The sequence below is a fragment of the Chrysemys picta genome, chromosome 17 (assembly GCF_011386835.1).
Source record: "Chrysemys picta bellii isolate R12L10 chromosome 17, ASM1138683v2, whole genome shotgun sequence".
In the NCBI taxonomy this organism is placed as follows: Eukaryota; Metazoa; Chordata; order Testudines; family Emydidae; genus Chrysemys; species Chrysemys picta.
Window position 1 is genome coordinate 6,967,413 of NC_088807.1, and position 54,710 is coordinate 7,022,122.

The following is a 54,710-nucleotide window of genomic DNA, read 5'->3' on the forward strand; positions in this document are numbered from 1 at the left end:
AACAATTCCAAGTTTGCCCCACTACCCCCACCCCACACCCCCAGGGGGCCCAGCACTTTTCAAGACAATCTGAGTCAACAGATGGATTTAAGAGCGTTTGGGAAAAAAATACCTTTTAAATGTCAAGCTCATCTCAACCTTAACTCTGGAGGCCTCATCACCATGGTCTCTGGGTACCTCACAATCATCAGTGGCCGTTATGGTCACAGCAGAAAGTAAAGAGCGGCCTTCATTTGGAATGATGGGGAAACTGAGGCAGAGGAGAGCTAAAGAGAGTTACCCAGAGGTCTCCGGGTGAGCTAGGAAGCGAACCCAGCTCCCTGGAAGAGGTGGTCAGTGCCAGCCCCCTGGCCCATTCCTCTGTGCTCAGCTCAGGGGCAGTTTATTTCTAATGTTAAGGTGAGAGCCATTTTCCATCACGAAGCTCCGTTTTAGCAGCCAAGAGCTTTGGCCTGAGGCGGGGGTTAGGTCTGGAAAGGGGCAGCTTTCCCCTGAGGGTGACAGAGAATATTTCTGCCATCCCCTGGCTTCTGAGTTACAGGTTGCTGGAGAATGAGCACTGCCCCCCAACCCTTAACCAGCCCCCGTCTCAGACTCCCCAGGGACCTGCGACGCTCAGGAAGTGGTGACGGTGGAGGAAAAGGGGCTGTCATTAAGCAACAGAAGCAAAGAGCAATGAGCTATGCTGGGCCCCGGTCCCACTCCCATGGATTTCAGGGGGGCCTCTGGGCCCGACCCTGCTCTCCTTGGAACCAGCCCTGTTTATGTCAGTGGCAAAACGCCCGGTGACTCCAGTGGGGACAGGATTCACCCTGACGTGAGAGCTGGGCATCCAGCCGCCCCACTGCTGGCAAAGTGCCCGGGAAGATCAGACCCTGTGTGTGCTGGAGGGAGGGGCACCTCGTCGCCCTCTCGATAATGGCCAATAGGGCCCTTCAGCTGCTAGCTGGTGGGTTACCTGAGCTCAGCCAAGGAGGGCGGCAGAAGGAGGGGCCCGGCCCAGGTGTGCCTGGCCCCTCGGGGCGAGGCTACCAACCCCCATAGCTCAGGCTAAAGGCAGGCCATCCCACCCTGCGCTGGGCCCAGACGGGGATGGAACAAGGGAAACGTGTCAGTGTACGGGATACTTCAGGGCAGCACCACGGCCCTTGGTACCTCATGTCTTCTTCTCGCCCATGTGCTCAGATACACCAGCCAATGAGCCCCCGCTTCAGCTGAATGCTTAAAATGGTACGTAACCGTCATAATACACGTCTCTGTACCTTCCACCAGGGGGCGCGTGGTCACCCCAAGGGACAAGGGGCAGTCCCTTTGGGCTGGGTTCCCGGGGTGCCACCTGGAACTGGGGTACCGCTCGGCCCTCTGTCTTACCAGCCTGGGCTCCCTCTCGCACTGCGCTGCCGTTGCTAAGCCACAAGCCTCTGTCAGGGCCTGCACTCACACGGGCAGGGACACGCTTTCGCTGCGGGAGGGGCCCACACGCTGTTCGGGGGGAGTTGCCTCTGCCACGGCTTGCCGTGCTGACATCACGCCCTGCCCAGTGCCAGGCTCGCCCAGTCCCGGGGCAGCAGCCCCACCCAGCTCCCCGGAGAACTGCCCTATAAACCAGCCTGTCTTCTGCCCCGGCCTGACGTCAGCGGGGCCCTCCCAGAGGCTGCGCTCACACCCTGCAGGCTGGGGTGGATTGGGGACACTGGCGGCAGCCCCTGCTCCCTGGGCCAGGGTGGCTAAGCCCCCCTCAGTCTGCCACAGGAGTTGGGGTCCCCTTCTTCACTGGCTCAAAACCACCCCCCCTCTGCCCCACACAGAGTGGCGCCAGCAGGCAGCTTCCAGAGTGCCTGAGAGAGTGGGGTGGGGAGCCCCAGCTGGGGGCGGCAGGGCCGATGGGGCCTGGTGTGGTTGGGTTGGGGAGCCCAGCTGCGGGGGGTGGGGGGTTGTGATGTTCCCCTGGTGTTATCTGGACCGGTGATCTGCTAGGTCACCCCAATCCTTGACTCTGGGAGCCAGCCTTCCCCTGCTCTGCTGTGAGAACCCCACTCCTGGGCTGTTCACACACAGCCTCTGGCATGTAACCTGCTCCCAGATACTTGCAAGCGAATGACACGAGTCAATAGTGATTTGTGCCTCCGGGTGACCATGCGCCCTGTAGTATAAGGGACCATCCCCTGCTCATTGATTGTCCCTCGGGGTGACCATGCTCCCTGTAGAGTAAGGGTGTGGCATGCTGTGCCTCAAAACAGTACCCTGGAACCCCCATAAGGGGGAAGTGACATCATCACTTGGCCTCTCTCCCCCCCACAACTCAACACCTGGACTAGACCCCCATCTGGAGGACAAAGACTGAACGGGGGAGGTGGTCCCAGCTGGAAAGGAGAACCCCAGCCTGTGTATTCAGGAGCAATACCGTCAGGTGAGACACGGCTTGATTCAAATCCTGTCTCCTTTATAGAACTCAGACTGCGATTCTCCTTTTATTTTTTAGATGGCCAACTTAATAAACCTGCTTTCTGTTTTACCTAACACGGTGCATTGTGCTTGGGAAATCTGCTCGTGTTGCAAGGGCTGGTGCATGTCCACTTTCCTTTGCAAAAGCAGCGGACTGGGTGATAAACTTACACTGGCCAGGCTTCTGACCAGGTGTAACCATGCTGGCTTTGGTGGGACCCACCAATTCAGGACAAATTGCTTAAAGTGGGGCAGTTACAGCCCAAGGCTGGGGGTCCTTTGCACACCAAGACAAACCAAACCGGCCAAACAGAGAAGACTTCGGTTTTACCCCACTGGCTATCCACGAGTCACACAAGCAATTCTCTTAGACACTCCAGTTTCCCAGAGTCACCACCAGTGCCACTCGTTATGGGGACGAATGGTTACGAAAACCAATACCCCAGGAAAAGAAAAAGGTTCTCCTGATCCCAAAGTACCAAGCCCCAGGCCCAGGTCAATATACAAATCAGATCTTACCCTCAAATCACACTGTTGCCAATCCTTTAGAATCCAAAATCTAAAGGTTTATTCATAAAAGGAAAAAGATAGAGATGAGAGCTAGAATTGGTTCAATGGAATCAATTACATACAGTAATGGCAAAGTTCTTGGTTCAGGCTTGTAGCAGCGATGGAATAAAGTGCAGGTTCAAATCAAGTCTCTGGAGTACATCTACAGCTGGGATGGGTCATTCAGTTTGTAGCAAGGTTCCTCCAGAGGCAAGAAGCAGGATTGAAGACAAGATGGAGGAGATGCAGCAGCCTTTTATAGTCTCTTGTCATGTGGCCTCTGCTTTCTTTGTTCCAAAGACAAGCTATCCAGCACATGGCATGGAAAAATCTTAGAGTTCTGTCCATAGGCAGGTCCCTGCATGCCTTGCTGAGTCACAAGGTGTATCTGCCTTCTCTCAATGGGTCAATTGTATAGCTGATGGTCCTTAATGGGCCACCAAGCAGGCTAGGCAGTGCTGATACCAAATTGTCTGGGGTGTCACCCAGAAACATAGCACAAGTTTGAAATACAGACAGTATAGAGCCAGTACTTATAATTTTAAATACAAAAATGATACATGCATACAGACAGCATAATCATAACCAGCAAATCATAACCTTGTCATAGACACCTTACTTGACCTCCTTTGTACCAGATTTGGTGCCACTATATGACCTTGGTTGCAACAATGATCTATACGGTCACAATTCATGTCAATAACGTCACAAGCAGACAGGGAGGGACTAACTTGAGTCCCTGGGTCATGAGACAAACGGTTTGCAGCTGGGTCGCAGCGGGGTTTGGGGGCTCAGAGCCTGTGCGCCCTTGAACGACCCCCAGCCCCTGAGATGGGGAGATGCACTCACAGCTGAGTCCCAGCGTGGTTTGGGGGCTCAGAGCCTGTGCACCCTGGAACGACCCCCCTGATCCCTGAGAGAGGAAGACACATTTGCTGCCCTAGCGGGGCTCGGTCTCTCTCATTGCTAAGGGCAAGGTGACCTGGTGCCCTTCTCTGCCCATAGGAAGTGCCCAGCCTAGGAGATGCGGGAGGCTTTTCTGCCTGGCTCTGCATCCTGTGTCTCCTGGCAGACAGGAGGGCTGGCAGCTCTCTGGGACTGGCACTGCCATGCAATTCAACCCCAGCCCTGGGAGCAGAGCGTCTCTCTCCAAGCCTAATATCCAACCTAAACTGCCCTTGCTGCAATTTAAGCCCATTGCTTCTTGTCCTGTCCTCAGAGGTTAAGAAGAACAATTTTTCTCCGTCCTCCTGGTAACAACCTTTTATGTACTTGAAAACTGTTATGTCCCCGCTCAGTCCTCTCTTCTCCAGACTCAACAAACCCAATTTTTTTCAATCTTCCCTCACAGGTCATGTTTTCTAGACCTTTAATCATTTTTGTTCCTCTTCTCTGGACTTTCTCCAATTTGTCCACATCTTTCCTGAAATGTGTCGCCCAGAACTGGACACAATACTCCAGTTGAGGCCTAATCAGCGCGGAGTAGAGCGGAAGAATTACTTCTCGTGTCTTGCTCACAACACACCTGTTTATACATCCCAGAATGATGTTTGCTTTTTTTGCAACAGTGTTATACTGTTGACTCATATTTAGCTTGTGATCCACTAAGGCCCCCAGATCCCTTTCCGCAGTACTCCTTCCTAGGCCGTCATTTCCCATTTTGTATGTGTGCAACTGATTGTTCCTTCCTAAGTGGAGCACTTTGCATTTGTCCTTATTGAATTACATCCTATTTACTTCAGACCATTTTTCCAGTTTGTCCAGATCATTTTGAATTTTCATCCTATCCTCCAAAGCACTTGCAACCCCTCCCAGCTTGGTATCGTCCACAAACTTTATAAGTGTCCTCTCTATGCCATTATCTAAATAATTGATGAAGATACTGAACAGAACCGGACCCAGAACCGATCCCTGCGGGACCCCACTCGTTATGCCCTTCCAGCATGACTGTGAACCACTGATAACTACTCTCTGGGAACGATTTTCCAACCAGTTATGCACCCATCTTATAGTAGCTCCATCTAGGTTGTATTTCCCTAGTTTGTTCATGAGAAGGTTGTGACGAAGTGGGACTGTTCTTAATGGCTTTCCTCAGTTTCCCCTATGCAGTTCTTAAGTATCTAGGTGGTGGGATAAGGGTGTACGGTTGCTGCAGAGCAAAGGGCCAGTGTACATAAATGCCCGACACTCTGTCTCCTAGCAACTGATGGCCTGGGCCCCTCCTCTGCAAAGGTGCCAACTGAAGGTGTTGGAGACAAAGGGATCAGGTGACCTCCTGGCCTGGGAAAGAGACAAAGCCCAGAGAAGGAGGGGCTGGACGGGGGTTGGAGTTTGGAGCTAGCTGGGGACTGGAAGGGAGGGCAGACGGGGGTCTGCCTCGCTGGGCCCCAGAATGGACCCGGCGGATGGGTCCCGTTTGCTGGACCTACAAGCTCTGTTTTAGACCGTGTTCCTGTCGTCTAATAAACCTCTGTTTTACTGGCTGGCTGAGAGTCACGTCTGACTGCAAAGTGGGGAGTGCAGAACCCTTTGGCTTCCCCAGGACCCTGCCTGGGCGGACTCGCTGTGGGAAGCGCACGGAGGGGCATATGCTGAATGCTCCAAGGGCAGACCCAGGAGGTGAAGCCGTGTGAGCTTCTTGCCCTGAAGACAGTCTGCTCCAAGGGAGAGGAGGCTCCCCAAAGTCCTGGCTGGCTTTGTGGGGAGCAGTTCCAGAGCATCCCCCGGGGACTCCATGACAAAGGTCATGTGAGACAGTATCAAAAGCCGTACTAAAATCAAGATATGCCACATCTACCGCTTCCCGCCCCCGATCCACAAGGCTTGTTTCCCTGTCAAAAAAAGCTATCAGGTTGTTTTGACACAATTTATTCTTGACAAATCCATGCTGACTGTTATTTATCACCTTATTATCTTCTAGGTGTTTGCAAATTGCTTGCTTATTTATTTGTTCCATTATCTTTCCGGGTACAGAAGTTAAGCTGATTGGTCAGTAATTCCCCGGGTTGTCCTTATTTCCCTTTTTATAGATGGGCACTTGATTTGCCCTTTTCCAGTCTTCTGGAATGTCTCCCGTCTTCGATGACTTTTCAAAGATAATGGCTAATGGCTCATATCTCCTCAGTCAGCTCCTTGAGTATTCTGGGATGCATTTCATCAAGATATATCATGTCCACCTGGCACAACGGGGCCCTGATCTCAGCCGGGGTCTGGGCAGCACCCAGCACAATGGGTCCCTGATCTCGATTGAGGTCTTGGCAGTGCCCGGCACAATGGGGCCCTGATTTCACTGGGGTCTGGGCAGCACCCAGCACAATGGGGCCCTGATCTTTTCTGGGACTCCTGGGCGGTGCCCTGCTACAAGTAGCAACAACAACAGGACCCGGGAGGCTAATCCTTGTCTATGGTCCCTTCTGCCTTTGGTATCCATGACTCCTCCAGCTGCAGGATGCTAGCACAGTGGAATGCAGCCCCAGAAGAGGGGAGGACAGGCTGCCGGGGTAGCAGCAGCCGTTCTGGATCCCCCCACTTGCAGCCCCAGAGGGGTTTCCCCTGGGTCCTGCTCCTGCCACGATCCCCGGCCTGGAGTCCGTTTGACTTGAGGTATCTGCAGCAGGCGGGTTTGCCCGAAGCCTCACGGCTGCTTGGGGCCAGGCGCGTTCAGCTCAGGATTCTGCTGCTCGGAGCTGGCCAGGGATCTGCCCCCAGTTTCCACCCATGCCCATGGCAGCAGATCTGCTTGACATCATCTTCCCAGGTGCAGCCGGCGCTCCCCGCCCCTCGAGCGAGGGCGTGCTGCTGGCTGGCGCTGGCCGAGGCTTCGCTCCCGTCTCCTCCTCACAGACCAGGGAGGCCAGTGGGTTCTCCTGGGGACAGGGGACACCAGGCAGTGGCACTGACACTGAGCGAACGAGGCAGGTCCCCTTCTCAGTCAGGCCACTGCAGGGGAGTCCCGGAGCAGCAGGTCCCATGGCCAGAGGCCCCAGGGATGGGCACAGTCGGAATGTGCAGTGAGCTGCCCCACCAGGGGGGGATTGGCCGGAGAGCGATTAGGGTCCGTGGGCCCAGGTCTGTTACACTCGATCCCCTCTAGGCCCCTCTGCAAGTGTAAAGGGGCCTGAAATGGAGCAGAGGACAGGGACCCGTCAGCCAGGGTGGAGCTGGCACATGGGCCCTGCTTCCAGGACCACAAGGGGCAGATGGGCATGTGGCCAGAGTGCACTGCGCTGTGGCTATTCCCTGCCCCAGGGCCCATGGGGGGGCGGATCGGGGGCTGGCCGGAGCGCACTGCGCTGTGGCTATTCCCCGCCCCAGGGCCCATGGGGGGCGGATCGGGGGCTGGCCGGAGCGCACTGCGCTGTGGCTATTCCCCGCCCCAGGGCCCATGGGGGGCGGATCGGGGGCTGGCCGGAGTGCACTGCGCTGTGGCTATTCCCTGCCCCACAGGGGGCGGATGGGGGGCTGGCCAGAGCGCACTGCACTGTGGCTATTCACTGCCCCACAGGGGGGCGGATCGGGGGCTGGCCGGAGCGCACTGCACTGTGGCTATTCCCCGCCCCAGGGCCCACAGGGGGCGGATCGGGGGCTGGCCGGAGTGCACTGCGCTGTGGCTATTCCCCGCCCCAGGGCCCACAGGGGGCGGATCGGGGGCTGGCCGGAGTGCACTGCGCTGTGGCTATTCCCCGCCCCAGGGCCCATGGGGGGCGGATCGGGGGCTGGCCGGAGCGCACTGCACTGTGGCTATTCGCTGCCCCACAGGGGGGCGGATCGGGGGCTGGCCGGAGCGCACTGCGCTGTGGCTATTCCCTGCCCCACAGGGGGCAGATGGGGGGCTGGCCGGAGCGCACTGCACTGTGGCTATTCCCTGCCCCACAGGGGGGCGGATGGGGGGCTGGCCGGAGCGCACTGCACTGTGGCTATTCCCCGCCCCAGGGCCCATGGGGGGCGGATCGGGGGCTGGCCGGAGAGCGCTGCACTGTGGCTATTCCCCGCCCCAGGGCCCACGGGGGGCGGATCGGGGGCTGGCCGGAGCGCATTGCACTGTGGCTATTCCCCACCCCAGGGCCCATGGGGGGCGGATCAGGGGCGTGGCCAGAGGGCACTGCACTGTGGCTATTCGCTGCCCCACAGGGGGGCGGATGGGGGGCTGGCCGGAGCGCACTGCACTGTGGCTATTCCCTGCCCCACAGGGGGGCGGATCGGGGGCTGGCCGGAGCGCACTGCGCTGTGGCTATTCCCCGCCCCAGGGCCCACAGGGGGCGGATCGGGGGCTGGCCGGAGCGCACTGCACTGTGGCTATTCCCCGCCCCAGAGCCCATGGGGGGTGGATCGGGGGCGTGGCCGGAGCGCACTGCGCTGTGGCTATTCCCCGCCCCAGGGCCCATGGGGGGCGGATCGGGGGCTGGCCGGAGCGCACTGCGCTGTGGCTATTCCCTGCCCCAGAGGGGGCGGATCGGGGGCTGGCCGGAGCGCACTGCGCTGTGGCTATTCCCCGCCCCAGGGCCCACGGGGGGCGGATCGGGGGCTGGCCGGAGCGCACTGCGCTGTGGCTATTCGCTGCCCCAGGGCCCATGGGGGGCGGATCGGGGGCTGGCCGGAGCGCACTGCACTGTGGCTATTCCCCGCCCCAGAGCCCATGGGGGGTGGATCGGGGGCTGGCCGGAGCGCACTGCGCTGTGGCTATTCCCCGCCCCAGGGCCCATGGGGGGCGGATGGGGGGCTGGCCGGAGCGCACTGCGCTGTGGCTATTCCCCGCCCCAGGGCCCATAGGGGGCGGATCGGGGGCTGGCCGGAGAGCGCTGCACTGTGGCTATTCCCCGCCCCAGGGCCCATGGGGGGCGGATCGGGGGCGTGGCCAGAGGGCACTGCGCTGTGGCTATTCCCTGCCCCATGGGGGGCGGATCGGGGGCTGGCCGGAGCGCACTGCGCTGTGGCTATTCCCTGCCCCAGGGCCCATGGGGGGCGGATCGGGGGCTGGCCGGAGCGCGCTGCGCTGTGGCTATTCCCCGCCCCAGGGCCCATGGGGGGCGGATCGGGGGCTGGCCGGAGCGCACTGCGCTGTGGCTATTCCCTGCCCCACGGGGGGCGGATCGGGGGCTGGCCGGAGCGCACTGCGCTGTGGCTATTCCCTGCCCCACGGGGGGCGGATCGGGGGCTGGCCGGAGCGCGCTGCGCTGTGGCTATTCCCCGCCCCAGAGCCTGCGGGTGCAGAAGGCAGCGCCACTCCGGGGCTGCTCTAAGTTGCAGCCGCTCCTGGCAGACCCCGGATCAGCGCCGGGAGGGCAAAGGGCTCTGGGCCGGGGACGTCGCTGGGGTCAGGCCCGGCCCCGGGGAAGCGGGACACGCGCTGCAGCCCCGGTGCCCCGCGCCCCTCTGCCGTGGGGGGGCCGCCCCGCCCAAGATGGCCCAGGGAGGGGGTGGAGCCCGGTGCATTGTGGGTGCCGCCCATGGCCGCGGCAGGTGAGCGATGAGCCGGGGGAGGGCAGCGGCTCCGGGCGCGGCGCAGGCGGCGGATGCTCCGGCCCGGCTGGCAGGTGGGTCCCGGCGGGGCTGGGGGCTCGGCGGCGCTGGGCTCCGGGGACGCGCCTGGCGGGTGGTGCCCGGCCGGGGCGGGACGCGGTGCAGAGGCGGCCCCGGGAACCGGCCGCGCAGGTCGGAGCCCCCGCGGCCGGCCGAGCGCGCCGTGTGCGCCACGCGTGTCCGTGCTTCCAGCGTGCAGCCGTGCGGGGCGGGCACGCAGGCAACGTGTGTCTGTGCCCTGCTGTGACTGGTGCGTAGGGACCGTGTGCGTGCACGGACCCCGTGCATCGGTGCAAGCACCCTGAGTGTGCATGGACTCTGTGTGTGCGCGCGTGCCCCGTGGCTGGGGCACGTGGTACTTCTATACGTGTGTGTACAACACACGGCAGGGGGACGCAGTGCGTGTCAGCTTGGCACTCACCTGTGCCGGGGGTGACCCGGGCACGTGCCAGGCTGTGGCTGGGCATGTGTGTGCCGTGTTTGTGTGCACGGTGGCTGGCGTGTGGGGTGCATCTTGTGCTTGGGCACAGGTGGGGTGTGCTGCTCACACCTGTGCCCTGCCCGTGCATGTTGTTTGGTGACTGCGCCACGCCTGCCGCGCTGCAGGCCGGGCCGGTTAGTGCAGGCTGGCGGGACTGGTTCTTGGGGCGGGGAGGAACGCGGCACCTAACGTGCACCCCTCCCTCCCCAAGCTGTGAGCAAGCTGGGGCCCTTCCACCCTTTTGCAGCTCTGGGCCCAGCCCTGCTTGGGCTCGCCCCAAGTCACCCCAAGCCTTTGGGCATCGGCGGTGGCGAGTCGTGGTCCCTACGGCCACAAGCCAAGGCTCAGAGTCGGGAACGTGTCTGCTCCTCTGCAGCGTGGATTCCTCCCTCGTGCTCCCCTGTCCGGCCTTCCGTGCTGCCCCCAGTGCCACTGTGTCAGCCCCCCCCGGGTAGCCTCCCTGGAGACATGGGTCACCTTGGAAGTGCCTGTCCCTGCACAGCCAGGTCAGCCCCAGGTCCACACTTGGAAGGACAAGGGCTCACTCTCTGTCCCGGCCATGGATGCCCCACTTTGGGCAGGTTGCCCACCCGCAGCAGCACCAGCAGGGCTGCCAGCTCCAGGGCTGAGGGGTGCGTGGTGTCGCCCTGCCCAGCTCCAGGGCGATGGGCTCACGAGCTACCTGGGCTGGGGGCCAAGGATGCCAGCGCTCATGGTGCCCCCTCCCTGCAGGCTCAGCTGTGCCATGTCCCTGATGGTGGAGGTCGGCGAGAGCCAGCCGGGGAGGATGACGGCAGATGACATCGTCGCTGGCACGCGGCAGGTGGTGAAGGGGCTGGAGGCGCTGCGGAGCGAAAACAGGGGCATCTCACAGCGGCTGCAGGAGGCCCTGATCCAGGGCCATGGGCAGGAGGAGCCGCCGGGGGGCCAGGCCCTGCAGCTCCTGGAGGAGAAATACGACCTCGTCCGCAAGTCCCTGGAGGGGATTGAGCTGGGGCTTGGCGAGGCAAAGGTACCGGCTGTGCTGTGCCAGCGCCCCAGTGCGGCAGAGGGGCTGCGAACAAGGGAAGGGCATCTGGCAACAGGAGCGCTGGCTCTGGGGGGCTGCTGCAGCCCCACCTTTCCCAGCAGGAGGTGTTGGGGGGGCAGGGTAGTGGTACTAGCTGTGGTGGGAGCTACCAGCTACTCCTGTCCCAGGTTCTCCCAGCAGGGGGCGCTGTGGGGGGTGGAGCAGGGCGGTGGCTGTATGGGGAGCTCCCAGCAATGCCAGCCCTGGCCTCTCCCAGCAGGGGGCGCTGTGGGGGGAGCTCCCGGCTATCCCAGTCCCGGCTTCTCCCAGCAGGGGGCGCTGTGGGGAGCGAGGCAGAGGTGCTGGCTGTGGGAGGAGCTCCCGGCTATCCCAGTCCTGGCTTCACCCAGCAGGGGGCACTGTGGGGAGCGAGGCAAAGGTGCTGGCTGTGGGGGGAGCTCCCGGCTTCTCCCAGCAGGGGGCGCTGTGGGGAGCGAGGCAGAGGCGCTGGCTGTGGGGGGAGCTCCCAGCCATCCCATTCTCTCCCAGCAGGGGGCGCTCTGGGCTGTGGGGCAGGAGCTGGGCTGTGGGGAGCTCCCAGCCTCTCCTGGGGGGTGGGGCTGTGCTGTGCGGTGGCCAGCGCGGCAGGCAGGGGGTTTCCCTGCTGAGCCGTGCCCTGCCCTGCCCAGATGATGATCGCGCTGTCGTCCCACATCGGGGCGCTGGAGGCCGAGAAGCAGAAGCTGCGGGCGCAGGTAAAGCGGCTCTGCCAGGAGAACCTGTGGCTGCGCGAGGAGCTGGCGGGGACCCAGCTGCGGCTGCAGCAGAGCGAGGAGATGGTGGCGCAGCTGGAGGAGGAGAAGAAACACCTGGAGTTCATGAACCAGCTGAAGCAGTACGACACCAAGGAGGAGCAGGTGCGGCCCAGACCCCCCTGGTTGGGGGGCGGGAGGGAGGAGCGGATGCGGCCCGGACCCGCTGGCCTGCAGGCAAGGGGAAGAGAGGGAGAGGAGCAGGTGGGGCCCGGACCCCCCTGGCTGGTGAGAGGGGAGGGAGAGGAGCAGGTGGGGCCCGGACCCCCCTGGCTGGTGAGAGGGGAGGGAGAGGAGCAGGTGGGGCCCGGACCCCCCGGCTGGTGAGAGGGGAGGGAGAGGAGCAGGTGGGGCCCGGGCCTCCCTGGCTGGTGAGAGGGGAGGGAGAGGAGCAGGTGGGGCTCGGACCCCTCTGGCTGGTGAGAGGGGAGGGAGAGGAGCAGGTGGGGCTCGGGCCCCCCCTGGCTGGTGAGAGGGGAGGGAGAGGAGCAGGTGGGGCCCGGGCCCCCCTGGCTGGTGAGAGGGGAGGGAGAGGAGCAGGTGGGGCCGGACCCCCCTGGTTGGTGAAAGGGGAGGGAGAGGAGCAGGTGGGGCCCGAACCCCGTCCCTGACTGCACAGCATCCAAGTCCTCACTTTGCTGGCTGAAGCCTCGGGCAGGGAGGAGCCTGGGCCTGGCCGAGCGGCAATGTGGGGCTGAGATCTCTGGGGCACGTGGGTGTAAATGGGGGGTGGTCGGGGGAGCTCAGGCGTGGGGGGTGCTGGGCTGTGGGGTGAGAATGCTCGGCCCCAGCTGCCTTCCCCCTGTACCCTCAGCCGGAAAAGGACAACGCCCAGAAGCGGAAGGATAGCCTGGCCTCCCTGTTTGCCAGCGATGAGGATGAGCAGCGGCAGGGTACGTGCTGGGGGGAGCCCAAGGCAGGGGGGCTGTGGGGTGTGGGCTGTAGGCTGTTGGTTCGGGGCTGGCTCATTGCCCCTCAGCTCTGTGAGTGCACCCCAGTCTCTCTGCTGTCCGCCCAGGCGCTGACCCAGTGGGTCCAACGGGCTCAGCCCCCCCAGTTCTGCTATGGGGGGGGGAGCGGGCCCCGTACTGCCTGCCCTCCTGTGCACCTGCCCCACCTGTCCTCCTGCCCCGCACTGCCCACCTGCCTGGCTTAGCCACCCACCTGCCTGCCTGCCCTCCTGTGTGCCTGCCCTGGCCCACCCTGCACTCCTGTGCCCTGGCCCACTCTGTCCTCCTGCTCTGCCTTGCCCAGCCTCCTGTGTGCCCTCCCGCCCCATCCCAGCCTGGACAGGCCCAGCTTCTCCACACACCCGATGGACACCTGCGCCAGCAGCCCCGGAGAGTCCCCTCTACCCAGCCATTCCCAGGCCGTCCCCAGCCACCTTAGCAGCCCCCAGGGTTTGCAGTGGGGTGACTCCCACCCCCGGGCCACCTTCCGGCTGGTTTTCTTACAGCCCCCCACGACCTGAGCCGGCCCATCTGTGCGGTGATGCCCCGCAGCTGTCCCCGCCACCCGTCCCAGAGCAGCCCCACGTCTGCCTCAAACCCTGGGGGCTCCCAGCCAGCCGGACCCCTGGGCAGGGGCGGATGGGCTCCAGATGGGCTCCTCTGCATGTTCCCCGTGGCGCCGCTCGCCTGCCCACGCCCCTAGAGACAGCTGCTTCCTGGCACCAAGGGAGTGAACATTTTACTGCCTCCCCCCCCGTGGGCTTTTACAGAGCCCGGAGCCCAGCCCGAGACTGGAGCATCCGCCCAGCTCCTGGTTTCAGAGGGGTCGCCGTGTTAGTCTGTATCAGCAAAAACAACAAGGAGTCCTTGGGGCACCTTAGAGACTAACACATGTATTTGGGCAGAAGCTTTTGTGGGCTAAAACCCACTTTGTCAGATGCATGGAGTGGAACGTACAGAAAAGCTGCTGCCCAAATACATCTGTTGTCTCTAAGGTGTCACAAGGACTCCTCGTGTCAGACAGCTTCAGTTGCTGAGTCCAGGACCCTGGGGCCGCGAGCCAGGGATGAGAGGGCCAGTGTGGGGGTGGGGTAGGTGAAGGGGACCTGTGGGTGAGAGGAAGGAAGAGGAGTGTGGGGATAGGTGTGCAGGAGGGGAAGGGGAGAGGAGAAGGAAAGGAGGGTTGGTGAGGGTGGGAGAAGTGGGGTCGGCGGGGGGTTGGTGAGGGCAGGGGAGAGGAGGGTCGGTGGGGGGGTGTAGGAGGGGAAGGGGGCCAGGTGAGAGGAGGGTCGGGGTGGTTGGGAGAGGTGTGTCAGTGGGGGGGAGATGGCCCCAGGGGGAGAGGAGAAGGAAGGAGAGGCGGGTCAGTGAGGGTGGGAGAAGTGGGGTCGGTGGGGGGTTGGTGAGGGCCGGGGAGAGGAGGGTCAGTGGGGGGCTGTAGGAGGGGAAGGGGGCCTGGGGTGAGAGGAGGGCTGGAGGGAGGAAGAGGAGTGTGGGGATAGACGTGCAGGAGGGGAAGGGGACCTGGGGGGAGAGGAGAAGGAAGGAGAGGAGGGTCGGTGAGGGCAGGGGAGAGGAGGGTCAGTGGGGGGCTGTAGGAGGGGAAGGGGGCCTGGGGTGAGAGGAGGGTCGGGGTGGTGGGGAGGTGTGGGTCAGTGGGGGGGAGGTGGCCCCGGGGGGAGAGGAGAAGGAAGGAGAGGAGGGTCAGTGAGGGTGGGAGAAGTGGGGTTGGTGGGGGGTTGGTGAGGGCCGGGGAGAGGAGGGTCGGTGGGGGTTGGTGAGGGCCGGGGAGAGGAGGGTCGATGGGGGAGTGTAGGAGGGGAAGGGGTCCTGGGGTGAGAGGAGGGTCGGGGTGGTGGGGAGAGGTGGGTCAGTGCGGGGGGGAGAAGGTGGCCCCAGGGGGAGAGGAGGGAGCCCTGAGGTGTGGAGGCCTCTGCTGACTCACCCATCAGTTGGGGAGCTGGGTGAGGGTGACCCCCGCAGCAGCCCCCTTCATGTACCTATGCCTGGTTCTTGCCTCTGCTCGGGGCCGGGCTCATTGCAGAGCTGAGGGGATGGAGTTGGGATGGGAGGCACCCTGCCAGGGGGGTCTTTGCCCCGGCTCCCCCAGCTGTGCTAGGCCCCGGGGATGGACCCCGCAGGGCAGCACTGGGGGTTGGGGAGCGCCGACCCTGTCTCTGTCCTGGTGGGTCGGCCCTGAACTGGGCACAGGGCGGCTGCCGGGTCCTAGGGCTCGCGGGCGCCTCCCTTCACCGGGCTCTCCGCAGGGAGCCAGCCGACCAGCACGGCCATGGCAGCGGCACAGCAGGGCGGCTACGAGATCCCGGCGCGGCTGCGCACGCTGCACAACCTGGTGATCCAATACGCCTCGCAGGGGCGCTACGAGGTGGCCGTGCCGCTCTGCAAGCAGGCGCTGGAGGACCTGGAGAAGAACTCTGGACACAGCCACCCTGACGTGGCCACCATGCTCAACATCCTGGCGCTGGTGTACAGGTGAGGGCCGCGGCTAGTGGGGCGCTGCCAGCCCTCGTCTCCTCCCCCATGGGCTCCTGGCTGATACACGGTGCAGCCCCCCGGGGCTCAGAGACCTCCCCCACCCAGGCATGTGGCAGAGCCGCCTCCAGCACTGAAGGACACTGGCAGCGCCAGGTGTGGAGAGAGGCTGGCAGAGGCCATGGGGCTTGCCCCGTGTGGCTAGCGGCATGTGGCCCGGGCAGGGAGGGGTCCCAGGCCTGGCTGGTATCTGGGCAGGGACCGGGGGTCCAGGTGAAGTGAGGGTGGGCCAAGCTCCCGGGTGACATCGCTGCTGTCTGCCCTGCTGCAGGGACCAGAACAAGTACAAGGAGGCCACGGACCTGCTGAACGATGCTCTGGACATCCGGGAGCAGGCCCTGGGTGTGGAGCACCCGGCGGTGAGTGCCGGGGCGTGGGGCTCCCTGGATCAGATATCCTGGGACAGTGGGTCCCCCAAAGGCTGCTGGAAAAAGGGAGAGGCCTCCCCCATCCCAGCGGCTCTTGGTCCCTTGGGTCCAGCAGGGTTTCCAGACACAGGACCTGAATCCTTCTCTGGAGAGACGGGTCCGTCGCCAGCCACTGCCCACAGAGTGCAGCGGGCGAGCCCCCCATCAGCCTGCCCCGCTCCCCACAGCGCCACTGCTGGGAGGGGCTAAAGTAGCCAGGAGCTCCCCCCACAGCGCCCCCTGCTGCGAGAGGTGGAGCTGGGGTCGCCTGGAGCTTCCCCCATCAGCCAGCACCCCCGTCCCCACATTGCCCCCTGCTGGAAGAGGCCAGGCTGGAGTAGTCGGGAGCTCCCCCCATCAGGCAGTGCCCTGCCCCCCCTCCCCGCGCCCCCTGCTGGGAGCTCCTCATACAGCCGGTGCCCTGTCCCTCCCCCCAGCGCCCCCTGCTGGGAGTGGAAGGGTGTCTGTGGTGGGGGTGCTCCCTGCGGGAAGGAGACGCATGTCCGTGCCAGTGCATCTGGGCCCTAATGCCGCCCCCTCCCCCGGCAGGTGGCCGCCACCCTGAACAACCTGGCCGTGCTGTATGGCAAGCGGGGCAAGTACAAGGAAGCGGAGCCGCTGTGCAAGCGGGCGCTGGAGATCCGCGAGAAGGTAAGGCCGCCCTGGCGGGCGCTGCCAGGCCCAGCCCCTTGGCCTGGCCCCGTCCCTGACACTCTCCCTCCCCTCCCCCCCAGGTCCTGGGCCCCACGCACCCCGACGTGGCCAAGCAGCTCAACAATCTGGCGTTGCTGTGCCAGAACCAGGGCAAGTTCGAGGAGATGGAGCGGTACTACGAGCGGGCGCTGCGCATCTACCAGAGCCAGCTGGGCCCCCACGACCCCAACGTGGCCAAGACCAAGAACAACCTGGTGAGGGGGGAGCTCTAGGGGAGGGAGGGGGTTGGGGGAAGGGTCCATGACTGCCCCTGGGGAAGGGTCTGAGGTGGGGTTGGGGTACGAGGGGTGGGGGAAAGGTCCATGACTGCTCCTGGGGGAGGGTCTGGGGTACTAGGGGTGGGGGAAAGGCCCATGACTGCTCCTGGGGGAGGGTCTGGGGTACTAGGGGTGGGGGAAAGGCCCATGACTGCTCCTGGGGGAGGGTCTGGGGTTGGGGTACTAGGGGTGGGGGAAAGGCCCATGACTGCTCCTGGGGGAGGGTCTGGGGGGCTCCCTGGTGGCTGGCTGCAGGGCTGGGGGATTTGACTTTCTGCAATTGCAGCATGAGTGGGTGGTGCTGCACAGGAAGGGCTAAACTTCCCCTGGTCTGGCCTTTGAGGGGGGGAATCTGGCCCAGGAAGCGGGGGGGTGGGGAGGATGCGGTGGGTGAATGAGGGCTGCCCCTGGTAACACTCCCCTTCCCGGCAGGCCTCCTCCTACCTGAAGCAGGGCAAGTACCAGCAGGCCGAGGAGCTGTACAAGGAGATCCTCACCTCCCATGACAAGGAGCGAGCAGCTGCCCACCACGGTGAGGCCGCCCAGCAACAGGGCTGAGCTGTGTGCCGGCTCGGGGCGGGGGGGGGTTCTCTGGGGCAGGTTTATTGCTGGGGGAGGGGAGCTGTGGGAGCAGGGTCTCAGTGTGGTTTCTCTTCATCTCCTCTCTCGTGCAGGTGACTTCGCAGCAGGCCAGAGCAGTGCAGACCCCCTGAGCCAGGTAAGCGCCAGGGCCTGGGCAGGGTGGGGAGGGGGAAAGCAGAGTGCAGGGGCCAGGCCCACAGAGTCAGTGAAGCGGGGCTCATAGGGGGACTAGGCGGCCTGGGATCCAGGGGGGGCTGCAGCCCCTCCCTACTGGGAGCTTTGCATCCCCCAGCTCCCCACTGTCTCCCCCCAGGATGCCATGGGCAGCGTGCGCCGGAGCAGCTCCTTCTCCAAGCTGCGGGAATCCATCCGGCGTGGCAGCGAGAAGCTTGTCTCCCGGCTGAAAGGCGAGAGCGTCCGGACCATGGACCCCAACCCTGGGTAAGGGGCTTTTCCACCCAGCTCCAGCAAGGGGCCCAGCGCTGGCCCCCACGTCCTTGCCAGAGTTGCCTTGGGCTGTTGAAGTGCTCCTTGACCCGAGGCAGCTGCCCCTGCCAGTCCAGAGCTCTGTAGAGCTGCCCCGGCCTGTCACTAGTTACCGCACTTGTGTGCCACTTGGAGGGGGCAAGAGCAGAGCCCCCCAGGACACCGCCCCCCGCATGCCCCAGGGGTGACCACTCTCCATTCCCAGCTATGTTAATCTAGTGTCTAATCCAGTCCCTGGAGGGGACCCGTCAAACCCCGGGTCTGTTCTGCCTGGGGTTACCCTCAGCAGCCAGCGAGCAGGGCTCCTTTCCCAGCAGTTTGCTCGGCTGTTTTGCTGGCAGGTGTTAATTCTGCGGCTCTAGCCCTTGCGCTGCGTTGGCCTGTCCCAGGGTGGAGCGGCGGCAGGCTGACCCGCCCCTGGGCAAGAGCCGTGGCACTAGGTGCGATCCCCGCATGCAGCGACGCCGGCTGCTCACCTCACGCTCTCTCCCGCAGGATGAAACGCGCCAGCTCCCTGAACGTCCTGCATGTGGGCGAGAGGCCACCGGTGCCAGCGGCTTCCCCAGCGGTGAGAACTGGTCCCGGGGCCCCAGCAGCGGGGATCCTGACCCAGAACCCTTTAACTCCCTGCTCCCCTTTATTCCCTCTCCGCAGGTGCCCAGCAGGAACCTGAGCGCCAGCAGCCAGAACCTCTCCCCCAGCAGCTCCCTCTCCAGTGCGGGCTGAGGCACTGGCACGACCAGGCCAGCTGGAGTCTCAGCTCTGCTTGCTACACCAGCCCCCCCCCCCCCCCCCCCCCCCACCCCTGCAGCCTGCCCGTTTACCCTCCAGGGCGCAGAGTGCACAGAGCAAGGGGCACGGCTGGCTGCAGCCCAGCCAGCCCCCGGGTTGGACCTCACTGGATGCGGTGAATGTGCCCCCCCTCAACTAGGAGAGACCAAGCCGGTGCCTGCCCCCTACTGGGCTGCTCTGGCCCCATAGCACAAGCTGCTCTTTCTCAGGAAGCCCCTGGGCTCGGCCTGGCCCTGCTCCAGCTGCCTTAACCCGCCCCCCCGATTGCAGGGGCCAGGGCTCGCTATTTATTCTATTTATAGGTGAGAGCAGAACAAGCACAACGTGAATAAAGGTGTTTGGCGACTGCTGGCTCTGGGTGTGTGTCAGGGCTCAAGCCCGGGAGGAGGAAAAGCTCCCCTGGCCCCTCTGGGAGGCAGCGGGCCGGCACTGTTACCACCCAGGCAGGGCTCCAGCCCCCCCAGTTAAAATCCTGCGGGGTGGGGGGAATACCACCCCCACCCCAGGCAGCAGATGCCCAGACTCAGTGATGCAGTGGGGGCACATCACCCTTCTGTAGTGGTCTCCTGGTTCGCCGTGGCTGGGGCAGGGTGATCACACAGCACACGGGCTCTGTCCTGGTCTTTATTGCTGAGTCCCAGACAGTCATTTTCAGTATAAAAGTCAGTATCAAACAAGGCCCTGGTGGCAGGGCCAGCCCGTCTGCCGCTGGAGCCAGCCTCCAGCCCTTTGCCCGTGTGTCTGCTGCTGCTCCGGCTCACACCTGGTGCGCGATCTGCTCGACCTTGCGGAGCATCTCCTCCGACTGCAGCTGCTCCAGCGTGAGCAGGGACAGGCCCAGCTGGTCCTCCTGCCAAAACCACACAGCCCATGAGAGCAGGGCTCAGGCCAGCACCCCGGGCTGAGCTTACAGCCAGTTCCCCCCTCCAGGGCCGGGACCATCCCCGCCTCCCCCTGCTGCAGGACAGCGCTCACCTTGTGGAAGGGCTGGGCCATCTGGCGCAGGAAGTACTTGGCCACCTGCACGGCCTCGTCCACCGTGAGGTTGAGGTTGGCGTCCGTGATGTGCTCCTGGATCCAGCGTGGCAGCTTCCCCCGCTTGTCTGCCCGGGCAAAACGCTACCAACCAAAGAGACCCAGATGGCCAGACAACCCAGAGCTGTGGGGCCACTGCCCACCAGAGCGTGCCACCTCCCCCTCATGCCATCTCCGGTGTGAAGCCTGCTCACTGCCCTGCCCCATCTGCCCACACACCTTGTCTGCAAAGACCATGAGCCCGTAGTCTGTCTTGCCACGGATGACCCGGCCCACGCACTGCGCCGCGTGCCGCATGGCGTCGAACGTCAGGAAGTCGTTCTCCCGAACGTGGAACTGATCACGCAGGTACTCCAGCCGTGCCTGAGGGGGCAAGAAGGGGGTTGTAGCACACACCCTGCCCTGACCAGCTGCCGTGGACGGAATGCAGCCTTGGGACACGAGTCTCCTGCTATAGACCTCAAATTCAGGGGGCAGCAGGGCTGGGACCCCCGGGCCGAGCCTGCGTTCGCACCCACTCTCCCCTCTCCCCCACAGCAGGGCCCTTAGGCTGATCCCCACTGCGCCCCTCCCCCGCAGTGCACTGGGCCCCAGCCCCGCAGGGCACAGTGTGCCAGCTCACCTTGAGGATGCGGCTCTGGGTGTAGACATAGGGTACGCCGAACATGATCACAGCTCGCCCGTAGTGGTGCACTGCAGGGGCAGATCACAGGTCAGGCTGCCACCCTGCCTCACACCACCCCTGGCAGGGCCCCAGGCCGGTGCCACAAACCGAGCCCAAGCTATTGCCAGCCAGAGAAAGGACAGGCCCAAGGGCACCATGCTCTGCCCCGGCACCCTGCTGGGCCATGGCTGGGAGCAGGTCAGCGTTCCCCACCGGGTCGAGGGAGCGGAGACGGTCCTGCACCCCCAAACAGCAGCTCCCTGGCACTCCCCAGCAAGCAAACTCACCAAAGTCGATGCCTTCGGACACCTTTCCCCTGGCCACAGACAGCAGGATGGCTCCCCGCCCGTTCTCGCAGGCCTGTGTGCAAAGAGGGGTCACGCCAAGCTAGGACCGTCCCCCCGCCCCGCACCTGGGCCCAGCCAGTGCTGCGCAGGAGAGGCCGGCGCTAGGTGTGCGCTGGGGAGAGCTAGGGCTGAGTCAGGAGCGGGAACGGCCAGTTTCAACCCAGGAGTCTCCAGCCGCCCCCGCTGGGACACGGCGCAATCCAGCTGCCGCGTTCCAGCCCCGCGGGAGCCTGAGGGGTTCAGGCGCTCGGGAGATGATGGAGAACTGTCACCGGGGGAGCACCCTGGCCCTCCCTAGGCAGCAGGGCAGGGCTCAGCCAGCACGGGTGCTGCAGCAGAGCCGCACTGCCGTAACCAGCCGGCCCGAGGAGTCGGCTCCCTATTGCCAGGCAGCTCCGCTCCATCCCGACCTGCAGCCTCATGCCCCTCGCCTGGCCTGCAGGGGCCAGCCCCTCCCTTCCCCAGCACCGGGACTGGGCGGGTGCTGGCACAGTGCCCACCTCCTGGTACTTTTCCAGCGCCATGCTGGTCTCGGCCCCGTCCTGCGTCTCGATGAAGATGAGCTTGTTGCGCTGGATGTTCTCCAGGATGCCCTGTGGGGAAAGCAGCCTGGGTCAGACACCGGGACTCAGCAGGCCAGCTGCCCAGGGAGCCCCACACTCAGCTGGGACCCAGGGCAGGGCCAGGTGCAGGTTCCAGTCCCGCTACCGGCTTTGTGGGGGAGAGCAGCACATTCCCCTTCGTCGCTGGCGGGGGCTGCAGCATCTGGCCACGGGCAGCTCTGCTGTGTCACACCCGACAGGAGCTGGAAGGCAGGCGCTGCCGTGGGGCTGTGGGACCCCTGGGTAGGGAGGAGTGCGGGGTCCCACACTGCCAGAAGGGTCAATGGGGAGCAGGAGGGGACACCCCTTCCCTTTCCTCTCAGAGGGGTGGAGTCGAGTCCCATGGGGGACCTGATTGAGGGAGGGGGATGGAGCTGGGCATCCTGATGCCAGCGCACCATGCCAGGAAGGGTGTGGCATGGAGCTGCCTCACCCAGGAGACAGGCAGGAAGCCCCAGGAGAACTGCAGCTGGAGATGAGGCAGGAGAGAAACTGCTTCCCCAGAGACTCGCCGTGGCTCAGTGCCCAGCCAGGCAGCTACGGCTGTTGAGCAGACAGGGCCAGAGCTCAGGACGAACCAGCGGCTCCTGCCCCGCCAGCAGTGGGTACTGCCGAGAGGAACCAGCTAACGCAGCCAGGGCCCTTCCCAGCCACTCCGCTGGATCCCTGAAAGGGCCTTTTCCTGCCTGCGTTCCGTGAGCAACACCCAGCTGTGACGTCCATCCGCCCGCTCAGGCTGGATCTCTCCTCTCCCGGGATGGCAAGGGGCCAGTCTGGATCCCAGATGCCCGAGTGCCCATTAGGCACCAGAGTTCATGGCGTTAACAGAACTCAGCCTAGGAATCCCCCAACGCGGTGCTTGCTCAGCCGGCGTGCCCACAGCTCACACCCTGCCCGCGGGCTCTGTGCCGCTGGCTGCCCTGCCACGCTGTCCCCACACCAGCTGGGCTTCTTTGGCAGCAGCTGTGCGGGCAGGGCATGAGCAGGGCACCCTCTCCGCAGACAAGTCTGGGATTTCTGGCAGTGAAGTGGAGCAGGGGAATCCCTTGCGACTGCCTCCCAGGCCACCCTTCCCCCCAGCCACTCCAGCAGCACTGGCCAGCCCCCCACTGGCCCCCCTGTACACACCTGCTCGTACCACGAGGCCACGATGTTTTCCATGTACTGGTAGCTGGTGAAGAAGGCCACGATGCCATCGGGCACGATCGCAGACATCTCCAGCAGCAGGTTGCCGTAGTTCCGGATCACAGCTGCGAACGGGCAGGGAGGGTCTCATGGGTTCAGAGCCAGGTGGGCCGGGGTGGGGGGTGAACACCCACACGGTGGTGGGGCAGGGACTGAAGCTGAGATCTGGCCCCCCATTGGCCCATGCTAGGGGCAGCCCCAGCCAGTGCTCCGGGGGGGAGGGAGAGGGGGGAAGAACACACACATGTTCAACTCCCCAGTGGTAGAAGGCGGCGATGGGGGAAGGGCCACGGAGCTGGAACTGCATTGAGTCAAATGGCCAGGAAGGCCGCCAGCTCAGTCACGCCACACAGCATATGGGGGGGGGGGGTTGTTGGTCCATTGGTGCCCACTGCCCTGCTCACTCATGGGGGGGGGGGGCGTATGGCACAGCTCACCCCTGCACCCTGTAGAGCAGGGTCCCCCCCCCAATTCTGGCACAGCAACCCCTGGCAGAACAAGGGGAGCCGGCTGCTGCAACAACCCCCACAGCCCAAGCGGTCACTGGGGGACCCCAACTCTGCCCGCAGGGCCAAGGCAGAGGGGAGCCGGGGCGAGCCCCTGGCAGGGCAGCCTATCACCACAGCTGGGAAGAGGAGAGGTGACTCCAGGGTGAAGCCCACATCCTCCCCCCAGGCTAACACCCTGTAGCAGCCCTACCAATGTCCTCGCGGGTCTCGAACTTGGAGCTAATGGCCACCTGGTCGTTTCCTCGCCCCACAATCTGAAAGGAAAACAGGACGCTGGCAAGTGGGCCCCGGCCCAGAGCCAAGGGGGGCCCAGCTGCCCAGGAGCTGCCCCCAGGAGAGCAGGGGCTCAGAGGTGCCCAGCAACTGCCCAGACCGGGGGAGTATGGGGCTTTTGGCAGGTCCCCCCACCCCCCTAACCACCCCACATCCAGCCCAGCCACCCACTCACCATGGGGCAGAGACAGGTCCTGGCCAGAGTCATGGTGAAGGTGGCCATGGTAACGGGATGGAAATCCAGGATCTTGGGGTATATATCCAGCGGGGACAGCGTCTACATGGGGAGATGGGGTGAAACATGAGCTGGGGGGCTGCTGTTCACCACTCAGCCCATGGGATCTTTGCTCCAAAGGCCTGGATATGAGGAGGTGGCTGAGCACAGATGCCAGCTACAGACGGCTTGAGTGTCTCTGCTGTGCCAGGGCAGGGCTCTGCTCTCAGGGTGACCTACAAGCAGTGCCAGGGTTCGGGGGGTCCCCACACACACATGGGAGCCAAGCTGGACTCACAGCACTGGGTCACCAGCCCAGCCCATGGGCCCTTGGCAAGTCAGGGCAGCAGAGGGCTCCAGCCATGCACCCCCAGAATTCCACCTATGCCCAGGCCAGGCCGGCTCTGCAGGGGACGGAGAAGCTGGGCTGGAAGGGCTGTTTCTAGCAGAGCCACCGCGCGGATCAACGGCTAATCACCGGCACCCCCAGCGGCCACAGCTGCAAGACTTCCCGGGCCCAGCTCCAGGAGCCACTTACCCCTGAGGTGATGATGACCGACTGGAACCTCTCAAAGACTGGCTTGATGGCGATGGAGGCATCCATGCAGCTGGAAGGACAGGACGAGTGTCTTGGGGGGTGGGCAGCAAACAGCCCCCGTGCAAGCCTGCCCACCCCCCGCCGCTCACCAGAGCCTATGGCCTTTCCACGCCCGTTCCCCCGCTCGCTCACCAGAGCCTTTCCACACCCGTTCCCCCGCCTGCTCACCTGAAATGCAGGACGGGGTTGGCGATGGTGGGGGTCCTGTCGTCGAAGGGTTCGATGATGATGGTGAAGCCTGCAGGAGTCAGAGCTCGAGTCAGCAAGCCGTCGGGATCTCCCTTCGTGCCTCATCCCACAGGGCTCCCTCCCCCCGCCCCCCAGGTGGCAGGGAGCTGCTGATTAACACACCATCCCAGTGGCTTTAGCTGGACAGCTCAACATCTCACCCCCCCTCGTGCCAGGCTGGGGCACACCCCCGTAGTCAATCCCCCGCCCCTTGCTGCTCTGCTGGGGTCTCCACACAAACAATGACCAGTTGCACCCCTGTGATTGCATGCACCCCTGTATTCACTCCCTGCACCCCACCGTAAGGAGCTTTGTACCAAACATGCCTTGTGAGGTATCTGGAAACTAGTAACTCGCTGGTCACGAACACGGGGAAACGTGTAGCAACCTTGTGTGTAAAGCTATGAACAGAGGCTGAAATCAAGACCGAAACCTTTCCCAGACACACCTGGGCAATGGGTAAACCTGTTTCTCAAGGACAAAGGACAAGCTAACGCCTGTAGCCAGGTGTCATCCAAGTTGATGGGTCATCCCCTGCCCAGTGGCCATCTTTGGCAAGGCAGTGGACAGTAGCAAACAGAGCTGCATCTTAGCAAACAGCAGCAAGGAACCTCTGTCACCACCATGCTCCTGATCTCCGTCATCGCGCTGGGCATGACCTTTGCCTGGGGTAACCCTCAGGAAAATGCTTTTCAAAAGGGGCCTGAACTATGAAAGGGAGGGGCAAAAGCACCCTCCGTCCACCGCTCTCACTTCCCCCGAAGACAACAGAAGGAAGAGCCGTTGAACTTGGGCAGCGGATCCTGGCCTGGGAATTTGTCCAGCAGTTACACTGGGAGCATGTGGTAAGGGAGCCCACCTCAACCCCAGACTAGGCTGTTACGCTGTAGTGCTAGAAAGCGGTTTATCTGTAGTTCTCTTATAACCATTTCTGACTTCAATGCCCCGGACGTGTGCTCCCTTAAAACCTGCCTCCGTGTAGCTAAATAAACGTGTTTTGCTCTTTGATCAGAACGAATCCAGGGCTGGGAACTGGGTAGGGACCACCATGTGAGGCAGCAGACTGCTGTATAATGATCCCCTTAGAGCAGGGGTGGGCAAACTTTTTGGCCCAAGAGCCACATCTGGGTATGGAAATTGTATGGCGGGCCAGGAATGCTCACAAAACTGGGGTTAGGGTGCAGGAGGGGGTGAGGGCTCTGGCTGGGGCTGAGGGGTTTGGGTGTAAGAGGGTGCTCCAGACTGGAACCAAGGGGTTCGGAGTGTGGGAGGGGGCTCCAGGCTGGGGCAGGAGATTGGGGCGCAGGAGGGGTTCAGGTTCAAGCAGCTCCCGGAAGCAGCGGCATGTCCCTTCTCTGGCTAACGACACAGAGGCAGGGCCAGGCGTCTCTGCGCGCTGCCCTGCCTGCAGGCGCCACTCATGCAGCTCCCATTGGCTGCAGTTCCTGGCCAATGGGAGCTGCGGGGATGGCGCTTGGGGCGGGGACATCGTGCAGAGCCCCCACACTGATCCTACACGTAGGAGCAGTAGGGGGGACATGACGCTGCTTCCGGGAGCTGTGGCACGCTTGCACAGAGCGGCCCCCAACCCCACTCCCCAGCTGGAGCACAGGACTGGGGCAAGCCCCAGATCCCACTCCCCAGCGGGAGCTCGAGGGCCAGATTAAATCGGCTGGTGGGCCAGATATGGCCCGTGAGCCATAGTTTGCCCACCCCTGCCTTAGAGTGGCAACAGACCTAACACATCTGAACTGGCCAGGAGAGGGCTGGACTGTGCCGAACACGTTTGGGGGGGAACATCCGGGGCTGGGAGTGAGCTAGGGTCACCCTGCAATGGTAACCCAGGCGAGTGGAAGTCGGTGTGGGAGTGAGCTAGGGTCACCCTGCAATGGTAACCCAGGCCGGTGGAAGTCGGTGTGGGAGTGAGCTAGGGTCACCCTGCAATGGTAACCCAGGCGAGTGGAAGTCGGTGTGGGAGTGAGCTAGGGTCACCCTGCAATGGTAACCCAGGCCGGTGGAAGTCGGTGTGGCTGGCGTTTGCCGACAGCCTGCTGGGGTGAGAGCTGCTGGAACAGACACTTGAGGTGCGACCGGCAGACTGGCTGTGAGCGGCCCAGGCGGAAGCCACAGCAGCATAGCATCAGGGGGCAACCGAATTTGCAGGGCAGGGGTGATCCAGCCCCTCTCTGGTCTGCATTGCCCCAGGAATGCCCTAGCCTGTGTAGCTGGAGACCTGCTCAGGGACCAGTGGGGGCAGCCTGGCTGCAGGCTAGCCCTCTGACAGCTCAGGGCAGGGAGCGCCCAGCTCGGCTGCTCTGCCGTCTGCCCCAGCTCTCCCTGAAACAGCGGGGCAGGCGTTTCCTTGTGGGCAGCTGAGAAGTATTTGGGCTTGAGCCCTGCACTGCCTGTGAGTGCTGCACTCAGGAGCTGGGGCCTCTCTGCTTGGCTTCTCCCGTTAGCCATCCAGTCTCATCCAGCTTGCCTGCCGGGGGCACCACGGAGCACCGAAGAGCAAGTGACGCTTGGCTGGCAGGCCACGGGACATCTGTTCAGGCGGCTACTGTCTCAGATTTGCAGTGGTGTCTGCAACCCCCCGCTGAGCTCACACGGCCAGCGAGCTCTTGGTGTGACAGGCAAAGATACAAACGAGCCCTGCTCGTCCCCTGCACTCAGGCCCCGCTCACCGCCTCCAGGCCCCATCTGTCCCCGCTCGTCCCCTGCACCTGGGCCCCTCCAGCCCCACTTGCCCCCTCCCACCCCCAGCTCCACTTGCCCCCTGCACCTGGGCCCTGCTTGCCCCCTCCCAGCCCCGCTTGCCCCCTCCTACCCTGCCACCTGCTCACCCCCTCCCACCCCGCCCCCCAGATCCTGCTCACCTCCTCCCACCCTGCACACCCACTGCCAGCACTAGGAGAGGAGCAGGTGCCCGCGAGGCCCGGCTGCTTTGTGCTGCTCTGGGAGGAGCGCTGGAGGAAGACTGCAAGCGTCTGTGCCAGCCAGGCCCGCAGGGCAGCCACACTGAAGGGAAGGCCCCAGTCCACGTGCTGGGAGGGGAGCAAGCTGCTTAGCACTAAGAGGATTGAAACGGCTGCATCCCCGCGGCTAAAAGCTTAAGAAATGTACGTGGTATTTATATTCCACTGCCACGTCAGCACGCTGGCCTGGAGAGATCCCTCACCCCCCGCCGGCACACCGCCCACGGGCCAGGGCGCACGCCAGCCCCCCAGCCATGGGCCCAGACACACGGCTGGCCCCACTTCCCTCCCCAGCATGCCCTGGCCCAGACAGACCTGCAGCCCCCTCGTGTTCCCTTTTCCCCAGAGGGCCCTGAGAACCACAGCTGCTCCCTCCAAGGCAAGAGGGGCCAAGGTGAGCCTGGGGAGAGGGCCTGGCTCCTTGGCTGGGGGACACGCTGTTGTGGGGTGCAAGCCAGGAGCCACGCGCTGGGGGTTGGCACCGAACAGCCCCCCTGTTGGCTCCTGAGGGGCGCCTGGTCAGGGGCCGAAGAGGCCAAGACTTTCTCTCGCTGTGCTTCCACAGAAGGGCCCCGCGGCCGATCTGGGATTTCTGGGCAGTCTGACAGCAAACGCAGCCCAGCACCCACCCAAGGGACTCCGGCACACCGGTGGGGCACCCAGCCGGACTCGGAAGATTCACTGCTGCCTACTATAGACACCAGCCACTGCTGCCACCCCAACCCTGCAAGAGGAGCTCAGTGAAGGGCCATCACCCAAACCCAGCCATGACACCGAGGAACAGAGCTCTCAGTGGCAGCACCGGGCTGGTGCCAGTGCCCCCCTCTCCCTCCAGCAGCAGCCGGAAGGCTTCACGCCCAGAGCAGGATGTGCTTGTGAGCCTCAGCTCCCTGCAAGCCCCTCAGACTGACCGGGAAACCAAGGGGGAGCCACCAGGCCAAGGCCACACCATGAGCGACACCAGAAGCCGCGGCTCCCGGTGGCGGGGCACCTTACCCTTGGCGTAGGTGCTGACGAGCGTGGCGAAGTTGGCGATGAGGGTGATGGGAGAGAAGTCAGCGATGTCCACGATCTCCAGCGTGCGGAGCAGGGAGCGCAGCCGCTCGGCACAGAACCTATGGCAAGCACGAGAGGGTTACCGCAGCGGGGGGGGGGGGGGGGGAAGAGGAGGGAGGGGGGAGACGGACGTTACCTCCGGGGGAGGAGATGCCCCTTTATCTGCCCTCCAGCCACACACACTGTGGCTGCAGGGGGATTGTTGATCCCACTCCCAGCCTGGTGTGGCTGCAGAGCCAGCCGGGCTGAGCAGGGCACAGAACATCCAGTGACCTTGGGCAGCGCCAAGCACAGGCATCTCCATGATACCCCACATGGGCAGGCCGGAGACAGCTCAGCCAAGAGGGGGCCGAGATTCAACAAGTCAAACCCTGTACAGCAAGGGAGGCTGCGAGACCTGTCTGCCCATATCGGAGAAGTGCCAGTGCCTCCAGGGGGAAGGCATGGCAGAGGGGCGGGTGGGCAACGCCCAAGTGGGGAGGGCATGGGCGCAGAGCAGACGGCGGACCAGGCGAGGGAGGGGTGCTGAGACCAGAGGGGCAGGCTGGGACAGGGAGGGACGCAGAGCAGAGGGGCAGGCCAGGGAGGGACAAGCGAGGCCGGGCAAGGGTGCAGAGGAGAGGAGCAGGCCGGGCCGAGGAGGGGCGCAGAGTAGAGGGGCAGGCCAGGCTAGGCCAGGCAGGGGCGCAGAGCAGAGGGGCTGGCCAGGGAAGGCCAGGCCAGGCCGGGCAGGGGCGCAGAGCAGAGGGGCAGGCCAGGGAAGGCCAGGCCGGGCAGGGGCGCAGAGCAGAGGGGCAGGCCAGGGAAGGCCAGGCCAGGCCAGGCAGGGGGCGCAGAGCAGAGGGGCAGGCCAGGGAAGGCCAGGCCAGGCCAGGCCAGGCAGGGGGCGCAGAGCAGAGGGGCAGGCCAGGGAAGGCCAGGCCAGGCCGGGCAGGGGCGCAGAGCAGAGGGGCAGGCCAGGGAAGGCCAGGCAGGGGGCGCAGAGCAGAGGGGCAGGCCAGGAAAGGCCAGGCCAGGCCGGGCAGGGGCGCAGAGCAGAGGGGCAGGCCAGGCCAGGCCGAGGAGGGGGAAGAGCAGAGGGGCAGGCCAGGGACAGGCCAGGCCAGGCCGGGCAGGGGCGCAGAGCAGAGGGGCAGGCCAGGCCGAGGAGGGGGAAGAGCAGAGGGGCAGGCCAGGGAAGGCCAGGCCAGGCCAGGCCGGGGCGCAGAGCAGAGGGGCAGGCCGGGGCGCAGAGCAGAGGGGCAGGCCGGGGCGAGGAGGGGGAAGAGCAGAGGGGCAGGCCAGGCCGAGGAGGGGGAAGAGCAGAGGGGCAGGCCAGGCCGAGGAGGGGGAAGAGCAGAGGGGCAGGCCGGCTCTGTTGGCCGGGCCCAGGCCAGCTGCTTACCGCAGTGGCTTGCGCTCGATGCACACCTTCTCAAAGACGTCCTTGAGGAAGGATGGGGGACTTTCCTGCACCATGTGATGGACCCGCAGCCGCGACTTCAGGTACTCCAGGAAGCGCTTCATGAAGCCCACAAAGTGCTCGGCTGTCCGGATGTTCCCAGGCACGGCCTCTGCAAGGGGTAGAGGTTCACCCTGAGTCACAGCCTGCCCCTGCCCACGCCCCACCCACAAGGGGGCATGACCAGGGTGAGCATGCCACTGCTGCAGCCCACCCCTCCCCAGGCCCCTGTCCAAGGGGGCACAGATGCCCACTGTGCTCTCGACTCCAGGGCCTGCGCCAGTGGCCAGCGATCAGGGCTCAGGCTCCATGGTTCCAAGGAGATCAGAAGTGGGGGCAGGGAGAGGGCTGAGAAACACCAGCTCATCTCATGTACAGCACCAGGGGGCCCAGGAGAACAATCTCCGAGTCAACAGCAGCCCAGGCTGCGGTGGAACTGATGCCGTGGGGGGAAGGCCCTGTGTCCCTCCCCACCCGCCCCCAGTGCCCTCAAGGACAGCCAGTCCCCCTGCCCTGGGGCTGGACTGGAGCCTGCACCCCTTGGAGGGGAAAGGGCCTGCATCCATTCCCTGCCTACCCCCACCAGTGCCGGACAGTCCCTTGCCCTGGGGCTGGATTGGATCCAGCTACACCAGTATCCCATACCCCAGCCAGCCAGTTCCGTTTGTTCTAGCTGCACTGGGAGGCGCTGGTCCCCAGCAATGCCACCTTCCCGCCACCAGCTAGCAGGGCCCACCTTGGAGAATCTCGTCGGGCAACACCGGATTGGCCAGGTAGATGTCCGTTTCCCGGGCAACGTTGGCCTCTCTCAGCCCCTCTACCAGCCGCCTGTATTCCTCCTTCAGCTTCTGGGCATCCGTCTCCTTAATCCTGAAAGGGGACCAGCGCCCGTGAGCCCGGGTGGGCACGGGGAGGGCAGGGAGGGGGCACAGGGAGGGCACTCACTTCTGGATGGTGGCCTGGAGCGTGGCCACGTTGGCCTGGCAGCGATCCAGCGTCCGGCGCGTGATGTTCACCCCCATGGAGTCAATGCACACGTTGTCTGCAGGAACAGGGCACCTGGTCTCCAGGGGAACCCAGCAGTCGGGTGGGCAGGGGGCCTTGGGGAGGGACTAAAACCCCAGGCGGGAGCAGGGCAGAGAATGACTCCCCTGACAGGGGACCAGGCTAGGCAGACGCCCCACAGGCAGAGTGAAAGGATAGGTCAATTCTGCCAGCAGGGGCAGGGACAGGCCCCCTTGGCCCAGAGACGGCAGCCATGACAGGCTGGGGCCCAGGGACACCTCGGCATGGGGCTTGGGGCAGTCCCACTGGCTCAGGCAAGTGCAGCATCCTGCCCGAGTGACAGCCACACGGCGGGAGCAGAGCCACAAGGGACTTGGCAGAGGAGGCAGGGATGCCCTGAACCAGGAAACGTTCCGACGCCGGAGAGCAGACACCGGGGCACTGGATCCAACCGGACCAACACAGGCACCGGGCTGCACAGCCCCGAGCAGGGAGACACCAGAAGCAATTGGGCACCTCGTTAGCACAGAGGGGTTGACGAAGTGGAGGTAGATGGGAAGGGAGCCCAAAGGGCGTGACAGGGAATGGGAGCAATACCACGCCCAGCCATCTGGAGAGAGATCCGTACCCGGATCAGGCAGGGAGTCGTTCCCCAGGGGGCTGGTGCAGGGATCGGCCACCCAGCACATTCATAACCAGTCAGGACAGGGTGCCAGCCAGCCGGGCATGGGGCAGCCCCACAGCGCCAGCGAAAGGGTCTCAGCCGCCCCCACCAGGGGCCCTTAGTACTGAATGGCAGGCAGGGACCTGGCACACATGGCAGGCAGCCCCCTCCCCCCCCCCCGCAGGGCACCTGTCTGCCCCCTGCGAAGGCTCAGCCATCCATCCCCCATTACCAATGTTATGAGCTTCGTCAAATACGACAACAGATTTCTTGGCCAGCTCCTTGGACACCAGGTCTGCGATCTTGGGGTCCAGTAGGTAGTGGTAACTGTACACGACAATGTTGGCGTGGAGGATCTGACCAAAGGAAGGAAATGGTTAATGCCCAGAACACACACATCCCGCCGGGGGCCCAGAGACAGGCAGCCCCGGGCTGGCATACCACCTCCCTGGCGAGCCCTGGAGGGCCACAGGCCAGCAGCCCCCGGGCGAGAGGGAGGCTCCGTGCCCGGCAGCAGGGCTGTGCACAGCAGCAGTGGGGACGGGCTGGCCTTGGCACAGCGGGCAGCCGCAAGGCACTGGACAGCCCTGTGGCCAAGACAGGCAGCTCTGGGTGCCTAGGCCACTGAGCGAAGGGAACGCCCGGAGCCCCCTGGGGGGAAGCTCAGGGAGGAGGCTGTCGCCACCTGCTTTGCCCTGGGGGCTCGCCCAGCCCAGGCCTGGCCCTGCTCAGACTCCTCAGGAACACATGGCCCTGGGGGACCAGCGCCTGCCTCAGCTTCAGCCTCTGCCCAACCCAAGTGCCCACGGGCAGCGTGCCTGGGCCAAGCCCCCGAAGTCTGCCATGGGCCTGAAGTGGATCTCACTCGCCCTGGGCCAGACCCGCTCCAGTCCATGGGTCAGTGCCAGCGTTGGAGCAGAACTGGGCCCAGCGCGGGAGTATCCAGCCTGGGTCTCAGCCAGTGGGGCAGAGGAGGCCAGAGCCACCGGGGCTGGAGGACAGGCCGGCATTGTGCTCAGCAGGGGGGAGTCACCCACCCCAGGAGCACAACCGCACCCAGCATCACAGCTCCTTCCCCGGGACAGGCGCTGCTGGACTGGGCTCCCAGCTGGGCCACCCCGCGCCCTGCTGCCCGCCCGGGGAGGGGGGGTTTGCTCTCCGGGTTCAGTGAGCCCCCCCAGCGTTGGGCCCAGCAGGGCACGATGGCCTGTCACATACCGAGTAGCGGGCGAGGAAGTAGGGGCACCAGCCCTTCTGTCGACAGTACCCTTTGAGGTCATCCAGGTTGTAGACGCCAAAGGGGATGGGCACCTGCCGCCCATGGGCATCGAACTCCTGGGGGGGGGGGGGGGGAGGAGACAGCACACTGCACATCAGGGCCTAGCGCCACCCAGGCTCATGTCCCTCCCTCTGCTGCTCCGGGCCTTGGGCCAGCCCATCCCCACCTGCTCCAGCTCAACTCCTCAGCCCCTTCACACTACCGTCCCCGCTGCCCAGCTCCCTGCCCATTAACCCTTCCGAGCGGGCCACGGGGACGCCTCCCAGCAGCGTGAATGGCAAGTGCCGGCAGCCGGGGCAGCAGACCAGGTCTCCTCTTCGCCGGTGTCCTGGACTGGCCGATGGGGCCGGGAGCTTCCCCCGGGGAGGGCAGACCTCTTTGTGCCACCAGGCAGAGGGCATTCGGGGTGCAGACGGGTTTACGGGGATCCCCTGGGTATGATGTCTACATCATTCTGCACCAACGGGTGGCATGTGCGGTCTCTAGTGAGAGCCCCTAGCCGGCTGGTCACAGGACAGCGTCTGAGGTGGTGGCTATCAGTGTCGTCCTAAGGCCTGTGAGTTACGACCAGGAGGCGATGCACTGGTTCAGCTCGGGCAGGGGATACTGGCCGTGTCTCTCCTGGGTATCGTGTGTCTTACAGTGAGAGTCCACTGGCATAGGAAGCCACCAGCTAACCAAGACTGCAAAGTTGCCACCACACCACACGAGCTCTGGAACGCAGCAGGCGGCGCCCTGCTTACGCCTAAGATCAAAGACCAAGGCCGGTGTGCCTGGGGAACACAGATCATCCCCACCCGGGCCCATGCAGGTTTGTCTTATGAACGCAGGGTCATGGCCGGCCTGGCTGGGAAACGCTGGGAGAAAACCCGCGCGCCACACCCCCTCAGACAGGCGAGCGGCTGGTGAGTTACGTCTGGGATCTGGATGGCAGGTTAGGATTTTACTTCTCCCTCGAACCTTTGCTCTTTGTCCCATGAGCTTCGCTTGGTTCTCGGTACAAACGAACAGAAGGGCTGCGAGCTGGGCTGGGACTGGGGAGCCGGGCTGGGCGCTTTGGGCCAGCGGATCTGTGAATGCTGCATGCGGGCGCTGGCGTGTGCCTATTGCTAACCCGCAGAGGGACAGTGGAGCTGAGCCCGGCTGGCACAGACAAGGCTCCTGCGTGCGCCGGCAGATGGCAGCGAGGTGCCTCACAGCCTGGGGTACCCCTGGGAAGCATCCCAGTAGCCCTTCGGTTCTAGTGACAGTGCTCAGCTGGCGTGTCAAATCCCTGCCCTGCCACCTCCCGGGAGGGGAAGGCTGGCCCCATGGGCTGGGAGGGGCTGCTAGCTGGGCTGGGACCGGGAGGGGAAGGCTGGCCCCATGGGCTGGGAGGGGCCGCGAGTTGGGCTGGGACTGGGAGGGGAAGGCTGGCCCCATGGGCTGGGAGGGGCTGAGAGCTGGGCTGGGACCGGGAGGGGAAGGCTGGCCCCATGGGCTGGGAGGGGCTGAGAGCTGGGCTGGGACTGGGAGGGGAAGGCTGGCCCCATGGGCTGGGAGGGGCTGAGAGCTGGGCTGGGACCGGGAGGGGAAGGCTGGCCCCATGGGCTGGGAGGGGCTGAGAGCTGGGCTGGGACCGGGAGGGGAAGGCTGGCCCCATGGGCCGGGAAGGGCTGCGAGTTGGGCTGGGACCGGGAGGGGAAGGCTGGCCCCATGGGCCGGGAGGGGCTGCGAGTTGGGCTGGGACCGGGAGGGGAGGCTGGCCCCATGGGCTGGGAGGGGCTGCTAGCTGGGCTGGGACCGGGAGGGGAAGGCTGGCCCCATGGGCCGGGAGGGGCTGCGAGCTGGGCTGGGACCGGGAGGGGAAGGCTGGCCCCATGGGCCAGGAGGGGCTGCGAGTTGGGCTGGGACCGGGAGGGGAAGGCTGGCCCCATGGGCCGGGAAGAGCTGACCCTTGCCCAGGAACCCTGCTACCTCGAAGAAGCGGCACGAGGGGATGGCGCTGTCCCACTGCTGCTGCGCCCGCACGTACGACGCCGTCAGGCTCAGACACTTGCTGTCCACCTCCTTCCCGAACCGCAGTGAGCTCACCTACAACGAGCAGCTGTCAGGCCAGGCAAAGAGCCAAGGACGCCTGGCCACGGAGCCCTCAGTTCTGGAGAGCACCATGTGTAACGCACGGGGGGGCTGTCTCCCCTTCCCTGCCTCATCTGCCAATGCCCCTCACTCCCGACCCGCAGCCCCCCGGCTAGCCCAGCCCTGGGCTCCACCCCCACGGCTCTGTCTGTGCCCCTCACTCCCGACCCGCAGCCCCCCAGCTAGCCCAGCCCTGGGCTCCCCCCCACGGCTCTGTCTGTGCCCCTCACTCCCGACCTGCAGCCCCCCGGCTAGCCCAGCCCTGGGCTCCACCCCCACGGCTCTGTCTGTGCCCCTCACTCCCGACCCGCAGCCCCCCGGCTAGCCCAGCCCTGGGCTCCCCCCCACGGCTCTGTCTGTGCCCCTCACTCCCGACCTGCAGCCCCCCGGCTAGCCCAGCCCTGGGCTCCACCCCCACGGCTCTGTCTGGGCCCCTCAATCCTGACTCGCAGCCCCGTTAGCCCAGCCCTGGGCTCCCCCCAGCTCTGCCACTGGCCCTCAATCTCGACCCACAGCCCCCCTGCCAGCCCAGCCCTGGGCTCCACCCCCACGGTTGTCTGTGCCCCTCACTCCCGACCTGCAGCCCCCCTGCTAGCCCAGCCCTGGGCTCCCCGCAGCTCTGCTGGTGTCCCTCACTCCTGAGCCGCTGCCCCGCTATCCAGTCAGTGCGGTGATCACTGGCACATGTCTGAGACTCAACCACACATGCTCATATAAAGGGGCAGCTGCTGGGGCACACAGGGCAGTGGAGTCACCTGTCACTCTCTCGGGCCAGGACATGCACAGGAAGGGGCAGGGCAGGGGGATCTGGCTCTGGAGGAGGGGAGGGCAGGGGGCAGCAGTTCCACAGTCACTCCATGGAGCAGCCTCAGCCCCTGCCCAGGGCAGGCCCCTGACCAGAGAGCCTGGCCATGGGGCGGCAGGCACAGAGGGCAGAGCAGCCCTGGGGTCCTCCCCCAGCCTGCCGGGCAGCTGACTCCTGGCTGTGCCCCAGAACCAGGGACCCAAGGGTGGGGAGCCCAGAACCGACTCACCTCGGGGTGGATGCAGAGGTTCTTCCTGGAGCTCAGAGCCAGGCCGAGGAAGGGGAGCTTCTCCCCCGTCCGCTTCTCATAGAAATCCAGGAGCTTCCGTAGTTCCTCAATGACCTGCCGGAGCAGGGGTGGTGAGGAGCCCACCATGATCCCCCACATCCTCCCAAACACACCCATCTCCCCACAGGGCAGCGAGGGGCCCCGCTGCGATCCCCCCACCTCCTCCTCCCAGGGCGGTGAGGGGCCCTGTCACCATCCCCCACATCTCTCCCCTGGGGCAGCAAGGATCCCGTCACCATCCCCCCCACACTCTCCCTCCCCCCACAAGGGTAGTGAGGGGCTCCCCCACGATCTCCCCACCACAGGGCAGCAAGGGGCCCCCCCATGATTCCCCAACACGGGGCCACAAGGGGCCCCACCGCATACAGGTCCATCCCCCCCACACACTGGTCACCTTCTCAATCTCAGGCACGGTTCTGGAGCAGTAGATCAGCTTGGTCACCTCCAGCGGATGGGCCTGGGGAGAAACGCCAGGCACCTGCATTACTGGATGGCATGGGGCTTCGCTAACCCCAGAGGCCACCAATGCTGAGCCTAGAGCAGCCAGGGCACCAAACTCCCCAGGCTGCTTTCCCCTCCCCACCACCGTCACAGCTACAGCCCTAGGGATGGGGGATGGTGTGAGCACTCCCACCTGGCTATGGGAGCTGAGGGGCGTAGCCTGCCCAGAAAGGGCCCTGACCCCCACCCCAAGAGTCCCCAGCTCAGGGCTCTGCCAGTGGAGCAAGCAGAGGCAGCTCCAGCCCCTGCCCAGACCCACCCACGAGGTCTGCGGGATAGCGCCAGTGCTCGGCCAGCACCTGCCGCCCAGCCACTCTGGTCTCGGGGGAAAGTGACTCTCCCAGTGGACCCCTAGACACACACCTGGCAGCCCCCGCCCCCAGCTCTCGCCTGGCACTCACCCGCTGGTAGGCCACAATGAGTGACAGGAGGGAAATGGTCTTCCCAGTCCCTGAGGGCATTTCCAGCACGCCATGGCCCTGGGAGAGAGGAACAGCTGTCACACAGGGAGCCCCGAGGGGGTGGGCAGGGGACTAGCAGGGAAGGCTGAGCCAGGGCCTACGGAGCCCCGATCCCTGCCTCGGCAGGGACCCAGAAGGGCCAGAGAAGAGAGGGGAGACAGCAAGAGTCCTGCGAGGAAAGACCCTGGGAGCTGGAATCACCAAGCCTGGGACAGAGGCAGGCCTGGGAGGAGCGGAGGCTGCAGAAGAACCCCACTGGCTGGGCCAGGCCACACTGGTCCCTCCCTGCAGAGTGGCCTGGGCAGTGCAGGGGCAGTGTCACACTGGGGGTGGGGGGGCAGGGGGAGACAGGGATAGGACATGTCACGGCCAATGATCCTTGCACCCACAACCAGATCTCAGGCTCTAGGGGCAGCAACCACCACCCATTCCACCCCTAAGGCTGTCCAGCCAGGGGACCTCTGGGGCACTTCTCCCTCTTCTGGAGCAGTGTGCTGACCTCGGGGGTGGGGGGGGAGGCTGTGTCAGCCTGGCAATCTGGCCTGGTGGCATGCAGCCCCCACAGCTTCACCATGCTAATTTCTGAGTGGGCACCCTGTGTGCCGTCCAGCCCAGGGTGCCCAAGCCGGGTGATGGGCTGCATGCCAGGAGCCCCACCAGGGCCGGCTCTGGCTTTTTTGCCGCCCCAGGCAAAAAAGCGTCCCGGCAGGGAGCGCAGCAGGGGCCCCTAGCGCCGGGAGGAGGGCGGAGAGCCCGGCCGCGGCCCCTGTGACGTTATTGATATAATCTGGGACCATATAGATCATTGTTGCAACCAAGGTCCTGTAGTGGCAGGCAAATCTTGTATAAAGGGGGTCAAATGCGGTGTCTAAGACAAGGTTATGGTTTACTGGTTATGATTATGCTGTCTATATGTGTGTATCAATTTTGTAGTTAAAGTTATGAATATTGGCTCTATACTGTCTGTATGGCAAACTTATGCTATGCTGCTGGGTGACATCCCAGACAAACTGGTGTTAGCTCTGCCTAGCCTGCTTGATGGCCCATTAAGGACCATCAGCTATACAATGGACCCATTGAGAGAAGGCAAATATGCCTTCAGACTCAGCAAAGTATGCGGGAACTTGCCCATGTGACTCCAGACTCTATTTTGCTGTAATTTTTCACAGTAAGAACAAAGAGGTGTTCGTACACCTGGAAAAGACTATATAATAGAGGAGCTAATAGAGGAGGTATCTGAGCCTCTAGCTATTATCTTTGGAAAGTCATGGGAGACAGGAGAGATTCCAGAAGACTGGAAAAGGGCAAATATAGTGCCCATCTATAAAAAGGGAAATAAAAACAACCCAGGTAACTACAGACCAGTTAGTTTAACTTCTGTGCCAGGGAAGATAATGGAGCAAGTAATTAAGGAAATCATCTGCAAACACTTGGAAGGTGGTAAGGTGATAGGGAACAGCCAGCATGGATTTGTGAAGAACAAATCATGTCAAACCAATCTGATAGCTTTCTTTGATAGAATAACGAGCCTTGTGGATAAGGGTGAAGCGGTGGATGTGGTATACCTAGACTTTAGTAAGGCATTTGATACGGTCTCGCATGATATTCTTATCGATAAACTAGGCAAATACAAATTAGATGGGGCTACTATAAGGTGGGTGCATAACTGGCTGGATAACCGTACTCAGAGAGTTGTTATTAATGGTTCCCAATCCTGCTGGAAAGGCGTAACGAGTGGGGTTCCGCAGGGGTCTGTTTTGGGACTGGCTCTGTTCAATATCTTCATCAACGACTTAGATATTGGCATAGAAAGTACGCTTATAAAGTTTGCGGATGATACCAAACTGGGAGGGATTGCAACTACTTTGGAGGACAGGGTCATAATTCAAAAAGATCTGGACAAATTGGAGAAATGGTCTGAGTTAAACAGGATGAAGTTTAACAAAGACAAATGCAAAGTGCTCCACTTAGGAAGGAAAAATCAATTTCACACATACAGAATGGGAAAAGACTGTCTAGGAAGGAGTACGGCAGAAAGGGATCTAGGGGTTATAGTGGACCACAAGCTAAATATGAGTCAACAGTGTGATGCTGTTGCAAAAAAAGCAAACATGATTCTGGGATGCATTAACAGGTGTGTTGTGAGCAAGACACGAGAAGTCATTCTTCCGCTCTACTCTGCTCTGGTTAGGCCTCAGCTGGAGTATTGTGTCCAGTTCTGGGCGCCGCATTTTAAAAAAGATGTGGAGAAATTGGAAAGGGTCCAAAAAAGAGCAACAAGAATGATTAAAGGTCTTGAGAACATGACCTATGAAGGAAGGCTGAAAGAACTGGGTTTGTTTAGTTTGGAGAAGAGAAGACTGAGAGGGGACATGATAGCAGTTTTCAGGTATCTAAAAGGGTGTCATGAGGAGGAGGGAGAGAACTTGTTCACCTTAGCCTCTAAGGATAGAACCAGAAACAATGGGTTTAAACTGCAGCAAGGGAGGTCTAGGTTGGACATTAGGAAAAAGTTCCTAACTGTCAGGGTGGTTAAACACTGGAACAAATTGCCTAGGGAGGTTGTGGAATCTCCGTCTCTGGAGATATTTAAGAGTAGGTTAGATAAATGTCTATCAGGGATGGTCTAGACAGTATTTGGTCCTGCCATGCGGGCAGGGGACTGGACTCGATGACCTCTCGAGGTCCCTTCCAGTCCTATAATCTATAATCTATGATAAGGCTGATGCCTCATCTCCATCTTGTCTTCAGTCCTGCTTCTTACCTCTGGAGGGACTTTGCTACAAGCTGAAGCTTTGAACAAAGGACTGAGGACCCATCCCAGCGGGGGATGTTCCAGAGACTTGATTTGAACCTGCAGTTTATTCTATCACTGCTACAAGCCTGAACCAAGAACTTTGCCATTACTGTATGTAATTGATTCCATTTAACCAATTCTAACTCTCATCTCTATCTTTTTCCTTTTATGAATAAACCTTTAGATTTTAGATTCTAAAGGATTGGCAACAGCATGATTTGTGGGTAAGATCTGATTTGTATATTGACTTGGGTCTGGGGCTTGGTCCTTTGGGATCAGGAGAACCTTTTTCTTTTACTGGGGTCTTGGTTTTCATAACCATTTGTCCCCATAACGAGTGGCACTGGTGGTGATACTGGGAAACTGGAGTGTCTAAGGAGATTGCTTGTGAGACTTGCAGTTAGCCAGTGGGGTGAGACCGAAGTCTTAGTCTGGCTGGTTTGGTTTGCCTTAGAGGTGGAAAAACCCCAGCCTTGGGCTGTAACTGCCCTGTTTGAGCAATTTGTCCTGAGTTGGCACTCTCAGTTGGGTTCCGCCAGAACCGCATTGTCACAGCCCCGCTCTCCCAGACCGGCCGGAGCACCAGGGGAGGGCGGCGTCGCTCTTCCCGGACGGCCGGAGCACCGGGAGAAGGGTGGAGAGCCCGGCCGCGGCCCCGCTCTCCCCGACCGGCCGGAGCACTGGGAGAAGGGCGGAGAGCCCAGCCGTGTCCCCGCTCTCCCCGGGTGAGTGCCGCCCCCCTCCAGGTGCGACCCCAAGCACATGCTTGGAGGGCTGGTGCCTGGAGCCGGCCCTGAGCCCCCCTTGAGCAGGGCTCAGGGGCTCCGAAGGGTACGTGGGTGAATACAAGCACTGGTATTTAGCCATACACCACCCTCCCCGGTGCTCCACACCACCACGCAGACCCCCATCCCCGGGAGGGACCTTGGCATCCAGCGTCCTCTTGAGCTCCAGCATATATGAGTACTGCTCTGGGTAAATGTAGTCATAGGGGAAATACACCAGCAGCCCATCGATGTTCAGCCTGACAATGAGATCAAGTCATGGGGTCAGAGAGCCGTTGCTATGAGGGGCACCCTGACACAGCGGGGCAGAGGAGGCTGCCCCAGCAATGGGCAAGCGAAGACACTGTACAGTACGTCCGGGTTTCCCCACACAATGTCTTCTTTAAGCCTCCTTTCTCTGTCCAGCTCCCCACCCCGCCGTCCCCGCCTCCTCCCTCCCCCGCAAAGCCCCCCAGCGCCTCTTCCCCCTTCATCCCCCACAGCTCCCCTCCCCGCCGTCCTCGCCCCCTCCATCCCCCGCAACACCCCCCAGCGCCCCTTCCCCCTCCATCCCCGCCTCCTCCCTCCCCCGCAACACCCCCCAGCTCCCCTTCCCCCTCCATCCCCCACAGCTCCCCTCTCCGCCGTCCCCGCCTCCTCCTCCCCCGCAACACCCCCCAGCTCCCCTTCCCCCTCCCTCCCCACAGCTCCCCTCCCTGCCATCCCCTCCTCCTCCCTCCCCCGCAACACCCCCAGCGCCCCTTCCCCCTCCATCCCCCACAGCTCCCCTCCCCGCCTCCTCCATCCCCCCACAGCTCCCCTCCCTGCCGTCCCACCTCCTCCCTCCCCCGCAACACCCCCAGCACCCCTTCCCCCTCCATCCCCCACAGTTCCCCTCCCCGCCGTCCCCGCCTCCTCCCTCCCCCGCAACGCCCCCCAGCGCCCCTTCCCCCTCCATCCCCCCACAGCTCCCCTCCCCGCCGTCCCCGCCTCCTCCCTCCCCCGCAACGCCCCCCAGCGCCCCTTCCCCCTCCATCCCCCCACAGCTCCCCTCCCCGCCGTCCCCGCCTCCTCCCTCCCCCGCAACGCCCCCCAGCGCCCCTTCCCCCTCCATCCCCCCACAGCTCCCCTCCCCGCCGTCCCCTCCTCCTCCATCCCCCACAACGCCCCCCAGCGCCCCTTCCCCCTCCATCCCCCACAGCTCCCCTCCCCGCCTCCTCCCTCCCCCGCAACACCCCCCAGCGCCCCTTCCCCCTCCATCCCCCCACAGCTCCCCTCCCTGCCGTCCCCTCCTCCTCCTCCCCCGCAACACCCCCCAGCGCCCCTTCCCCCTCCATCCCCCACAGCTCCCCTCCCTGCCGTCCCCTCCTCCTCCCTCCCCCGCAACACCCCCCAGCGCCCCTTCCCCCTCCATCCCCCACAGCTCCCCTCCCCGCCGTCCCCTCCTCCTCCATCCCCCACAACGCCCCCCAGCTCCCCTTCCCCCTCCATCCCCCACAGCTCCCCTCCCCGCCGTCCCCGCCTCCTCCCTCCCCCGCAACGCCCCCCAGCTACCCTTCCCCCTCCATCCCCCACAGCTCCCCTCCCCGCCGTCCCCTCCTCCTCCCTCCCCCGCAACACCCCCCAGCTCCCCTTCCCCCTCCATCCCCCACAGCTCCCCTCCCCGCCGTCCCCGCCTCCTCCCTCCCCCGCAACGCCCCCCAGCTACCCTTCCCCCTCCATCCCCCACAGCTCCCCTCCCTGCCGTCCCCGCCTCCTCCCTCCTCCGCAACGCCCCCCAGCGCCCCTTCCCCCTCCATCCCCCCACAGCTCCCCTCCCCGCCGTCCCCTCCTCCTCCCTCCCCCGCAACGCCCCCCAGCGCCCCTTCCCCCTCCACCCCCCACAGCTCCCCTCCCCGCCGTCCCCTCCTCCTCCCTCCCCCGCAACGCCCCCCAGCGCCCCTTCCCCCTCCATCCCCCACAGCTCCCCTCCCCGCCTCCTCCATCCCCCCACAGCTCCCCTCCCTGCCGTCCCACCTCCTCCCTCCCCCGCAACGCCCCCCAGCGCCCCTTCCCCCTCCACCCCCCACAGCTCCCCTCCCCCGCAACGCCCCTCACTCACTTCATGGCTCCGAGCCCGGCCCCTTCCCTCTTCGCAGCCCCGCACACGCCTCATCCCGGCCCTGCCCCGCCCCCTGCCGGTTCCCACCTCGGTCCGACACGCCCGCCCTCTCCGCCTACTGGTTGGAGGTCCGTCCAGGTGGGAAGAATCCGACGGCCATTGGGTGAAACCCCCGTCAGTCAGGTCGGAGAGGCGGGGCCTTTCCGCCTGTGCGGCAGGGTAGGCCGACAGCTCGCCGCGCGCGGTGGGTTTGGCTGCACTGCGCAGGCCTGAGCAGCGCAGGGGATCTCTGTGGATGGGCAGGCCTGAGCAATCGAGCCCAGAGCTGCAGGAGCAGCCCTGCTAGGCGGGGATCTGGGGCTAGGGCGCCCCTGGGTGGTGGGTTGGGGTGGATGGGGGTAAGGGAGGGGCCAGGGGGAGGGTGACCCTATGGCGAGAGCGGTGCTGCCAGTTCTCAGGGTTTTATGGCCAGTCTCACAATGTTTGATGCCCCAGCTCTGGAGTCATGGATTTTGGGGGGGAGCCACAGTGCATTTAATAGGTTCTAGATTCATACATTTCAAGGTCAGAAGGAACCATTGTGGTCATCCAGTCTGGCCCCCTGTAGCGCACAGGCCGGAGAACCTCCCCCCAAACAATTCCTAGGGCAGAGGTTTTAGGAAAACATCCAACCTTACCAGTGATGGAGCATCTACTGCAGGGGTAGGCAACAGCTGATTTTCAAAAAGAAGAACAGGAGTACTTGTGGCACCTTAGAGACTAACAAATTTATTAGAGCATAAGCTTTCGTGGACTACAGCCCACTTCTTCGGATGCTTTTCAGTGATTCACACTGCCCGGGTCCTGGCCACCGGTCCCGGGGACTCTGCATTTTAATTTAATTTTAAATGAAGCTTCTTAAACATTTTAAAAACCTTATTTACTTTACATACAACAATAGGTTAGTGATATATTATAGAATAATAGAAAGAGACCTTCTAAAAACGTTAACATGTATGACTGGCAGGCGAAACCTTAAATTAGAGTGTTCCCCCTGCTGCCACGTGGGCTCCATAACACGGCTGGACACTGTTGCTGTGGAACAAGGGTCTCACTGGGGGACACGGGTCAACCCTAGGGAACCTGGGCATGGCTCTTTCCCTCCTCCCGCCACCCACCCCTCACGATGCAGGTGGGGGCAGGCAGAGGGCCAGGGAGTGAGGCCCCATTCTGGGAGTGCCAGTGTACCCGAGGTATGCTTTGCTGTCCAGGCGTCACTCCTGAGCCCAGAGGTGAGCCGGCTGCCGGCCCAGGGTTTGCATCGCAGGGCTCGGAGCCGCAGGCAGCTGCATGGGACGCAGGCGCTGTGCGAGGACAGATACAGCTCAGGTCGTCCGCTCCCCAATTCTGCATGTGCCTCTCCTGGCAGCTTGGCACATGGGCCTTCTTCGGAAGCCCCTACCCCGCTTGGCCCAGGAACAGCTGATTTTACTGGCCCCACCCAGACACTACGGGCTTTGCTTTGGGCACCGTGGGACTTGTGGAGGCTGTTGGTTTGGTGGCTGGGATCTCTGCAGCTGCTCCTGTGATGACAAGCTCTGCGGGCACCAACGTTCCCCAGTCAGAGCCAGGAGCCAGTGGGACGGGCTGGTCCTGATGGCGTTACACGCAGTCAGGGTCAGCTCCAGCTCTTCTGGTGACAAACTCCCCAATGCAGGGGCTGCAGGGAGCTGACCCAGCAACGCTGCCTGAGTGTGCAGCAAGCCCCCTGCCCCGTCCACTGCTCCCTGCTCCATCCACTGCCCACTGCTCCCCATCCCCACCCCATCCACTGCCCACTGCTCCCCTCCGCCTGTGACGATCGGCACCCAGACAGCTGAGGGGGGTGGGGCTGTGACAATCGGGGCCCAGACACCTCGGGGGGAGGGGGGAGCTGTGACAATCGGGGCCCAGATGCCCTGGGGGGAAGATGGGGTGGATCTGAAACAAGCGAACATGCATTTGACCCACACAGCGGGAATGTGTCTGGCAATATGTGGCATACAGCAATGGTTCTCAGTCAGGGGCTGGGACCTTCTGGGAGGCCGTGAGCAGGTTTCAGGAGGTCCGCCAAGCAGGGCCAGCATTAGACTCACTGGAGGCCGGGGCCTTGAGCCCTGCCATCCGGAGCTGAAGCCAAAGCCTGAGCAACTTCGCTTCGCAGTTCCCCCATGGCGTGGGGCCTTGGCCAATTGCCCTGCTTTACCCCCTAATGCCGGCCCTGGCTTTTCTATGCAGAAAACCAGTCGCTGGGGCACAGCTGGGCCGTGGAGATTTTATAGCGTGTTGCGGGGCCTCCGAGAGGAAAAGGTTGAGAACTCCTGGCGTAGGGTCCCTCCTGAACACGAGGCCTGTTCTGACCATGCTGGTCACTACGCGCTGCAGATCTGGGGGTGGGGCTGCGAGTGTATCTGTGCGTGTGCAGCTGGGCTCATCCCTGGGGCTTGCACCATTCGGCCACCTTGCCCCCTGCACCTCCCCCAGGGTGGTGGGCAGTCAAGGGCTGCCTCCTCACCCCCATGGGACTCGTGCCAAGCACCGAGCACTGGCTAGGCCAGGAAAGACACAGGATGGGCCATTAGGGTGAAAACACTGTCCCCCCCCAAATATCCCTGAGGCACCATGCGGCCGGGGTGGGGGCAGCCTTTTAAATGGGGGCTTGAAACTGAGGTGATTTTCATCCAGAGGCTCCAAGTGGGAAGCCGGCCCCGGCCCGCGGGCGCCCTTGATGGCACAGGAACCCCATCAGCCGCAGCAGGACAAGGGCCGGCCCCTCACAGAGCCTTGCGGCTTCAGAACTTGAGTTTGCTTTTCCAGACTATTCTAGCTGCTTGTGAGCTGGGCGCCGGTGTGAGAGCCTAAGCCATGGCAACGTACCACGAGGGCCCCCCTGGGCACAGGACAGCCACCCCCCCCACTGGGCTGGGTGACCCCCAAAGGTCTCGGTTCGCAGCCTCTCTGCTCAGTGCCACGGTACTGGTGCACACGCTCCTCAGCGGCTCTTCTGACTGCAGTCTGGCCTGTCCTAACGTCATGACTCCTTCACTGGGGGCTCGTTTCATACAGGGGCGTATTTTCTGGGCTGACCTTGGACAAGCCCAGCCACCGTCACCCCCCACACACACACACACACACCACCGTCGGCCCCCAGCCCATGAACCAGGCCCAGCCCTCGAAGGAGGGCTGGGGGGGGGGGTATTTGTACAGCCCTGGGTCTGTGCATTGCAGGCCAGTGGGTCTCTCCCACCCCTTCATTGCCCCCCCCCAGCCGGGGAGGGGCTCACAGGAGTTTGGCCCATCAAAGCAGAAGCACGTTGGTCCAATTGATGCATCTTTAATGGCCTCTGGCTCACTGCCCTGTCTGGCCCTGTCCCAGCTCAGCCAGGCCCCAAGCCTGGGGGGAAGTGGGAGTCAGGACTGGGTGTGCTGTGCTGTGCCAGGCCCTGGGGGGGAAGGGGGGGCGTGCACATAGAGCTGCTGTACGGGTCTGTACATCAGCTTCAGAGCCATGTGTACAAACCCCATTGGCACCCGTTCCCCCCACACACACCTGATTGGGCCATGCTCCGCCCCATGGGTGGGCTCCTCGGCTGGAAGGGCCCCCAGATGCTGCCTCACCTAGGAGAGTGGCCCCACCATGCCTAACCCTAGCCCTTCATGCCGTAGGGTGGCGGCACTTGGAGCTCCATCCATTTGGGAGTCAGGACAAACATGGGCATGCGCAGGAATTTAAATTTGACCCCTTTTGTGCCTCCCCAGGAGCTTGCACTTCCCCCTCCCCACCAGCCCCGGGTGGAGCTCACTGCCCTCCTCCACAGGCCCCGGGTGCAGCTCGCTTTCCCCCCTCCCCAACAGGAGCTCGATCTTCCCTCCTTCCACAGCCCCAGGCCAGAGTTCTGTGCCCCGATGATTATGGGGGTGTGTGCCCCTGCTTTCCCCCTCCTTGTGCATGCCCCTGAGGGCAACTAAACAGGTCTCCCCACCCCACGGTGTGACTGGGAAAACGCTGCTCACTGCCCTGAGGCCCTGCCGGAGGGGGGCTATACGAGGACCAACCGCCCCAGGGAGAATGGCCCCAGATGCTTGGGGCAGAGGGGGTGGGTCACAGGTGAATGGAGAACCCCCGTAGGTCCTGCCCAGGCATCCCCTCAGAGCCTCATGCCCACAGCTAGGGCAGGGCCTGGCTCCAGAGTGGTGGGATCCCCAGAGGTGCTTGCCTGGCCCTGGCCTCACACTGCTCCCATTGGCATCAACGTAGCTGGGAGATGGAGCTTCTGGGCAGCCAAGGGAGCCACAGGGCAGGGAGGAGGCCCCAGAGGGCTGGAGCAGCAGGGAGTGCGGACAGCAGAAGTGGGAGTCGGAGCAGTCGAGGGAGGGGCAGTGCAATAAATGAGGGGGTTTCAAGCAGGTTCTGCAGGGAGCAGTTCTAACCCTAACACTGCTGGACATTGTCAGCAATGAGCCTGTCATAACTATAAAGGGAAGGGTAACAGCTGTCCTGTGTACAGTACTATAAAAATCCCTCCTGGCCAGAGACTCCAAAATCCTTTTCCCTGTAAAGGGTTAAGAAGCTCAGGTAACCTGGCTGGCATCTGACCTAAAGGACCAATAAGGGGACAAGATACTTTCAAATCTTGGGGGGGGGGGGGGGGGGGGAAGGCTGTTGTTTGTGTTCTTTGTTTGGGAGTGTGTTCGTTCTCGGGACTGAGAGGGACCAGACATCAATCCAGGTTCTCCACATCTTTCTAAGCAAGTCTCTCCTATTTCAAACTTGTAAGTAAATAGCCAGGCAAGGCGTGTTAGTTTTCCTTTGTTTTTCTAAACTTGTAAATGTACCTTTTACCAGAGTGTTTATCTTTGTTTGCTGTACTTTGAACCTGAGACTAGAGGGGAGTCCTCTGAGCTCTTTAAGTTTGATTACCCTGTAAGGTTAATTTCCATACTGATTTTACAGAGATGATTTTTACCTTTTTCTTTAATTAAAAACCTTCTTTTTAAGAACCTGATTGATTTTTCCTTGTTCAAGAAAAATGAATTCTTGATTCACCAGGAGTTGGTGGGAGGAAGGAGGGGGGATGGTTAATTTCTCCTTGTTTTAAGATCCAAGGGGTTTGGATTTGTATTCACCAGGGATTTGGTGAAGGTTTCTCAAGGTTTCCCAGGAATGGAATCCATTGAAATGGTGGCAGCCGAACCAGAACTAAGCTGGTAGTTAAGCTTAGAAGTTTTCATGCAGGCCCCTACATTTGTACCCTAAAGTTCAAAGTGGGGATCCAGCCTTGACATGGTGGCATAGCGGTGGGATCATTTTAAACCCAAAAGCCAGTGAGATTTTTTTTTTTCCTTCTAGCTGCTTGGAAAGCCGAGCTGGAAGTAGATAAATGCATATCTTATCTCTCCTTGCCTGAAGGCAGAGGTGTTAAGTTTTTTTAAAAGGTCCTTTGTTAAGAGAAGGGTTCAATTAGCAAATGACTGGTAAAAGGAATTTACAAGCTGAATTGGTTTTTTTTTCTTTTTACATCCTCGGGAGTAGCTAGTTAGAAAGTCTCTGTTAACTCAGCAGCAGCCAGAGCTGAAAGCTTCCCAGTTTCAGTCAACTGCAGAGGGTGTGACCCAGCACAAGAAAACAGGAAAATGACTACCAAAGAAGAAAAAGCCAAAGAGGAGGCCCACAAGAGAGCTATGGAGCTGAAAGAAAAAGAGATAGAGCTGAGAGACAGAGAAGAAAAAGCCAAAGAGGGGGCCCACAAGAGAGAGATGGAGCTAAAAGAAAGAGAAGAAAAAGCCAAAGAGGAGGCCCACAAGAGAGAGATGGAGCTGAAAGAAAAAGAGATGAAGATGAAAGAAAAAGAGATGGAGGAGAGAGAAAAAGAAAGGAAGCATGAACTGGAAGTAGCAAAGTCTAAGCAGGATGCACCAGGCAATCCTAACAACCCCCCTCCAGGTACCACTTCCCATCCCAGAAAATTCCCCACCTACAAGGCAGGCGATGATACTGAGGCCTTCTTAGAAAATTTTGAAAGGGCCTGCCTTGGATACAGCATCGCTGCAGACCAGTACATGGTAGAGCTGAGGCCGCAGCTCAGTGGACCCTTAGCAGAGGTGGCGGCTGAAATGCCTAAGGAACACATGAACAGTTATGAACTTTTTAAAAACAAGGCCAGACTCAGAATGGGGCTAACACCCGAGCATGCCCGTCGGCGGTTCAGAGCCCTAAAGTGGAAACCGGATGTGTCATTTACCCGTCATGCCTACCACATTGACAAAAATTGTGGTGCCTGGGTATCAGGAGCAAATGTTAAATCTCTGGAAGATCTGCTTTCCCTAGTAAAAATGGAGCAGTTTTTAGAGGGTGTTCCTGAGGAAATAGAAAGGTACATCCTAGATAGGAAGCCCAAAACTGTAACTGAGGCGGGGGAGATTGGAGCCCAATGGGTGGAGGTGGCAGAAAAGAAAAAAACTAGTAGCAGTTGGAGCGAATATCAGAAGGGGCAAGCCGAAACAAAACCTTACCACCGGGGACAACCCAAGGCCCCACCCACATCCCAAGGGAAACCCCAGACGCCTTCTCACCCCACCACACCAGTCTCCACCAACCCACATCGTCCCGGTGATACCTTAGCAGGGCGATGTTTTAAATGTAATGAACTGGGACATATAAAGGCTCACTGCCCCAAGAACCCCAACCGATTACAGTTCATTACACCCCAATCACACCAAAGATCCCCAAACCCAGATGCCTCTCTCATACCCTCAGAGCGAAGGGAAACCTTGAGAGTGGGCGGAAAGAAGGTTACCGCTTGGAGGGACACTGGGGCTCAAGTGTCAACTATCCACCAATCCCTAGTGGACCCCAAACTCATCAACCCGGAGGCTACAGTGACAATTCAACCCTTCGTGTCACAGTCTGTAACCTTGCCTACAGCCACGTTGCATGTCCAGTACAAGGGCTGGTCAGGAATGTGGACTTTTGCAGTCTATGACAATTATCCCATTCCCATGCTGCTGGGGGAAGATTTGGCCAACCATGTGAAGCTAGCCAAGAGGGTGGGAATAGTCACCCGCAGACAGGCTAAGCAAGCTTTCACCCCCATCCCTGTTCCTGAGCCGTCCACCAGGGCCCCGTCTGTGTTACCGGAGACCCAGACAAAGGTGGTGGAACTGGATCCTCTGCCAACGACTGCAACAGCCGTAGTGGATCCAATCCCAGAGACCCAGCCAAAGCCAGTCCCAGAACCGGAACTGACAATGCAACCAGCACCAGAACCATTGCCAGCCCTGAGTCCAGCGCTTGCAAACCCGTCTACAACTCCAATGCCAGAGGGCACCAACGAGCCTGAATTGGCAGAAGCAGCAGATAACCCTACCCAAGAGGCTCAGCCAGAGCCTGAAATACCACATAGTGCACCAGCGGACAGCGGTTCACGGTCAATGGAAACAGCCCCAGCACCTGCATCACTTCCAGAGGGACCAAGCCCCAGTCCACAGTCCAAGGAGGAACTGATGTCTCCAGCATCAAGGGAACAGTTCCAGGCCGAGCAGGAAGCAGATGACAGCCTTCAGAAAGCTTGGGCGGCGGCGCGGAGCACCCCACCGCCTCTCAGCTCTTCGAACCGATCCCGGTTTGTTGTAGAACAAGGACTTTTATACAAGGAGACTCTTTCTGGTGGGCACCAGGAAGATTGGCATCCTCAAAGACAGTTGGTAGTTCCCACTAAGTATCGGGTAAAGCTCTTGGGCTTAGCCCATGATCATCCCAGTGGCCATTCTGGGGTGAACAGAACCAAAGACCGGTTGGGGAAGTCCTTCCACTGGGAGGGAATGGGCAAGGATGTTGCTAAATATGTCCGGTCTTGTGAGGTGTGCCAACGAATGGGAAAGCCCCAAGACCAGGTTAAAGCCCCTCTCCAGCCACTACCCATAATTGAGGTCCCATTTCAGCGCGTAGCTGTGGATATTCTGGGTCCTTTCCCAAAGAAGACACCCAGAGGAAAGCAGTACGTACTGACTTTCATTGATTTTGCTACCCGATGGCCGGAAGCAGTACCCTTAAGCAACACCAGGGCTAAAAGTGTGTGCCAGGCATTAACAGACATTTTTGCCAGGGTAGGTTGGCCCTCCGACATCCTTACCGATTCGGGAACTAATTTCCTGGCAGGGACCATGGAAAACCTGTGGGAAGCTCATGGGGTGAATCACTTGGTTGCCACCCCTTACCACCATGAAACCAATGGCCTGGTGGGAGAGGTTTAATGGAACTTTGGGGGCCATGATACGTAAATTTGTAAATGAACACTCCAATGATTGGGACCTAGTGTTGCAGCAGTTGCTTTTTGCCTACAGGGCTGTACCACATCCCAGTTTAGGGTTTTCACCATTTGGACTTGTGTATGGCCGCGAGGTTAAGGGGCCATTACAGTTGGTGAAGCAGCAATGGGAGGGGTTTACGCCTTCTCCAGGAACTAACATTCTAGACTTTGTAAGCAACCTACAAAGCACCCTCCGACACTCTTTAGCCCTTGCTAAAGAAAACCTAAAGAATGCTCAGGAAGAGCAAAAGGCCTGGTATGATAAAAATTCCAGAGAACGGTCCTTCAAAGTAGGAGACCAAGTCATGGTCTTAAAGGCGCTCCAGGCCCATAAAATGGAAGCGTCATGGGAAGGACCATTCACGGTCCAGGAGCGCCTAGGAGCTGTTAACTATCTCATAGCCTCCCCCACCTCCAACATAAAGCCTAAGGTATACCATGTTAATTCTCTTAAGCCCTTTTATTCCAGAGAATTAAACGTTTGCCAGTTTACAGCCCAGGAAACAGATGACGCGGAGTGGCCTGAAGGTGTCTACTACGAAGGAAAAAAGGATGGTGGCGTAGAAGAGGTGAACCTCTCCACGACCCTTGGACGTCTGCAGCGACAGCAGATCAAGGAGCTGTGCACAAGCTTTGCACCAATTTTCTCAGCCACTCCAGGATGGACCGAACGGGCATACCACTCCATTGACACAGGTAATGCTCACCCTATTAGAACCCCACCCTACCGGGAGTAACCTCATGCCAAAACTGCTATACAAAGGGAGATCCAGGACATGCTACAGATGGGTATAATCCGCCCCTCAAAGTGCATGGGCATCTCCAGTGGTTCTAGTTTCCAAACCAGATGGGGAAATACGCTTTTGCGTGGACTACCGTAAGCTAAATGCTGTAACTCGTCCTGACAACTATCCAATGCCACGCACAGATGAGCTATTGGAGAAATTGGGACATGCCCAATTCATCTCTACTTTGGACTTAACCAAGGGGTACTGGCAAGTACCACTAGATGAACCCGCTAAGGAAAGGTCAGCCTTCGTCACCCAGGCAGGGGTGTATGAATTCAATGTACTCCCTTTCGGGCTGCGAAATGCACCCGCCACCTTCCAAAGACTTGTAGATGGTCTCCTAGCGGGATTGGGAGAATCTGCAGTTGCCTACCTCGATGATGTGGCCATTTTTTCTGATTCATGGGCAGAGCACATGGAGCACCTGGAAAAAGTTTTCGAGCGCATCCAGCAGGCAGGACTAACTGTTAAGGCTAAAAAGTGTCAAATAGGCCAAAACAGAGTGATTTACCTGGGGCACCAGGTGGGTCAAGGAACTATAAATCCCCTACAGGCCAAAGTGGATGCTATCCAAAAGTGGCCGGTTCCAAAGTCTAAGAAACAGGTCCAATCCTTCTTAGGCTTGGCTGGATATTATAGGCGATTTGTACCCCACTACAGCCAAATCGCCGCCCCGCTGACAGACCTAACCAGAAAGAAACAGCCAAATGCAGTTCAGTGGACTGATGAGTGTCAAAAAGCCTTTAACCAGCTTAAGGTAACACTCATGTCTGACCCTGTGCTAAGGGCCCCAGACTTTGACAAACCGTTCCTAGTAACCACAGATGCGTCCGAGCGAGGCGTGGGAGCAGTTTTAATGCAGGAAGGACCGGATCAAGAATTCCATCCTGTCGTATTTCTCAGTAAGAAACTGTCTGAGAGGGAAAGCCATTGGTCAATCAGCGAAAAGGAATGCTATGCCATTGTGTACGCGCTGGAAAAGCTACGCCCATATGTTTGGGGATGGCGTTTCCAACTACAAACAGACCATGCTGCGCTACAGTGGCTTCATATCGCCAAGGGAAATAACAAAAAACTTCTTCGGTGGAGTTTAGCTCTCCAAGATTTTGATTTTGAAATACAACACATTTCGGGAACTTCTAACAAAGTGGCTGATGCACTCTCCTGGGAAAGTTTCCCAGAGTTAACTGATTAACAATTGTTCATGGAATGAAACATATTGTTAGTTTTTATATAATCAGTAGTATGTCTAAAGGTACATGTGTCTTATTAACTCTGTTTTCTCCTAGAACTCCAGGAAAAAAATCACAGCCAGTGTGGAACCGAACATCCAACACTATCTGTGATTTGGGGGGCGTGTCATAACTATAAAGGGAAGGGTAATAGCTGTCCTGTGTACAGTACTATAAAAATCCCTCCTGGCCAGAGACGCCAAAATCCTTTTCCCTGTAAAGGGTTAAGAAGCTCAGGTAACCTGGCTGACACCTGACCCAAAGGACCAATAAGGGGACAAGATACTTTCAAATCTTGGGGGGGGAGGGGGGAAGGCTGTTGTTTGTGTTCTTTGTTTGGGAGTGTGTTCGTTCTCGGGACTGAGAGGGACCAGACATCAATCCAGGTTCTCCACATCTTTCTAAACAAGTCTCTCCTATTTCAAACTTGTAAGTAAATAGCCAGGCAAGGCGTGTTAGTTTTCCTTTGTTTTTCTCAGCTTGTAAATGTACCTTTTACTAGAGTGTTTATCTTTGTTTGCTGTACTTTGAACCTGAGACTAGAGGGGAGTCCTCTGAGCTCTTTAAGTTTGATTACCCTGTAAGGTTAATTTCCATACTGATTTTACAGAGATGATTTTTACCTTTTTCTTTAATTAAAAACCTTCTTTTTAAGAACCTGATTGATTTTTCCTTGTTCAAGATCCAAGGGGGTTGGATCTTGATTCACCAGGAGTTGGTGGGAGGAAGGAGGGGAATGGTTAATTTCTCCTTGTTTTAAGATCCAAGGGGTTTGGATTTGTATTCACCAGGGAATTGGTGAAGGTTTTTCAAGGTTTCCCAGGAATGGAATCCATTGAAATGGTGGCAGCCGAACCAGAGCTAAGCTGGTAGTTAAGCTTAGAAGTTTTCATGCAGGCCCCTACATTTGTACCCTAAAGTTCAAAGTGGGGATCCAGCCTTGACAGAGCCAGAGCTAAACATACCATCGCTGCGGAGACGGCGTACGGCACAACTTGGTGGAGCGGTGAATAGTGAGCACAGGGCTGTCAGCCAGCACGAGCTGGGTCCATTCGAACACATCTAACCCAGCCAAATGCAGTTCTACATGTGGGAACAAGGGACGCCAGCCTCCCCTACCGCACAGGGGGCTGTGTCCTGGCAAGCAGGGACTCTGAAGGGGATTGAGGGGTCACAGTGGGCAAGCAACTCAACGTGAGCTCCCATGGTGATGCTGGTGCCAAGAATGGAAGAACGGCCAGACCGGGTCAGACCCATGGTCCTGCTAGCCCAGCATCCAGTCTCTGACCATGGCTGGTGCCAGATGCTTCATACAGAACAGGGCAATTATGGAGTGATCCCTCCCTGTCATCCATTTCTAGCTTCTGGCAGTCAGAGACTAGGGATATCTAGAGTATGGGGTTGCATCCCTGATGATCTTGGCTAACAGCCATCGATGGTCCTGTCCTCCAGGAACTTCTCTCATGCTTTTTTGAACCCAGTTATACTTTTGGCCTTCACACCATCTCCTGGCAATGAGTTCCACAGGTTGACTCTGCCTTGTGTGAAGAAGTATTTTGTTATAAACCTGCTGCCTATTAGTTTCACCGGGTGACCCCAGGTTCTTGTCTTATGTGAAGGGACAAATAATTCCTTATTCACTTTCTTCACACCATTCCTGATTTTATAGACTTCTATCATATTCCCCCTTAGTTGTTTCTTTTCCAATCCGAACAGTCTCAATCTTTTTAATCTCTCCTCTTGTGGAAGCTGTTCTATACCCTTAATCATTTTGGTTGCCCTTCTTTGTACCTTCTCCAATTCTAATATATCTTGAGATGTGGCAACCAGAACGGCACGCAGCATTCAAAGTGTGGGTGTACCATGGATTTATATAGAGGCAATATGATATTTACA

General features: G+C 61.2%; 2 protein-coding genes across 4 annotated transcripts; one reads left to right on the plus strand and one right to left on the minus strand.

Moving 5' to 3' along the window:
• The first annotated feature begins 9,113 nt into the window (after positions 1-9,113).
• Positions 9,114-18,901, plus strand: KLC3 (kinesin light chain 3). 3 transcript variants are annotated; one of them, XM_005314638.4, is made up of 13 exons: positions 9,116-9,527; positions 10,727-11,006; positions 11,693-11,920; positions 12,630-12,708; positions 15,033-15,258; positions 15,590-15,677; positions 16,275-16,376; positions 16,460-16,633; positions 17,129-17,228; positions 17,371-17,414; positions 17,592-17,719; positions 18,260-18,332; positions 18,419-18,901. In XM_005314638.4, the coding sequence occupies exons 2-13, from the start codon at positions 10,740-10,742 to the stop codon at positions 18,488-18,490; spliced, it is 1,581 nt and encodes a 526-aa protein (XP_005314695.2). In that variant the 5' UTR covers positions 9,116-9,527; positions 10,727-10,739; the 3' UTR covers positions 18,491-18,901. The 3 variants fall into 3 exon arrangements, with proteins under 3 accessions (XP_065426772.1, XP_005314695.2, XP_065426773.1); XM_065570700.1 differs by having other exon boundaries at positions 9,114-9,527; positions 18,260-18,901; XM_065570701.1 differs by lacking the exon at positions 9,116-9,527 and adding an exon at positions 9,860-9,882 and having other exon boundaries at positions 18,260-18,901.
• Positions 18,902-19,166: 265 nt separating this feature from the next.
• Positions 19,167-42,621, minus strand: ERCC2 (ERCC excision repair 2, TFIIH core complex helicase subunit). Its single transcript, XM_065570688.1, has 23 exons — positions 42,468-42,621; positions 40,527-40,626; positions 36,746-36,823; positions 36,238-36,300; positions 35,784-35,897; positions 34,588-34,704; positions 32,571-32,687; positions 31,585-31,708; positions 30,629-30,725; positions 30,420-30,553; positions 29,627-29,795; positions 28,183-28,301; positions 24,152-24,221; positions 23,924-23,993; positions 23,347-23,448; positions 23,089-23,152; positions 22,333-22,454; positions 21,103-21,195; positions 20,543-20,615; positions 20,214-20,284; positions 19,811-19,954; positions 19,532-19,675; positions 19,167-19,406 (listed from the first exon to the last, which is right to left on the minus strand). The coding sequence occupies exons 1-23, from the start codon at positions 42,470-42,472 to the stop codon at positions 19,314-19,316; spliced, it is 2,283 nt and encodes a 760-aa protein (XP_065426760.1). The 5' UTR covers positions 42,473-42,621; the 3' UTR covers positions 19,167-19,313.
• Positions 42,622-54,710: the final 12,089 nt, after the last annotated feature.

Bases quoted from the DNA above. Each gene is read 5' to 3' on its own strand.
- KLC3 (XM_065570700.1), top strand. From the start codon at position 10,740: ATGTCCCTGATGGTGGAGGTCGGCGAGAGCCAGCCGGGGAGGATGACG. The intron at 12,709-15,032 runs GTACGTGCTGGG...GGCTCTCCGCAG, and splicing joins TGAGGATGAGCAGCGGCAGG to GGAGCCAGCCGACCAGCACG. The intron at 17,415-17,591 runs GTAAGCGCCAGG...GTCTCCCCCCAG, and splicing joins GTGCAGACCCCCTGAGCCAG to GATGCCATGGGCAGCGTGCG.
- ERCC2 (XM_065570688.1), bottom strand. The intron at 28,302-29,626 runs GTAAGCAGCTGG...TGCTTGCCATAG, and splicing joins ATCGAGCGCAAGCCACTGCG to GTTCTGTGCCGAGCGGCTGC. The intron at 23,153-23,346 runs GTGAGTGGGTGG...TTTTCCTTTCAG, and splicing joins GGACCTGTCTCTGCCCCATG to ATTGTGGGGCGAGGAAACGA.